General features: G+C 31.2%; 7 protein-coding genes and 1 non-coding gene across 9 annotated transcripts in view; 2 read left to right on the top strand and 6 right to left on the bottom strand.

Moving 5' to 3' along the window:
* The first annotated feature begins 6661 nt into the window (after positions 1 to 6661).
* Positions 6662 to 11892, top strand: LOC107942738 (NADPH--cytochrome P450 reductase 2-like). The gene is made up of 17 exons (NM_001327469.2): positions 6662 to 7194; positions 7536 to 7595; positions 7683 to 7759; positions 7885 to 7942; positions 8044 to 8164; positions 8601 to 8670; positions 8751 to 8942; positions 9034 to 9126; positions 9221 to 9446; positions 9538 to 9621; positions 9709 to 9860; positions 10192 to 10288; positions 10431 to 10580; positions 10669 to 10746; positions 10857 to 10979; positions 11103 to 11216; positions 11461 to 11892. The coding sequence occupies exons 1-17, from the start codon at positions 6838 to 6840 to the stop codon at positions 11539 to 11541; spliced, it is 2133 nt and encodes a 710-aa protein (NP_001314398.2). The 5' UTR covers positions 6662 to 6837; the 3' UTR covers positions 11542 to 11892.
* A 2825-nt stretch (positions 11893 to 14717) lies between these two features.
* On the bottom strand, positions 14718 to 16646 carry LOC107942735 (probable small nuclear ribonucleoprotein F). The gene is made up of 5 exons (XM_016876453.2): positions 16460 to 16646; positions 15888 to 15975; positions 15759 to 15796; positions 15456 to 15520; positions 14718 to 14995 (listed from the first exon to the last, which is right to left on the bottom strand). Exons 1-5 carry the CDS (start codon positions 16463 to 16465, stop codon positions 14926 to 14928), a joined length of 267 nt encoding a protein of 88 aa, XP_016731942.1. The 5' UTR covers positions 16466 to 16646; the 3' UTR covers positions 14718 to 14925.
* A 921-nt stretch (positions 16647 to 17567) lies between these two features.
* Positions 17568 to 21355, bottom strand: LOC107942733 ((DL)-glycerol-3-phosphatase 2). The gene is made up of 6 exons (XM_016876452.2): positions 21186 to 21355; positions 19575 to 19799; positions 19108 to 19168; positions 18794 to 18941; positions 18089 to 18168; positions 17568 to 17990 (listed from the first exon to the last, which is right to left on the bottom strand). The coding sequence occupies exons 1-6, from the start codon at positions 21253 to 21255 to the stop codon at positions 17864 to 17866; spliced, it is 711 nt and encodes a 236-aa protein (XP_016731941.1). The 5' UTR covers positions 21256 to 21355; the 3' UTR covers positions 17568 to 17863.
* Positions 21356 to 22538: 1183 nt separating this feature from the next.
* On the bottom strand, positions 22539 to 23880 carry LOC107942737 (DNA repair protein XRCC3 homolog). Its single transcript, XM_016876457.2, has one exon. It carries the CDS (start codon positions 23817 to 23819, stop codon positions 22932 to 22934), a length of 888 nt encoding a protein of 295 aa, XP_016731946.1. The 5' UTR covers positions 23820 to 23880; the 3' UTR covers positions 22539 to 22931.
* Positions 23881 to 26732: 2852 nt separating this feature from the next.
* TRNAR-UCU (transfer RNA arginine (anticodon UCU)) lies at positions 26733 to 26805 on the bottom strand. Its single transcript has one exon. It is a non-coding gene; the product is annotated as a tRNA-Arg (tRNA).
* A 58-nt stretch (positions 26806 to 26863) lies between these two features.
* On the bottom strand, positions 26864 to 30164 carry LOC107942740 (uncharacterized). Its single transcript, XM_016876461.2, has 6 exons — positions 29745 to 30164; positions 28972 to 29086; positions 28114 to 28749; positions 27871 to 27982; positions 27498 to 27561; positions 26864 to 27244 (listed from the first exon to the last, which is right to left on the bottom strand). The coding sequence occupies exons 1-5, from the start codon at positions 29825 to 29827 to the stop codon at positions 27536 to 27538; spliced, it is 972 nt and encodes a 323-aa protein (XP_016731950.1). The 5' UTR covers positions 29828 to 30164; the 3' UTR covers positions 26864 to 27244; positions 27498 to 27535.
* A 10553-nt stretch (positions 30165 to 40717) lies between these two features.
* LOC107942739 (AAA-ATPase At5g57480) lies at positions 40718 to 43143 on the bottom strand. The gene has a single exon (XM_016876459.2). The coding sequence runs from the start codon at positions 42533 to 42535 to the stop codon at positions 40991 to 40993; it is 1545 nt and encodes a 514-aa protein (XP_016731948.1). The 5' UTR covers positions 42536 to 43143; the 3' UTR covers positions 40718 to 40990.
* Positions 43144 to 57087: 13944 nt separating this feature from the next.
* The window catches only part of LOC107942736 (replication protein A 32 kDa subunit B), a 4421-nt gene continuing 560 nt past the window's right edge, over positions 57088 to 60948 (top strand). The window contains exons 1-9 of one of the 2 annotated variants that reach the window (XM_016876454.2): positions 57088 to 57292; positions 57633 to 57737; positions 57839 to 57936; positions 58047 to 58088; positions 58411 to 58488; positions 59602 to 59680; positions 59810 to 59920; positions 59999 to 60084; positions 60944 to 60948. The exon at positions 60944 to 60948 is cut by the window's right edge and continues 64 nt beyond it. In XM_016876454.2, coding sequence (XP_016731943.1) covers positions 57188 to 57292; positions 57633 to 57737; positions 57839 to 57936; positions 58047 to 58088; positions 58411 to 58488; positions 59602 to 59680; positions 59810 to 59920; positions 59999 to 60084; positions 60944 to 60948 — 709 coding nt within the window. In that variant the 5' untranslated portion in view covers positions 57088 to 57187. The remainder of the gene's footprint in view (positions 57293 to 57632; positions 57738 to 57838; positions 57937 to 58046; positions 58089 to 58410; positions 58489 to 59601; positions 59681 to 59809; positions 59921 to 59998; positions 60085 to 60943) is intronic. The other variant, XM_016876455.2, reaches the window with a different exon arrangement.

Below are 60948 nucleotides of genomic sequence, written 5' to 3'. Positions count from 1 at the left end.
ACTAAAAATTTCATATTCTGTGACAAAATAAATTTTTTTGAAGTATCTATATCTATATTATTATTTAATTATTTTACTAAATTGGTATCACCCTTATTTGGATTACCAACTTAATTATAAAATTACTAAAATGTGTATTTTTAAATTATAATTAATATTATTATGATGAATTTTTTTCATATTTTTTTACGACATTTAAATAAAATAATTACAAATAGAAGGATCGAACTCATGTTCAGTAGTACTAGAATATAAGTTTGTTACAACCTAAATTCATTATTAAATAAATTTTAAAAGATTTTTTAATATAAAATACTATTTTTTTACTAATGTCATGTACGTAACAAAATCTAGTTAATCTTAAGTTTTTTGTTTGATATCATTTAACTTAACAACACCAATTTAATAGTGAATGTACATAAACATAAATATCAATGTTCAAAATAAACTTAGCTTGATGACAGGGCATACCTAGGTGGCTGGTAGGGCTTCAACTCTCCCTAAAATGGAAAAATTTTCTTTTAGGTCTTTTAAAAATTTTAAAATTTTAAATTAATAAAAGTAAAGTATAACTCCCCTAAACATAATAAAAATTATAATTTAATTTCAGGCCCTGAAATTTTTTTTAAGTTCACATTGACACCAACTCAATAATAAATAAATGTACATGAATGTATATGAAGCTTCAAAATAAATAAATAAATCAGAGGAAGTATTCAAACCCCAATGATTTGATTAAAAAAATTCATTTAATCCTCTAATAGTTTAAAAATTACCTACTTATGAAAAATATATTAACCCAAAATATTTTTAATTAAATAAAATTTAAATAAAAAGATAACTTTACCTTATATTAATTATTATTCAATTTATTTTTTATTTTCTTCAATTTTCATATCCAATAATTTTAAATTAAAATAATAAAAATATATAAGTTATAATAATATTTTAATTATTATTAAACTAAATTGTAAGTTGCACTATATTATAAAATAATCAGTATAATCATTAATGATATTGTATCTAATGTTTTATGTCTGATTTTGGTGGTATCGTGATGATTAGCGTAAAGCATTTATATAGGGGAAGCGTGAGAAATATTTAGCAAGATTTTGAGAATTAGATTAATAGTGCAACCAATCAAGCCATCAAATCGGTTAAATAAATTATTAAAATAAAAAATATTAAAAATTTAGTTCAACGGCATACTTTAACTATTTAGTTCTAGTTCCCGAATCAACCGATTCAATATCTTTTTCTAGATCGACACATCGATTGATTCTCAATCCAATCTGTCAGTCCGGTTCAATTCAAATAACCTTGATATTATTTAGACATAAGAATATAATATATATTTATTTCAATGGTGAGCAAAATTTCATTCAAATAGAAAAAAAATTAATTTTTTTTTAAATTTCGAGTTAAAATTGGATCGAGTCATTTAATTTTTTCGATTCAATTCAAATAAGTAATTCGATTTTTTAAATTCGAGTAGAGTTAAATTTTACAAATTGAGTAATTTGAATAAGAAGTTGATGTAAATATTTTTTTGAGTCCTAGAGAATTTTGATCCATTAATATGATGATTTTTTGGCTATGAGATGTACTGATTGGATACTTGGAATCATTCAAAATAGCCTTAATATTGTGGTGGCTGATTTAGAATGGGGATTGTTATTTGGCAAGCTTGTTTGGCTGCTTTGGTATACCCGGAATAAATTGGTTTTTACTGATGAGCATGTGTCGCCAGCTGCAGTAGTGGCTCACTGTCGTGCATGGTCTATGCATGTCTAATGCTGATCGACATTCCAATGCTTGCTGTTAATGGCTTGGAACCGATTTCTAGATGGGGGTAATCCTTCGTTTAGGTGGGTTAAATTAAATTGTGACGTAATGGTAATTTTGAGTTGGAATGAAGCGGTTAATGGGGAACTGATTAGGGATCATCAAGGGAATTGGCTCACGGGGTTTAGTAGATATTTGAGTTTGTGTGGTGTTACAAGCGAAGCTTTAGACTATCTGTGAAGAGATGGCGACAGGTCATTGTGGAATGTGATTGTGCTCAAGGTGTAGCGCCACTCACTGAATCAGTTGAGAGTAAAGTGATTTGGTTTAAATTGCTGTTGAAGTTAGTGACTCAAGTTATGAGGGATGACATAGCCTTCTCATAATTTTGGTTTCTGTTTCCTTGCTGTTTAGGCCTTAGGGTGTAGCCCTCTCTTTTTCTTATAAAAAATAATATTGGTAAAATTTTTTAGCTTAATTAAAGGCTGTTCTTTTGTTACAATTATGTTAAATTTCTGTCCATATATGTAATTGACTAGGGCATTAACAAAAGATGAAATACATATTCATTAATAAGCAATTTAATTTTTATTAGAAACATGTCAGAATATTAGTCGTAACACTTTTCAATCATACAATTTATCAAGAAGTAGTACTTTCCAAAATTACTCATGTACTTTTATTATATAATATATATGATTTGGAAGGAAAGAAATAAATTTTTTTAGATGTATCTCGTCTTATATTTTTGTTTTGTTTAGTCCAATTTTATATTGTAAATAAATATATTCTTTTATCAAAGCCAATAAAGACACTTTTAAAAATATTTTAAATTTTTGAAAAATATATAAATTTTAAGTGTGAGATACTATTTTTATTTTGCTTGTGAAATTAGAAACCTCTATTTTTATTTTATAATTTTTTTAATTTACTTTTATAGTTACGTTATATATTGATTCATTATGAATGTAATAAAACTCATAAAAATTAAAAATAAAAAGGCAGATTATTTAATATATGTTTTCTTGATAATTTAATATATTTTTGGTACAAATTTGTAGCATATGGTACCTACTTGTAGGGATGTGCAAATTTTGGATAAGACCGAATTAATTCAGTTAATCGACCGAATTCGGTTAATCGGTCAGTTAACCGAATTAATTTTGTCTGGAGTCGGTTAATAATTTTTTAGAAGTTCGGTTAATGGTTAATTTGGTTCGAAATCGTTCGGTTAACCAAATTAACCTAATTTAATAAATAATATTATAACATATAAGTATACGGTCGGTTCGGTTAATTTTTTGAAAATATAAATTCATCGGTCAGTTAAGTCGGTTTATTTTTGATATGTTTTATACTTATTTTAACCAAAAATAAAAAATATAAATAAATTTCAGTTAATTTAAAACCGACCGAATTAACTGAAAAAGTTCGGTTCGGTTAAATTTTTTTTAAAAAAAAATTAGTTCGGTTAACTATTAAGGGTTTAAAAGGGTCAATTAATTCGATTAATGGTAGTTCGAATCGGTTAATCAATTGAACACCCTTACCTACTTGAATGTAGAGAATTGAACATAGATTAAATTAACACTTTTCTTTCAACGTTCACATTCTTTTTATTTTCCACTTCAATATAAAAGAATCAAGAAGATTAGAGATATTTTAGATCTAAAGACGTTGGACAACATATAATTATACAACACAAACGTTACATGAGGAAATAAAAATAAAGTATACCAAATGGGAGAAATATATCTTTTTTAAAAATATTTAATAATAAATATATGTAAAGTGATCATGAATTTATCTTTTAATATTGTGGAATATATGTTGAATCTTTGGATTTATAATTTTAATTTTTCAAAATGATATAAAAATTTAAAAAATAAAAATATCAAAATAATGTTAATTATAATAAAAAAATTGTTTAAATAATTTTATAATTTTTTATTTAAGGGAGAATACCAATTCAATAAAATATATAAATAATAACATAAATAAATAGGTATAACGTATAAAAATATGGAAACACGTTACCATATATAATCCGCAGAATACATGGGGAACTCTAGGCTGAGAGACGGTCCACCTATATGCATAAAGTAAAACAAAATTATCTAGTGAAGCACTGCACACCCAATCAAATAACACCACAAGGATAAAAATCAATAATAAATTAAAACCCAGGCAGCCGATTGTAGCCGGTGTTCACACAGTCCACAACTTTATTTATTGTTATCTTGTTTTATTGGTTGGGTTAAAATACGGTATAAGTTTTTTTTTTACTTTTTATAAAATTGAAATTTAATTTTTATATTTTTATTTTTAAAAATATAATTTTTTATTTTTAAAATTTTAAAATTAAATTCAAATGGTAATATTGTTAATTTTTTTTAAATTTGTTAGTATAATAATTTAGAATTTAAAAAAATCTATTAGATTTAATAAAATAATATTAATAATTAGATTTAAATTTTAAAATATTAAAAATAAAACAATTTTAATCATCGGTTAATTGAATATCGAAGGAGATGGATTCCATTTTTATGTCTTTTTTCATTGAAGGATTCATGTCCGTAAATTTTATCGTGAGCTTGGAAAAAGATGCGCATATAAAAAATTTTAACCATCAGCGTTAATGTTCACATTCATTTATTTTTCCCAATCGTACAGCGGAAGTCCTCAAGTCCGAATGATTCTAACCATATTTTTGGTAAGTGTTTTCCCTGACATGAGGAAAACAAACTATCCACCCTTCAACTCTACTTTCTGGTGCACAACCAGCCATTTTATAAGTGTTTTTAATTAAAACAAATTACAGTTATGATGAACATAATTTAAATAAATTAATTAATCCATTGCAATGAATTTCTCGCTCATTCGTATCATTAAATCAATGCTTTATCAGTTGAAAAATATTATTTTCATTATTTAATTTTATTAACATAACAATTTAAAATAATAATGATTTGAAAATAAAAAATGTAATATTAGATAGTTAGTCTTTTCTAACTAAAGACGGTAATTTATTATAAATTTACATATAAAAAATAAACGATGAATAGATTTTTTTTTTGAAAAGATAAAAAACTGAAAATATTACAATAAAATAATACTAGATCTCCTAACGGGGAAATTTCAAATACTTGAAAACTTTCTCTCATCTTTTGAATTAGTTTTGCGATTCCATCAGTTTCTCCATTATCTTTTTTAGAAATATGTTGAATGTCCCAATGTTTTACTTTAGATAAGTTTTTGTAAATTCTCCTAATCAGAGTTTTGTCTAAATCATTACTTGCTATGACTGTCTTCATGCTATTAGTTTGAATCATCACACTATCGTATTTTCGCTCCAAAAAAGCGCTAATCCATCATAGATGCCTTACAATTCATCTTCCATAACAGAGTAAAAGCCCAAATACTTGTTAACGACACCATCAGATCTTAATCGAACTCAATTATTGCCCAAGGTCGAAAGTGGTGCTGGGATTTGCAAAGCCTTCTTAGTTACATTATTATTAGAGAATCCATAGTATTTAGCCCAACTATTGGATACTTTGATAATTTCATTTACACTCCACAGAATATCCTAAAATAAAAGCAAATTATGATTTTTTCATATACGCAACATAATAAGATCAAAGAAACATTGCCAATAATATATCTGATGATAATTTTGTAGATTTGACGCTAGCCACTCTATAAGGTCTCCTGAGAAGAAGAGAGACATCTTATCCGCAGGGAAAATAAACTCCCAAATATCTCTAGTTACAAGACAATCTCTTAATGTGTGCACAACATATTCCAACTTATAATTAGAAAACCCACAAGAACTATTGAGACTAATACGACTCCTCATTTTTTCCACATTAGTTGACGAAATACATTAATTACCCTATATTTATCCAATGTCATTCCATGTTTAACAATAAAAAAGTAATTGATACCATGTCCTTTTTTTTAAAATGATATCATGTCATTTTAACTTAAATCTTTTATTTAAATTTATTTTTCTATATAGGATTCATAATAATTAATGTTTATTATAATTATTTAAATATATTATTTAAAATTAAAAGAATAATTAAAAATATTATTATTTATATTATTATTTAATTTAATCGAATTGACCTCACTCATTAATTTACTCTCAACTTAATTATGAAATAATTAAAAAAATTATATTTTTATAATATATATTGCTATCTTTCTACGTTTTTATATTAAATTAACAAAAATCCCACAGGTAATAAATGCCCATTATGTATAAATTTTCAATTTTATTACTCAAACCAATTAATGTTTTTATAAACTTTTATGCCTATTTTTTATTACTAGTGTCATAAATGAAGATTAAAGCTTATTTTGGTACATATATGTTAAAATGATTAGACAGAAAAAAAAAGTAATATAAACTTAAAATTAAAAGGATGAGTAACTTTAGTAAAAAAAATGAATAAAAATTATTGCAGAAAAAATAACTTTTTTTTAAATAAATTGAATGACTAAAAATTTTTAATTCTAATTTGTTTATAGTTAACTTATGATTAAAACAGGAGAAAATAATAATAATATTCCTACCAAATTAAACATAGTATTAATAGATTTATTTTATACTAAATTTTTAATCACATCATAATCATAAGTAAGCAATGATGAAATATTTATAATTTAAAAAATTATTGTTAGAAAAAATATGAGGGTGGTGGTAAATTTAAGAGAATGAATGGTGTAGAAGAGTTGAATGTAAAATTAACCATGGTTAAGAAAGGTGTTAGGTGGGTTTGACTAGTCTGGTTTGGTAGGCGTTGTTGTTGCAGTTGCAGTGGCGGTAGCTTCCTTCAAAGATATATTCTTGTTTTTCTCATTTTCCTCTGCCTTGCCACCCTTTTTAACCCCTCAACACAATTGCTCTCTCCCATTCGCAGCTCTCTCAAGTCTCAACCACCACGGAATTCCCATATTTCATTTTAAACAAACAAAACTGAGAGAGCTTCTCCCCTGCCAATTCTTCATTTCTTCATTTATACACTTGCTCTAATCTCTCAAACAATGGATTCTTCATCATCATCATCATCTTCAGGTCCCTCACCTCTCGATCTCATGTCGGCTTTAGTCAAGGCCAAAATGGACCCTTCCAACGCTTCCTCCGACTCTGCTGCTCAAGTAACCACCGTCCTTTTCGAGAACAGAGAGTTCGTTATGATTTTAACTACCTCCATTGCTGTGCTCATCGGCTGCGTCGTCATTTTGATCTGGCGTAGATCCGCTTCTCAAAAGCCTAAACAAATCCAGCTTCCTCTTAAGCCTTCGATCATTAAAGAACCAGAACTTGAAGTTGACGATGGAAAGAAAAAAGTCACCATCCTCTTCGGTACTCAAACCGGCACCGCCGAAGGCTTCGCTAAGGTGCCACTTCTTATATATACATATATATATTCTATATATTAACTCCTTTTACGAATTATCCAGCCTTTGAATGAACTGTCCAAAAGTTTCTGCAGAAACTTGATTCCAGTAGTAGAAATAAAAAATCTTGTTCAACTATATAATGTAAAGTAGACATGATCATATGAAGGATGATAGGAAGGTCATTATGCCAAGAATATGAGGATGAAGAATCCTCAATTTCTCAATAATGATTACCTTTTTGTTAGAAATCTAAAGCTGTACACTGCAACTATTATCTTATTTACTTTTCTTCATCATTATTTACTTAATAATTATTTTAAATTTTTAATGCGACTCAGGCTCTAGTCGAGGAGGCAAAAGCACGCTATGAAAAGGCGACTTTTAATATTGTAGATTTGGTAAGTTTAAGTTTGACTTTTCTGTTTACGTTTTGGAAAATTGAATTGGTGATTTTAACGCTTGAATTTTTTTGCTACCACAAATAGGATGATTATGCAGCAGATGATGAAGAATACGAGGAGAAGATGAAGAAAGATAATTTGGCTTTCTTCTTCTTGGCCACGTGAGTGATTTTGAATCATTTTCTATTTTTCGATAATTTTATGAATATCTTTTGTATTTGTGTGCACGTGTCTATAAATATATATTAGGATTTTTTTTCCTGATATTAATTTGTTGATCTGGCAGTTATGGAGACGGTGAGCCAACAGATAATGCAGCCAGGTTCTATAAATGGTTCACTGAGGTAAATTTTAATTGTAATTAATCAGGCATCATAATGAGTTCGTTTGATTTTAGCAAATTTTGAGAATTAGTTGAGATTGAAACGTATGGTTGGATACTTAGGGAAAAGAGAGGGGAGAATGGCTTCAGAACATGAAGTATGGGATTTTCGGCCTTGGTAACAAACAGTATGAACATTTTAACAAGGTTGCAAAGGTGGTTGATGAACTCCTTACCGAGCAGGGTATGCTTCTTATTTTCCTTTTTATCTTCCCCTGCTTATAAACAGATGCAGTGGTTTGTCTATTTTTAATTGTACGACCTTTTGTTCTAATGACTTCTTATTGCTTTGCCTTTTGTTCTAATGCCATAAATAACTTCAACATATCATGCAGTGCAGGACCATAGCCTGCATCTTTTGATTATAAAAAAAAAAAACGTTGTCTTCTTTTGTTTCTGATTTATAAAAATTTTGAATAGCATGGCATTGTGATTTCCTTGCTGTAGAGTGAGTCTTGACATTTAACCAACTGTTTATATTTATATTATTTAAATCTGCTGATGGTGTGAATGCTTGGATCCTAGTAAAAGATTGTTCTCTGATGCTTCATATACAATGTCATCTTATTATCACCTAATTGTGACCCTATTTGCTAATATTCCTCTTATTATATTCGCAGGAGCGAAGCGCATAGTTCCTTTGGGTCTTGGAGATGATGACCAATGCATAGAAGATGACTTCACTGCATGGTATTAAGAACTTGAACACTGTTTTGAATCAGAAGTTTCTTTTCCCCTTTATCATTTATTGAACCATCTTGCTTTTCTAGGCGTGAATTAGTGTGGCCCGAGTTAGATCAGCTTCTGCGTGATGAAGATGATGCAACTGTTTCTACCCCGTACACTGCTGCTGTTTTGGAATACCGTGTTGTATTTTATGATCCTGCAGATGCACCCCTTGAGGATAAGAACTGGAGTAATGCAAATGGTCATGCTACTTATGATGCTCAACATCCTTGCAGGTATGCTAGAATTATTTTTTCGAATGTCCAGATGGTCATTTTTTTTAATGTGATTCTTTAATAATTCTAACCTTTTCCCCCTAACTTGAAGGTCTAATGTGGCTGTGAGGAAGGAGCTTCATACGCCTGAATCTGATCGGTCTTGCACCCACCTTGAATTTGACATTGCTGGAACTGGACTTTCGTAAGTTGCTTTCCTGAGTCTTTGGCTACTAGATTGGAAATTTTAACATACTAGAAGATGCTAATTTCAAGCCATAATTGTCCTCCTTTTGCAGATATGAGACTGGCGATCATGTCGGTGTTTACTGTGAGAACCTGGATGAAGTTGTAGATGAAGCATTGAGTTTATTGGGCTTATCACCAGACACTTATTTCTCTATTCACACTGATAAAGAGGATGGTACACCACTTGGTGGAAGTTCTTTACCTTCTTCTTTCCCCCCTTGTACTCTAAGAACAGCACTGGCACGATATGCTGATCTTTTGAGCTCGCCAAAAAAGGTTAGAATATTTTATTGATTGACATATAATGCAGTCTTTTCTCTTTTGCTTTGAATAACCAAGCTAATTCTTTAATGCTTTCCACTTCCAGGCTGCCTTACTTGCTTTGGCTGCTCATGCCTCTGATCCAACTGAAGCCGATCGACTAAGACACCTTGCATCACCTGCTGGAAAGGTTAGAAGAGTGAATTTGTATCAGCTTGGCTGCCCATGTTGCTGCTTATTTGTATGTTTATGCAACACCTGGCCTCTTATTTTACAGGATGAGTATGCACAATGGATTGTTGCAAACCAGAGAAGTCTCCTTGAGGTCATGGCGGAATTTTCTTCAGCCAAGCCTCCTCTTGGTGTTTTCTTTGCAGCTGTTGCTCCAAGGTTGCAGCCTAGATATTATTCAATCTCATCCTCACCAAGGTAATTTTATTTTTCTCATCTTCTCTATCTTTGGTTTTTTTTTTTTTTTTTTTGCATTACATAAATCTTTATTGTGATATTTAGCTCTAGTGTGGTTCCATCATAAGATCATGATTAAGGTATCAAATTAGGCATTGTTTTTCCTTGCATTCCCTACATTAGCAATGAAACACCTTTATGAAGAGTTAGGAAATGCATGGTAGAGGATTTAAGTTGGTAGCAGTATGAATCTCTCATTTAGGAGAGTTCTGTCTCCAATTTTATGTCTTATTCTAATTCTAATGTTTTAAAATATAAATGCACATATTTACCATCCGTAATAATGTTTCAGGATGGCACCATCAAGGATTCATGTAACTTGTGCATTGGTTTATGAGAAAACGCCAACAGGTCGTATTCACAAAGGTGTTTGTTCAACTTGGATGAAGGTACTCAGTTCAAAATGTTTTTCCTCATTGCCAACTTATTTGCATCCATTATTTCTTCTCCTCTAATAATGCAACATCTCTTTCCATTAAATACTAGTAATCAACATTTTTTTTAACCCCATTTGCCCGCTTTCATTTCCAGAATGCTGTGTCCTCGGGGAAAAGCGATGACTGCAGCTGGGCACCCATTTTTGTCAGGCAATCAAACTTTAAACTTCCTTCAGATACTAAAGTGCCCATCATAATGATTGGTCCTGGTACTGGATTGGCTCCTTTCAGGGGATTCCTTCAGGTAGATTTTGTCACATTTTCGGGGTAACATTATGTTTTGAGAAAATTTTATAAACTAATTATTTGTTTTCCATTTTTATCTTTTTCAGGAAAGGCTTGCACTGAAAGAAGCTGGTGCTGAGTTGGGTCCATCTGTATTGTTCTTTGGCTGCAGAAACCGGAAAATGGTAACTCATACACACATTCCAGTCCTATGATTAATTTTATATCTCTGGTGGGTTTAGGGGTACATTTGTAAATAAAACTACAAAGTTTAATTCAATACTGTTTTTTTCAGGATTTCATATATGAAGATGAGCTCAACAACTTTGTCAACAGTGGTGCACTATCTGAGCTTGTGGTTGCCTTTTCACGTGAGGGACCTACCAAGGAATATGTGCAACATAAAATGATGGAGAAGGTATTGGAAATATTTTTCACCTACCATGAATTGTAGGATAGAAGCTTCAACGAGTTGTACTTTCAGTTCACTTACCAGTATTTTAATTTGAGGTTCTAAAATACATTTATCCCTTCATTCCAGGCCAAGGACATATGGGACATGATTTCTCAGGGAGGTTACCTGTATGTGTGTGGTGATGCCAAGGGCATGGCTAGAGATGTTCATCGAGCTCTTCACACTATTTTCCAAGAGCAGGTGTGTTCGTTATTACATTTGTTTGTGATTATATGTATATACATATATGTCATTGCCATCAGCCATTTTGCAATTCTATACTCCTAAACCGAAAGGTTTACTTTTTCCTTTAGTTTTCATGTCTTTTCGAAAGTAGAAAAATGTCACATTCATATGGTGGCTCCCCTCTTTAAATTAATAGCATAAGATTTTGAGTTTCTTGTTTACTTAAGTGGGTGGACCAACTTTGTGGATTTGATTTCAGGGATCACTAGACAGCTCAAAGGCTGAGAGCATGGTGAAAAATCTGCAAATGAGCGGCAGGTACCTACGCGATGTATGGTGATGATTACGATGAAAGAAACTTTATAAAAATATACGGCGGTCAAAAAGAAACTTGCGAGAAGGGTTAAATGGGTGGAATTGAATTTATTTTGTATCAAAGTTAAGAAGTGTTGCGATTCTTTTATATATATATTAGTGTCGGGATAATTTTGGATGATATGATGTAATATTTTAATATAGAAGACAATGTAATATAATGGAGAAGGTAGAGTAATGGTATTGGAATTTGTCTTTTATAAGAAAGAACCGGCAAATCGGTTCAAATGACAAGCAGCAAGTGTTGCTTGCTACTCCGAAATGTTACTCAACTCTTCCTATCTACTGGTAATATATGTTTAAGTTTGGAATCTCAGCTTGATTGTTTCTTCCCCGTATTAATAGGCTTACGGTAAGGTCTGTGCTTGGCTTTAATTTATTGTAATTGCAATATTAGTGCAAAATAGGTGAATAAAAAAGGAAGGTTTTAGTAATACTAAATAACATCATTTTTGAAATTTTGTTAAAAATTTACTCGAATTTTTTAGATTTTACATCCTTTAATTCTAATAATTACATTAAACTTCGATTCAATTTAAAATTAAATCAAATTCACAACAAAAATTATAAAAAAACTCGTCCATCTTTATATAAAACTACATTGTAATCGGATGATTATAACATTATAATAAAATATTTACTGATGAAATACTCGAAAGTGACATCCTAATGTAAACAATGGCCGTCAAAAATAATCCAACAAAAAGATCTTTCTTTTTTTATTGATTAAGTCAAGGAGTGTAATCAAAACAAGAACCACCGAAAATAAAATAATGGCATATAATAAAAGTTTATATAAATTGATATAAAGGGAGAGAATAGACGACAAATAATAAAAAAAATACTATTAATATTTATTACTATGATAATGATATTCGTAGAAATCAGATATTATTTTTTTTTGAAGTTAATAAAAATAATTTATTAAATATGATTGTTCAGAAAAAGAATAATTAAATAATTATTACTGATATTTAAGATGTCTTGACTTGAATGGATAGTAGTTAAAGTTCTTGTCAGACACATGTTTCGTATTACCCCTATCCCTTACTCTTTGTATCTAAAAAAACTGTTGCTTAAGATATTAGAGTAAACTACACCTAAAGTCACTAAAGTACCCTTCAATTCAAACTACAAATTTGTTAGGGTAAATTACACTAAAGTGGCTAAACTATTAATAAGTTTATGTTTAGGTCATTAAACTATTTGAAAATTTTAAGTCACTGGGATGTTAAGTTGCATTCTTAAGTCCGACTAGTGAGCTCCAAACGATGATTCGACGATCGGTACAGCAAATCAATATCTATTGATGAGTAGAAAAATATACTTTAAATCCAAGTCGATCTAATGGTTAGTATCAAATATCGGAGTAAAAAACTATTTATATTTTGGTTCATAGATTAGTGACAGGTAAAGTTGTTTCATGAAAAAAAATGAATTATAGAAGAAGAGAATGAGAACTTTCAATTAATGCAGACGGTGTGAATTGAGAAGATTATACAATAATTGTTTTAACAGTCTAACAATAATTTAAATGAAAACCTTCAAATAATTCAGTAACCATTTTATAATTTTTTAAAATTAAATAATCAAAATATATGTTTATTAACGGTAAATAACCCTAAAGTGTAATGGGTTGTTGTGAAGAAAGAGCAGTGAAACACGTGGTGGAAATAAGTAGGTCACCTCTTCACATATTTCTGCCTAACGTTTGCTGCACTACCATCACTCATCACGCTTTGGTAGTAGGTAAGATTGTATCTATACTAGTCATTCTTTCTAGTTACTAATATTAATAAATTTCATAATTATTTTACATACCCATTTTAATTCAATTAATAATATTCTTCACATAATTATTACATTGATCCAAACCCCTACTAACAAAAAACTTTTAAAACTAGTCAACAACCTTTTAATTTAGTGACATGAAAAATTAGATTCAATCTTAACAATACCTCCAATTATATAAAAGAAAAACCCTATATACCTCCTATTATATAAAAGAAAAACCCTATAACCTACCTTCACATTCTCATTCTTTTTTCTTATCATCCAAATCATGCTTTTAAAATAAGTATTATTTTTATACCTTTAGTTTCATTTTCATTATTATTCTTATCATCGTCTTTTCTTTTAAAATTTATATCACCGCTTTATTTATAACCAATTAAATTAAAAGGTTAATAGATTTGCTTAATCTATATTTTAAAAATAATATAACAAAAAATAGCATTACACTCTTTTATTTTTTCTCTATAGAACTTAATGTTCCTATTTGTTAACTTAGACTACATTATTGATTATTTGAAATTAATTGAATTGAACTACAAAAGCTATTGGATTGAACCGATTTTCTCTATTTTTTTAAATATTTTTTATGATACCGAATAGGTTAATTGAATTAGTTAAATTGAAAATCAATAGTTAAACTAATTTAATCATTAATCTAATTTCAAACAGCTTATAGTTGATAGTTAAATAAATAAAAATAACAGGAAAAGGTATATTGCTTTAAACTTTTTTAGGAAAACTAAAGAAATCTTATTTGAAAAAAAAATTCTATAAAATATTACAAGCATTTATACACTAATAATGGTTATCTTTTTGTTTCCCTTGTTACGTGCATGTGACATGTGATAGCATCGAAATGATATGGTAACTTTTTTTGCGACATCTTGAATTTAAGTTGAAGACAAATAGTTGACCTTGAGATTCAATGCCACAAAGCTCTGAAGATAATGATTGTGCGGTTAGGCATTTCGAGAAGCAACTTCTTTGATTCATCTGCTTTGGCTTTTAAGCACCTTTAATATTTGAGGCCATGCTAAAACCACTTCATTTGCGACCCCACTTTTCATGTTGAAAATGATTTGGTAGCCTCTGCTTTGAATTATGCTATTTTATTTTGACATTTAACAATGGTAAAGGCCTCTATCCACGTTTTACACAATCATTCTATAATGACATGGTAATTTCAATTTGCCAAGGCAGATAAGGAAAATAACATATGAGAATGTCAGCATCAGCAAAATTTTGTAATGACATCTCCAACCTGAAAGCCACGGCATTTATATCGTACGGCATAGATCTCAAATAAGTTGGCCACACAATTGCGAACAATCTAAAAACCAGTTCGGCTCTCCATAATACATACAGCTTGAATATTAAAAGAAGCAATATTCCAAATAATGTTGGCAATAGCGGTCAAGCAAAAGCACAATTAACTACATCGCGGTTTGTCTGTCCGGGCGACTAAATGACATAATGACATTCAACCATGATAAACAAAAGTTACAGCACCTCTAATCAAATACCAAAGGTTCTATTTCAACCACATGTGAACCATCTAGTCCTTGTCAGCATCTTCTATATCTTCATCTTCCGGAACCCCACGAAGATAGAGAACATTATTGCATCTGTAGAAAGAAGGGCCAATACTATTTTATCAAGAAAAAAGTCGGTGCATTCATCTCTGAACATGCAAAATGTATAATAGAATTTTCTGATCACTGTTTTAGAACTTATATTGTTGACAGATGCAACTAGAGCATGGGACAATATGCAGTTATAAGACAAAGCAGCAGTAAATAACCCCAGTATATAGAGCAAGAACTAAGCGTTGTCCCCCCCCGGGGGAAAAGGACTTTTTATGATATAGATACTTTCACCAAACCTTAAAAGGGACGGCAAATTAGGAATTGAGGTCAACTTTATGGTATTTAGTACTCACCGAATAAGAAATACAACCCCTAATCCAATATCTAATTAGTAGTCCAAATATTCAATTATCTCTAAAGATTGGCATAACAGCAAAAACAATATGCTCCCATCATGCAAAATTCAAGGAACACCAGCCAAGCATTTAGAATAAATCACCTGATCAAAATCTCCCCTAAATTTCCAGTGAATTGCCCATCAACATACTCTTCAGCATTGCCAAGCTTCCCAAAAAGAAGAAAAGAACGTCAACTCAATGAAAAATGTTAGCAACAGTGCCCACTCATGACGGAGAAGAAAATAAAATAATAAAGAAGCCCTAAATGTAATTTCCAAGTTCAAACAACAATATTACACAAAATATACTTAAACAACTGAGCAAGTCATATGATAAATTTCAATGCAGTTCTAAGTTTTAACAAGAAATGTATATTATACTATTTACAGAAATCAAGGTCACACCTGCAAGTTCATGTATGAATCAACAGATGCAAGAAAACCTGCGAAAAGCACAAAGTTAGAATGGTGACTACCAACAAAAGAAAATTTGAGGTAATTAAACATATAGAGAAATGAAAAACGTTGCATTACCTTTGTATTCCATCCCCCATTTGAGCTTCACTATAACAGTCTTTCCAGTCAAATTGTTCAAGAAGGGTTTTGGGTTAACTGGTATCGTCTACAATGTTAAAACAGATTTCAAATTTTTGATACCAGATTACAGGAAACAAAGTGCACAAAGGAGGAAAATAAAACTGAGATAAAATAACACCCCAAAGTGCAGAATAGACCAAACTAGAAATCCCTTGGAAAATCCCCTAGTAGTTCCAAATCAAAGAAATTCAATAATGAGGAATTCTATTGGATTTAACCTTTTAGACATGATAAAAAATCGTCAGATAATATATTTTCAATGCCATACAGCTATGGAAAATTTACTAGTTTCATAAACTAGTAACAAATTGCATCAAGAGTTGCGGGTTGCTGTCTAGAAATCAAGAATCAAATACGAAGAAACCCCTAATTGGACCACTTTATGCTTGATTTCCGAAGAAGACAAACACAAAAAGGAAATCCCTAATCGAAAGAGTAATGTGCTGCAATCTTTGAATCATAGAGTAGAAAGTTAAAAATTAATACACATAAAAAGAAAAAGAACTCACAGCCATGGAAGATGCGAATAGAGGAGCGGCTGGTGCAGAGAGGTGAGCGGAAAAGTTAGGGCTTCAGCTGCAGCGTTTTGCAGTCGGCTTGTTTCCACAGGGTTTACCGTTGTTTTCTTTCTACTCGGTGCGTGCTTTTTAGGGTTTAGTGTGCTTCCCTAAGAAATAAACAAATGAGAAAATACTTGTCATAATCCAGCCCAATATTTCCTCTTTTTATTGCCCAATTAGGCCCATTTTTCAAAGTCCTTGAAAAAAAAAGTAATTAAAGAGTTTTTTAATTTTATTTTATATTTTTTATATGATGCCCACTTCTTGTCATCAGACTCCCAATCCTTTAAATCAAAAGAAAAATACAATTAAATCATGTTTTTTTTTCATTGTTATAATAATAACAATATCAATTAAACTAAAGTTCAATTATAATGTATATTTTTAGACTTGGTGTCTAACAATTAGGTTGTACATATCAAAAACTAAGATGAAGTTGTTATGATACAGTTGAAGCAATTTGTCGCAACTACATCCAACTTACTCCGTCAATTCCTGTATTATTGTGTGGTTTATTTTAGGTAGATTGATTGTAGGATTAAAATTTTACTACCGTGGTATTTAAATATATAAATTTGAATATAAAATTAAAAAACCTCCACTGCATATAATAATTACTTTTATAATATGTACTTCCTACTGCAATTTTTTTTAAAAAATAAAATAAAATACATTAATACTGCAACTTTAAATCTTTTCTCACTTGCAATAAAGTGTTTTTCTTTTCAAAGTATTCAATAAATTAGGCAGCAGAGGTTCTATAGGCGACTTGCAGTCAAAAATTGATAAATTTTAGACCAAATCCAAAATAGAAATCTGAACCAAAAAAAAATAAAAATAATAATAATAAACAGATGCAATTCGAACTAAATGAACTTAAAAGCATCAGAAACTCGAGGTAGTTCTCATTCTTCCCTTTTTTACCAAATAAGCCGGCCCTTATTTTACTTTTTCTTTTGGCATCACTTTTAAAAGAAAAAGAAAAAACCCTATATTTCACAACAAACATAAAAACTTATTAACTTCTGCGGTTAAAAAGTGATAAACCAAACAAAAATAGTGGAACCCTTTTTAAATATTTATAAGTGGTAAGTTCTTTCATCTCTCACCTATAGTAAAACACTTGTTAACCCTTTTCTATTGTAAACCAGAAAAGGTGGCAAAGCAACCATAATACTCTAGAGATTTAACGTGTATAAATTGTAGTAAGCTCCAAAGTATATAAATAATGCCTTGAGCCACCGAATGATCAAGATGTGTAAATATAATGAATCAGAATCGATTGATGCAGTTGCTCTACCTTCAGTTTGCAACAATGGAAGGTACAATGTTTATGAGGCGGCCAGAGTTTGGTTATGCATTTTCAAATGCAGGCAAACCCCACTCACTTGGGTTGAAATCCATTAAGGAACTCAAGACTTGATCTGCTATGGCGTGGTGGGAGCTGTCGAGTCTCGGATCTGGAACCATTACCACAGACCTACAGAGGGTCAAATTGAAAATCACAAAAGTAAAACTTAGAGCATTAAACATATGATAATCAATTGTACTAATTAATCGTAAAGAAAATTTGCTTACATCCCAGCATTTTTAGCTGCACGAGCTCCCGCAGGTGCATCTTCAAACACAAGAATTTTCTCGGAATCTATTGGCCCACCCTGTAATTACTTACCTATTAGTTATTATATAACATGATCTTCTAGGTTTCAAAGGCAAGATAGAGTGCTAGCCACTGAAACAAGACAATTCAGCATGTTTGCATGGAGAAAATGGGTAGAATTTGAATTTCAAAGGAACTGGCTTGCTGAAGAATGAAAACTGCCATTATAGCTTTTTACTAAGGCATATTTTAGTTTCTTGAAAAGTTGACATTCTCGTGAAATGAGGTCAGTCTAGGACCATGATAAGCTCACTCCATTGCATTTATGTCATAGGACCAACTTAAAAACAAGCACATATAGTCCCTAGATTCTGCAATTCAAGAGCCCCATGCACTAGGCCGTCATTCGTTATTATCTGAATATGGCACTTCTGTTCAAGAACAGCGTATTATATTAAATCCCTCTTGCTTTTAAATTGTCTTTCTCTCTGCGTACTAGTTATATCAAATTAAAAAATGCAAGGGAACAAACTTCACCTAAAATCACTTTTAGGTACTTGTTTCTTACTTTTCTTTACTTCTCAGATAATTAAAACACCAAGAAAATAATCTTTATGAATGTACAAACGCACGTTACCATTGTGAAGCAGAATAAGAGAACAATACATAGATTGATATCATACCTCAAACCTTCTAGCTGCAGCCAAGAATACATCTGGTGCTGGCTTCCCTTTTTTAACTTCTGGATCATCACCAAGAACAATATGGTGCATGAGTTTGAAAAGCTCACCATGTCTTTGTGTTTTTAGCTCAAAATGCCGCCTGTGGCTCCTGCAAAATATATCGTGTCAATGATGCTCGCATAGCACTTCAATAGCTTAAACAATTCCATTAAGGTTAAGGAACCCAAAGCTCATTCACACTAGTGTATGCACACCGTGTTTAGTTTTGAGTAAAGCAACTAAAGGGAATAAGAACCGGAAATGACAATGCTTACCCTGTTGCCAAGCAAATCGGTACTCCTTTTGCATGCAAATGTTCAATCAAACGGCTAGCCCCTAGAATAAGATTTTACAACAATTTATCATTTAAATCAGTTGCAAAATATAATAAAAAGAAGATACTAATAACCAAAGTACATCACTAGATCTTCCCCTTTTGCCATCCGGTTTCATACAATCTCAATCACAAACATCAAATCTCTTTCCTTTTATAAAACTTGAAATATTCACGTGATTTCGTTGCCAAAAGTAGTAGGTGAAGCAGCTTCAAACATGACTGATTCTCAGACGTAGAATCCTTAAAAGTAAATCCTGTGTTGTATTTGAGCCAGATTAATGGAATTTCTTTCCTCCATTTTGCTCCTTGTACTTCCCATTCAGGACTTCTCACCATATGCTACGATTTATTTTCAAACTATCCATGTGCTACTTGCTATCAATTAAATGTTCGAAGAAATAATACCTGGCATGAGCTCACTAGTTGGAAACAAACTCTGCAGCATCGATTCCCTTTCCACAAGGAAATCCTCAGCTGAAAGAGAATCACTGATCCCAGTCTCTTCAACAAAGACTCGAGCTGCTTCAATTGCTTTCATTCCCATCATTTTTGCCTTAAGAGACCAATCAAAAGTTTTATTGAATCTAGCAAGAATCGTTTCCTGGACTTCAGTGTAGAACTTCTCTGTGTCTGCAGAAGACAGTAGACACTTGATCAGATACTACATTTGTTCCCCAGAGAAGTTTATTATATACCTCACCATTTAAATGTACAATGGGTAGATGTGACTCCCAAATGCAACAAGAAATTAGAATGAATTTTTTTGCTATCTATCACCAAAGCAAATCAAAATATCAGAGAGTGCTTAGCTGGAAACTTCCAACAAAGTAAAACCAGCATTTCGGTAATATTCCAAGTGAAGAGAACTAACTATGTTCTGGTTTCTTTTTACCAATTGTTTGGCAATAACACACAACTAAGCTCATACGAGGTGATACATTATAGTATTTAAACATAATATTAATCTAACATGCTATATTATTTTCAAGCTGAAAGAAATGCCACAACTCCTGAAATTTTATTATGTGAAAATTATATGTCAAAAAAAAAATGTATCTACTATTTATCTTTCTCGTTATATGCTGGACTAACAAGGTTGATTTGGTACCAAGGAAGAAATTTCCATGACTGTATTCGGATATAAATCTGATATTAGTCATACAAAAAGACAATCTGTAGCTAAGAAATTAAAGGGGGGTCTCTTCAGGCAACCCCAGGGATACATGTTACACGAGATCATTCAAAATACACTGGTATCTCAAAAACATCAGGTGATACCAAAAACATCAATAGGCAAATCAAAAAAACATAATGAAAGAGGAAACTTTGAGGCCACTAGACCCTCTATAAAATATTCAGCAAAAACCAACAATCACTGCAAACAAAAGAAATACAAAGAAATGCACAGGTATCTTTTCCATAACTGTGACCAATTTCACCATTTTCTTTGGGATAAAATATCATCAATTAGACTACCAGAATTAACGAAGATAACCAAGAGGAATTCTGAAAGTGACTAACAAAAATGATTTCAGAGCACAAGGTTCAGCCTCCAACGACTAAATAAATGAGTAACAGGATTTCAAGAAATCAAGCAACACAATAAAATAAAATAAATACCACAGAACTGGTTTAGCATCTGATGCATTTGACTAAATTAGCAGTTTTTTGTGCCTTGCTTGGGGAAAAAAATTACATTGATAAATCACAGTACATGGAAGAATAAAGATCAAAACGTTTTGGAATCAGTAACCAAATATTGGACCTAAAAAGCTACTACAGAGTAGAAGCAAAAATCCAAACTTAGCTAAGTTCATGCAATTACTTTAAACCCAAAGCCTAGCTCAGTTCACTCATGTAATCATCCTTGAGAATTCATATCCAACAAATCTGAGATTCGAATCTCAATATCTGCAAGTAATCCTTACAGCAGACTGCGATCTTTTCGTAAGAAGAAAAAAAAATAACTAATAATTATGGGGAAATAAAGGGAGCAAATGCAGGGACGGGAATTACCGAGTAAGAGACCATCCATGTCAAAGATGACGTGAGTGATGGTGGGCCTTTTGCCTGAAACATCTCCCATTGTAAATCAGTTGTAGCTTTGGCAGGATTCCTCTTTTCAGAATGTTTGCTTTACGATTTGCTTTAGCTACGCGAAGCTAGGGAGGCATATAACAATGGAAAAGGCATATTGGGCTTTGGATCTTCATGATAATATGAACAATGGAGCTCAAACAATTTCCATCTCCAACTGGGCCTTCATTTATAAACAAAAGAAACGGGCCTCCTGTTTCGGATGTTTTATATCCCATTGCTGCACTCTTGATTTTATTTTATTTTTTTGCTGTACCTTTTTTGAATTACTTTATTTATTCCATGTACTGTTTCCACTTTGAAACATTTAAAATTTACTAGATTTTGATAAAATTATTTTTTAATGAAATAATAGACTAAAAATATTAGTAGTTTATTCTGTAAAAAAAAAATTGACCCGTTATTTTAAAATGTACTTGTTTCGATTGTTCGTAGGTCAAGTAAGCAAGGTTGTAAGGAATTGCAACATTGTTTACATCCATCATGAACTACCAATGGTTGAGGAACTAAAAGATCAATTAAGTAGATGTTTTTCTACAAATCATAAGCAATATGATTGGCTTGCATCCAAAGATTATAGATTGATTCAATGATAAGCAACACTGGCAACAACCATCATAATGTTTGGCACTGGGCTTACAATGACTGTTTTTACAGAAGTATACTCTGCTTAACAATTCAAGAATCATCATTATTGATGTCTAGTTTCAGGTGCATTGGTACACTCAACAACATCAAATTGCAGATCATTCTAAACAAGCAACTAACAAAATGCACATAACTCCCTTCCGTATTGCAAGAGAATCATTTTGTGTTCTACCATTTTATGATTACTCCTTATTCTAACCACCTAAATACAATTCCTCCTGTGCCAATGCTATTATTAAAAAGGAATAAGCCTTTATACAATGAGTAACAAATTCATTACATGCTATTCAATCTATCCATCGAAACAGCTAAAAACGTTTGAGGAAATAGCAAAAATGTTCCTTGGATTAATGAGTTGACATTGTTACCACATTCAACACAACAATTGTCGAGCCGGAATAGTATCAATCTAATAACAGGATTAGAGATATCAACTGATCAATATAAAACCTAGCAAACATTTCATTGAGTTAACCAATTGCAACATACAGAGCAGAACTAATAAACCATTCAGATAATATATATATATGTATGTAAAGAAGCTTACCTTAGAGAGTTTAGTTCTGATTCATGGACGTTAATAGAGATTGATGCACTTTTTGGCATGCTGATCAAAAATGAAAATGAGAAGGAACAACTAACTCATATAAACACCAGCAATAGCTTGAGTATTAGAACATAAAAGAATCATAGACATGATGAAACCTTATATGAAATATACTCCTAGCTCAAATATATAAGACTTAGTTACATAAAAGCATATCTAATACCCATAATTTACAAACTTATACTTGAAGAGAAAACACAAAGATTTTTGGGAAATCGTTGTAGAGCCTAGAGTCACTTATGATGAACAACAAAAAGGATAAATTGAGCTGAGAACAAAGAAAAGCAAAGTGATTATCTCTTCTAAAGTCAAATCATAAATTAAAAAAAAAGGGTATAACTCAAAACATTCCAAGTCCTAACATAGCTACTTCCAGATGATTTCTTAATGTACAAAATCCAACCAGTCAGCTATCTTTCAACTCCAAAAAGCCCTTCTCTAGTGATCTCAAACTCACAAGATGATTCAGGCAAATGGGGTGCGAAAACAACATAAAGCTTTCTCATTTTTTTCTTAACAAAATCACAGCTTTGCCCATTTGATTTTTCATTCTCTTCACGAATAACCTCTTCATTCCTCGATAAGAATAACCTTGAATTAACACAATTAGCCCAAGCTAACCCCAGGGCAGGACAAACCCGCCTACCTGACGTATGTAAACATCCTAAATTACCAATCCTCAACCCATTTATCCCTTCATTAGGTCCTACCAAATCAACCACCTGATTCGTCACCAAAACTGCTAAATTAAACCTCTTTGCAAGCGCCTTTAACTTGGAAGAGATCTTAAAGAACAAGGATGATCTCCTCTTAAGCTCAACTGGGGTGTTGTCGAAATCAGACCTAAACAAAGCAGCGATTGAATCAATCACAATGAGACGAACCGGCACTTGGTTTTTCGAATTTTCGATGAAAGGATCTGTTTTAGACATAATTTCGAGCAGATGATCAGCACTATGTACACTCTGCACAAATATACGATCGCAAGGGTTGTCGTTGACGGGGAAGTGATGGGCATTTGAGGAGCGAAATGAAAGGCATAACTGGTGAAGGCGGCGAAAGGGGAAGGGGAATTCAGTGTGCAGATAAAGAGAGGAGGCGGCTAGACCGCCATGGGAAACAGGGAGTTGGGCATGGAGTGACAGTTGGAGGCAGATTTGGGTCTTGCCGGAACCACTCTCGGCGACGATCTCGGTTATCGAGTCGCAAGGGATGCCGCCATAGAGCAAGCGATCAAGGATTGGGCAACCTGTCGTACATTTTTGGGAGGTTAATTGAAGGAGGCTTTGCGGCGTCATGTTTGCTCAAAATTTTTATCATTTCTCTTTGTCAAAAGACTGCAGAAAATGGCGCCTTTTTTTTCAAATAAAACTCGATGGAGGCAAATTGCAAAAGTGAAAATTAAGTACTTAATATTTGAGTTAATATAACATTTGATGCCTTGTGATATTTAATCTAGTATTTTTTTTTCATTTAAGTTTTTTTATTTATGAATAAACACAAACTATCTATATTAAATTATCATAACGGAATAATTTGTTACTTTATCAGCCCCAAGCGTAGCTATTAGTTCTTCTGAGATGTCTTCAAACATTTGTACATCTATATTCCTCTCCGTAACTATCTTAGCAAATTGATCAACGACTTAATTTATCTCCCTTGAAATATGTTTTATTTGTCATTGTTCTATAGTTTGTAAAATCACGTGAATCTTTCTTATCAAAAGTTGAGTCAACCAAGTGGATATTTTGAAGAACTTTGATAACATCTAGACTGTCTGTATAGATCAAAACATTATCATATCCCCTTTTTTGAATAAGGTCAGGGCATCTAAAATTTCTCAAAGCTCAACATTGAAAACTAAACCGAGCCCCAAATAATAATTGTATTTAAGGATTCATTCCCCATTTTACTTGTACATCACCCTAGCAACAACAAACCTTACATCTGTCATAACAATCCTATTAACATACAAATGAATCCATTTACGAAGAGTTATGATGAGTTTCAAAGTGTCCAAACAAATTTTGTTACTCAAATTGTACTTAAAGTTGGCATAAAGGTTAATAGTGTTAAAATTATGTTAAAATATTAATTAATTTAAGTAAATATAATTTAGAAACTTCCGAAATTTGTATGAAATTTTAAATACAGATTAAAATTTTAGAAAATAATAAAAATTCAGAAAGTATATTTATATTGTTAAAAATTTTAAAAGTTAGAAATAATTATTTAAAAATAGCAAAACATTTTTAAAAAACTAAAATTCAAAAATCATATATATCAATTCTAAAAAAAAAATCACATGTTATATTATCTTTATTTTTGAATTGTAAATTAAAATATATATTACAAAATTAAAAAAAAAAGACCGAAATTGATCCACTTTAATCGACTATAGATTTTGACCACCAATAATTTATTTATTAATTTTAAACTTTTTATTTGTTTATGAAAATTTCTAAAATTTTAGGCATTTTTTATTTGATAAAATTGATAACATGTTGAATTTGAATTTTGTCAATACTTATGTCCAAGCCGTCTTAGCATAAATTTTGCCTTTGGACTCAAAACGAGTGAAGGATATTTATATGGGTAAAATTTTGCTAATTAGAAATTTATGTAATATCAACTTATTTGGAGTTTTATGGGAAAGCTAGATTTGAATATACACAAAAGCTTCACAGTTGCAGCCATAACTAAAGCAGTTTAGTGTTCCTCCGAAAAGCTAGCTACATTCTTAACATATACAAAAACTTAAAAGTTGAGCTGCAGTTAAGAGTTCCAGTTCAAAGCCACGCTAGTATTCACAAACAAAAGGTTGCAGCTGATGGGAATGAAAATCACAATTAAACCCACATTTTAAGCCCATCTACCTCGATTTCATATCCCTGAAACCATCCGGCTTTGATGGTACTGGACCCAGCCAGATCCCCTACATAAACATCATACAACACTTGTTATTATAATACATATATAGTGATGTAATACTTTCGTCATTCAGATAGTTAAGACATACGACTTACCATTTCAAAATGAATACTGTCGAGAAGAGGTGAGTTTCGTTGTCGAATGGGAAACATGCTAATAATTCCGCTGCCTCATTCAGAACCTAATAAATACAATGAATGTAAACAAATGTTGAGAATAACATACATGGAGAGTACAAGCTGATACATCAACATAAGCAGTCCCCTAAGAAGGGATAAGCAATTTGTCTTGGTCTTCCAATTTCCATATCAATATGGATCTCATTATAGATAAGCATTGACAAGCGAGGCTGCATGAGATATACAGTACTGGTGTTGGAAAAGTTATATGTATTCCGTCCCCTGTATACTTAAAAAGATTTAAGGCTTGGCCCAGAAATCATGAATTGACAATCAAGTTGAGTATCTTCATCAGCTACGGATTCTGTTATTTCCGAGTATGGGAGCATAAACATGAACAGTCTTCTCAATTAGATATAACTTTTCCAATTTGGGACAAGTAGAGAAGAGTCTTTGCACTGAACTATCATCCATTCAATTAGATAAATTTTGCAGCATGTGAAGAAAGCAGCACTAATGTCACTCTGCTTTTGAAAATAAAAAACCACCAAATTCTTATCAGGACTAAGTCTAGATCAAAACAACCAAGTTAACTACCCATCAAACTCCAACAGGTTTAATTTAACATAAAATTCCACTAAAATTTACCCATATAAATCTCTTTTACTCCAAGACAAAATTAATGATATTTGGAGGAATATCTAAGAGGGTTTAACAAATCTATTAAAAAATTAACAATTTTAAAAAACATACCTAAAATTTTAGAAAATTCCATAAACAAAATATAAAGTTCAAAAATTCAAAAAGTAAAAAATAAAAATTTATTGGAAGTTAATCACTTTCGGTCTTTTTTTTTAACTTTGTAATATATATATTAATTTAAAAATAAAATATTTTTTGAATTAGGAATATATAATTAAAATTAAAAAATAATGATAATATAACATGGGATTTTTTATATATATATTTGGAATTGATATACATAAAATTTGAATTTTTTTAGATTTTTAAAAAAGTTTTGCTATTTCTTAAAATGATTATTTTGAACTTTTAATTTTTTTATCAATATAAATATACTATTTGAAAATTTATTTTATAAAGTTTTAATATATATTTAGATTTTTAAATTTTTATGTATTTCGAACGAAAAAAACTAACATTCACACCCAGTGGGACTCGAACCCACAATCGCTTGATTAGAAGTCAAGCGCCTTATCCATTAGGCCATGGGTGCCTTATTATAAGGTTAGCATATATAATATATATAAAGTGACAAATTAGAAAATAGCTAGTTTAAAGCAATAGCCAACGATGCAAAAATTTAAATATTAATTTCAAGCAAAATACAAGGGTTATAAAGGTAGATAAGTCCTTGATAATGCAAGCCCCCTTCTTAATGGAATATTTATCAAGAACTATGAAGCTTAAGCTCACATTGCAACGTGAGTGTCCATGTTACATAATACTCTGGCAAGAATGCATATATATATATGTACACACACACCTGACTACCAATGCATTTACAGAGTATATAGCAAGCAAATATAGAATGACATCCAACTCCTGTATAAGCCAGCTCCACATCATCTCGAAAACAACGGGGAAGGAAGCCACCATCACAACTGTTGTCAACAATGGATTCCCGAGCCCTGAGGACATAGATCATCCAACACCTGAACCAAAGGAATAATCAAAACTTAAACTCTGTCATACCAGCAACTTTTTGGTATTTGATACATTGAGCACCCACCACTGTTAGTTATTAAAAAGATCAAAGCAGTTTTTTTCTAACTAAGGCACATTAGAGCCACCTCAAAAATAATACTGGGTTAAGTTTGGTATCTTTGACTACACCCACAAAACGAAATACTAGTTGCCGCATTGCAGAGAAAACTATGTTGCTGTATCGCAAGGAGATAGGTTTACCTGTTGTATGATCTACAGGGCATAGCAGCCAATTGCTCTCAACTTGAATACAGTACAAAGGGTACTGCATTGCATAACAAACGAGAGGGTATGTTAAAGCATGAAAAGATGGTTATTACAGTTATTATAGCCAATAAATAAGAAAACATTCAACTGATCAACTCAAAATTTCTTATATGTACAGTTAAGAGTGGCCAAAAAATAAGAAAAAAAGAAAGAAAACAAGGATGCCATAGAAGAAATGCTATATTCATCAAATTTTAATGGCCATTTTGCATTTTTTTTAACCAAATATGGCATATGCTTTCAAGTATGCAAAGTCCTAGTTTACTTGGAAATTAAAAGCCCGAATTCGAATAGAGAAAGGACTTACCGATTAGAAAGATGGCTACCGTTAAAACGAGTTTGAGTTGCAATGAATAACTAAACTGCAAGTGCACTGGACTTCGTAATTGTCTCTGTAACCCACCAACCCAGCCAAAACACTGCAGTACATTAAGTTTATTAGACTCCAAGATAACTTAACAAACCTTCATACAAGAAATGTAGCATAGCATAAAATTCAACAAAACAAGAAAAAGATCATGTATGTGATGCCTTCTCCCCTGTTTCTTACCCGATTGAATAAATTAAACACACACTTTGCCTGTGTTAGTTCTCCACACCTTTGCTTACTGAAGAAAGGCTTGGATCCTTTTTCCTTAGGTGTAGCCTCCATGCCAGACCTCATTTGGTTTCTATCTGCGTACTCATCAGCAATTACAATTTTCAATGAACCAAAATTTGGTGTGCTCCATGTTCTTCTTGTACTGGTTGTTCTATCTTGTCCCGAACTAACATCATCTGTCTTTCCAGAACTTCGCTCATCTTCTACATCAATGAGACACTCAACATCTTTACCAAAATCATTTAAACTTTTCACTTCAGGCATATTCCTGTTGCAAGTAGCATTGACATTAGGATTTGTGTCCTTTCTCCTATGAGAATTCACCAAAAGAGTGTTTTCCATAGATTGTTGCAAGCTCGGAGAGGTTCCAGAAAGGAACATGGCTAAATCATCACATTCTTGTTTATCCAAATCTACCCACCGAAGGGGCTGCTTTCCCTCCTCAATAATAGCTTCTTTTAATGCAGCTTCTACACGGCATATCTGACTCTCAATGGCAGCAATAAATTGTTTGTGCCTAGATGCTCTATTATCGTCACAACCATGTCCACAGCTCAATCTTATAGCTCTCTCAAACTCTTCCAACTGAATTTACACAGTTTAACACCAAGCAATTATGAAATTTAGCAATTAGCAACTGAGGTAGGTTTTTATATTACAAGATACTAAATTCAAAACTGCAATAAAATTCCCAAACCCTCAAACTTCCTAAAAATGGATAAAAGGTAATGATATCTAGCAACTGACAATGTCCTAACCGTTATAAGTGTAAGCTTAAAGACTGAAGCAGAAAAAAAGGTAGCATACCTGCCATTTAGCAGTACCTAAAGCAGTTTGCAATCCTCGACAAAGTTCAGCCGTATCTGAAGACTTTTGCCCTTCTCTCATCTCTTTGATCCACATCCTGTATACTGATTCCATTCTGGAAAACAGAAACCATAAGCATGATTAAATTGTAGAGAATCCACAGATTTAACTTCTACTAAAGCTTCATTAAATATTTACAAGAATGTTTGAAGCTGAAACTTCTTATAAACATAAACTATTTTCAAGAATATTTGAAGCTAGAACTTCTTATAAACAAAAACCCATTTTAAATAATGTTGAGGCTGAAACTATGTACAAACTCTATTATCTGGTTGATTACTAATATTAAGCATTCAAAAGCTCAAAATATTGGCTTATTTTCTCTCTTTTTTCAGAAGATAATTTTATAAGCCAGAATCTTCATTAAAGTTTGCAGAGCACATGCATATCAAGGAGAAAAGCCACCACTAAGAAAAACAACAAATTGTAGATTAAGTGACGAACAAAATTATCCTAAAACAACACAAGAAAATTAACAGAAAAATTACTTCAAATCCAACCCAATAATAACACAAGGAAACACTAATTTATACGAAGATTGCTAGTACTAAACCAGAAATTAAAAAGCACAACCAGTTCAAACAATCCCCTTAAGAAAATGCCCACATCACCAACCAAACCCCATTAAATGAAGGCAAACATTATAATTTCTACAAAGGAGCTAAAACCCAGAAATGATAAAGCCATGAAACGAAAAAAAAAACAGAACATACACATCAGCGGATTCTTGAACCTCTTCTGCTGCCGAAAAGAAGGCGTCTTTTTGCCATAAATCAAAACTACTTACAACCATCATCTTCTCTACCCTCGAAAAAGCTTGGGTGAAATAAGAGATTTGCAAAACAAAAAATGTGGGTTTTCTTTTTCTTTTCTTTTTTTTTTTCTTTTTACTCTACCGTTCTCTTCTTTGCTAATAAGAAGCAAAGGAGAAAGAGATAGAGAAAGGAATTGGAGAAAAGAAGCAAAAAAGAAAGAGAAGGCTGAAGAAGCGAAGAAACGATTTTCTATAATTCTCTCCTCTTCCTTTCGCTTCTCTTCTCTTCTCTTCGGCTTACCTTTTCTTTGCTTTCCTCTTTGCCTTTTTGCAGTTTTCACCTTCTCTGTTTCCTTTTTTTTTTTTCGGTTTAAATTATTTGGTAAAAATCACATGAAGAAACTTATATTAGTAGCATTTAGCTTCTTTATTAAAAAATTAAATAAATTAGTATTTATAGTAAAATTAGAAAAATACAATTCGAATCCTAATACAAGGATCTTCTAGAACTTTTACCTTATTTTTTAATCTAATTCCCTATTTGTAATTGACAAATAGTATCTATATTGATTCTTAAAGATACTGGTATTGAACTTTTAGTATTTAATTCAAGTTTAGAGTTGATTTATGAAAGTCAACTACAAATATTATTAAGTTTAAATTTTTAATGATATTGTTAAATAAAATAAATTTACTGTTAATTTAATTTTACTTTTAATTTAATCCAATAGATATAATATACTTCGAGTTAAGGTTAATTTGATGAAAGATAATTGATAATATTATTAGTTAATTAATTATTTTCATCAAATTAACTCTAAAATTTGACTTAAACGCGGAAAAATATTATTAATAACTTTAGTTACAAAAATATATAATATTTGTTAAATAAAAATACCAAAAAAATAAAATAACAAAAATACTAAAGAAAAAATGTTAAATTCAACTAACAAATTATGTATTTTTTTTTTCATTTAGTTTTCTCTATTTCGGTGTATTGGGTTAAAAAACCCGAGGTCCTATCTGCTGTTTCTTTATACCGAACTTTTATTTATTATGACTAATCAAAAAATTCCACGTCAACGCCGGGCAATAATTCCGTCAAACGTGTTTGAATCATAATGGTTGGTTTAATGAAATTTTAAAAGATTTAGAAGCAGGTGATGTGGCCGAATGTCGACGGAAAATGACAAAAAGGGACAAAGGAGGCGACTGCTGAGTTGGGCCGCCCATTTTGACAACTACAACCAGTGCATTTTGTGTCTTTCTCATAGGTCATATTTAACATTTATTTAAGTAGGTCCTTCCAAGTGCAATATTCTAACACTATATAGTAAAGGAAATTAATTAAAATATGATAAATTATATAAATATTTTTAAATGTTATATAAAACAAATTAGCGTTTTATCAATATTTAGATAAATATAAATTATTTTAAGCACCTTGATAAAATATACTACTTTTAAAATCATATTTCTCAAAATAGTAGCTCCAATTTCTTTAATTTTTAAACCAATGTCTGAATATATCAAATATATAAATTTAAATATATGCATTCATTAGTGTTGACCTAATTAAATTAGGTAATTAATGATTAGAAAAGGTGGGGGAGATTTGTTTATATCAAATTTTACATTATTAATAAATGATTGAAAGAGGAATTGCATCTTACATCATCATCTCCCTTATTTCACTCATATTATACTGAAATTTTGTATACTCAATATGTGAAATATTTTTTTAATGCTTAAATAAAAACAAATATGACTTGGATTTTCCCCACTAAAATTGTATTGGATACTCATTTTGCTCACATGGAATGCACTTCAATTTTGATTAATTTCCAGCAAATGAAATAAATAATTGCCTATTTCACCACGCAAAACCAAAGCCTACTGTCTCCAAAAAAACATGGTAGCAAATCGTATCCCAATACAGCAATACAAAAAAGGCCTTTCCACTCAACCACACTTGAAAAAGTGCAGTGACTGGGTAAACAAATCAAAAGCAAGGTGCACCATGCCTTTGACAAAATATATATCATCCAATGCTAATGGAGGATTGAAATTTGATAAGGAAGCATGCCATTACTCATGGCCCGTGGTTAGTGTTATTATTATTATTAAAAAAATTATTTTAATTGACACATGATGACAGTTCATTGAGCTTGACACTGTGGATGTGTATTTTTAATAACAAAAAATGTGATAGCCATGGATAAATGGTCCATGCGCCACATACAAAGGCAGCAATCAGCAATCATGGCCTGTTTGAAGAATCCATTATTTTATTCTATTCAAATTTGCATCTCAATCATGGATAATTGTGTTTTTATCCTTTTTACACAATGTGTAAATTAAATTATATGCGTTAAATTAAAAAATAAATTAATTATTTTTTTAAAAAAGTTATTAATTTTTTTAATTAAAAATTAATTTTTATAGGTCAATATAAAATATACGTGACATGTTATGTGTTATTATCTAATCATTTTGTCAATGGCCTAAATTTTTAACAATCATAAATTATATTTTTAATTAAAAAAATTAAATTTTTTTTAACCTAATGTATAAAAACTAATTTACTTATTTTCTAATTTTGAAGGGACAAAAACATAAACTAACAGGTTTTTTTTACCCCAATATATTTAAAAAAAATTATACACGAAAATAGGTTGTCAACCAGATTAATTACGAAAATGGTATATTTTTTTGGGTCGCGCCTACGTAACAGGCGCAACCTATTTTTTTAATATTAATTTTTTTGTTTAAAAAATATTATTTTTATTTTTAAAATATTTATATTTATATACGGGTAAAAATATGGTTAAAATACGGGTAAAAAATACCCAAAATGGGTCGAGCCTGTCAGGTAGGCTCAATTGCCACGTCAGCTTCCCCGTGCTCTCTTTTTTTCTTCTTTCCTGAATTGCCCTTGTGTTGCGTGTTTTCGTAAAATATTTTTTCTTTTTTAGTAGGATTTCAATACCTAGTATAATATGTCGATGTGCCTAAATTTCGTGTAATTTAGATGACAATCTATTTTGATATATAATTTTTTTTATTTAGGTAAAAAACTCGTATTATGGATTCTAATATTACAAAAAATTAAGATGGATACATATTATACTAGGGATGATCAGTCGCTAAAACTTCGCTAGTAGTTTCTTGAGATGGATACACATTATGTTTTAGGTATTTTTTTACCCGTATTTTGACTCATATATAAATTTATATACTTTTAATAAAAATAAAAAATATTTTATTTAAAAAAAACTCCTCTTACCTTACGAAACTTTAAATATAAATTTTTATAGTTTTACCAAAGATTTAAATATAAATTTAAATATTTTTAATAAAAATAAAACGTGCAGCACAAGGGCAAATTGGGAAAGAAGAAAAAAAGAGAGCAGGGGAGCTGACGTGGCAGTTGCGCTTATCTGACAGGCTCGACCCATTTCGGGTATTTTTTACTCGTATTTTAACCATATTTTTACCTGTATATAAATATAAATATTTTAAAAATAAAAAAATATTTTTTTAAACGAAAAAAATTTTAATATTAAAAAAATGGGTTGCGCTTGTCAAGTAGGCGTGACCCAAAAAAATACTATTTTCGTAATTAATCTGGCTGACAACCTGTTTTCGTGTATAAATTATTATTTTTTTAATAAACTGAGTTAAAAAAACCCTAAACTAACTTCTATTACCAGAGCTACCATCGTTTCTCTCTACACGAAAAGCATAATATTAATAATATAAAACTGAAAAGAATTTTTGGCAGTATAGCATAAGTGGTTACCTCAAGTAACTCCAGATCCAAAAAAAAGATGGACACTCGAAGAATTGATTAGAGCCCAATCTCAAAAACTAACATGGCGGTCCATCAATTTAAAGTTTGCCTAACAGGCCCAACTTATCCAAGGCCACCCACCCGATGCAGGCAAGTCCATTTCAATTTTTTTACTTCCTCTCTCTTGCAATCACTACTTACTATTGCATCCAATACACTTCAACAAAGCACTTCAGTTTTATGGATTAAAATGAAAAAAAATATTATGTAATTAAAATGCTAAAGTTAAAATATAAATGATTATGAAATATATCTGTATTTTCCAAAATTACATAAGATAGTAAAAACAAATCTCATTATTTATTTGTTATTTTGTAAAATGAATGGATATTTAATAATTTTTAATTGAATTTATAATAATATTAAATAGTTCATTTTCCACCTGCCAAGCACGACTACAGTTAAAATAAATCAGGTTTTGACGCTGCCAAATTGGTGTGGATTGGGGTAGGAGGAAAATGAAACGAAATTGCTTCGTATGAAAGTAATGTATTTCCTTTTCTCTTTCATGAAGAAAGCAGAAAAAAGGCGTGAACCATGTGTCTATCTTACCAATTTACAACATGGTCCATATTTTAAAATTTTTAAATTTTAACTTACCAAGGTGTCAAACACAAACTTTTTCTTCTTCTTTCTATATTCTCTCAATACAAAATGTACTTTTCTTTCTACTTTTCGCATTTCTTACTTACACTCAAAACATGAAATTAAGATGAGAAAATGCAGGAATCGTTTAAAATATTAATATATTTTTTTAAAAACATGTCAATGATTAAATTTTTTTTTATGATTTAAATATGTGATTTATAAACACTCATTAAGATTCTATGATGAACTTTTTATTTGTTGATTTAAATTTATTTGAATAATCAAAATTTTATTCCAAAGAGATGAATAAAAAGTAAAAGCAGATACAGTCAGAAATCCAACGTAATATATTCTAAAATTCTGTATTAAGGTCCAAAGCAAGAAATAGAATGAAGTAATTAGAAAGGTTGATTAAATTACTGGGTAGAGTTCATTATTCCATGGTATGTACTTTTGTTTTCTATGATTCTCTGTATGTTTTTACAAATCACAGTTAAGTGGTCTATTATTTATTATTATTCTTATTGGGTACTGATTATTTGATTCTGCCATTAGCATCTGATGCCCGATCTTCTTCTTTTTTTTGTGTCTGTGTGTCTCTAATATTAACATCCATTAGCTAACAATGGCTACCATCGAGGTAGAACACTCATAGGGCCGCATGAAAGACCAGCAATAGGGCTACATTTAGAATTTTTGGTTGGAATTTAATACCAATTTTGTTAAGATTTTATCAAAATTATCATTCCATTTTACTGCTTCAATAATGAATCTTGGTCACACCAGATAATGATTTTATTTTAGATCAGATGAATTAAGAGTTAAATTGTATTTTGTTCTTTTTACTCAAAAAATAAGTAAATTAATTTATTTACGTTAAATCAAAAAATAAATTAATCATTATGTTAAAAGTTTCATCCATTTTCAATGTTAAAAAATTGGTTTTTGTACGTGAACATGAGGTACATGTGACACACTACATATAATTGTCTAATTGCTCCATCAATCACACAAAATTTTAACATTATAAATGAATGAAGTTTTTAACATAATGTACTAATTTAGTTTTTTTATTTAATGTACAATGACTAATTTACTCATTTTTTTAATTGAATGTAAAATGTAATTTGACTTCTAATATGTATTAGAACCTTCATGAGACTTTTTACTTACTTTAAATAAACATAAACGTTTTTTTTAGTAATATTTATCAAAAATCATATTAAAAACTTTTAAGTTTCATCATTTTCTCTCATGTGACTAGAGAGAGTATTCATTTTTCCAATCGGTTAAATTTAATTAATCATAATCTACAAAAATTAATCAAATTGAGTTAAAGTTTAATAACCGACATAACCTATTTTAATTATTGGACTTGATTATTGACCCTTATGTATTATAAATAATTAAAAATATATAGTACATTAAGTTAATTTTCATTTTGAAATTTTAAAAATTAATTACAAGTCGAAACTATTATCTAACATAAACCCATAACTGTAAAACTCACACAAAACATCCAATTGACGAATTTAATCAAATTTACTCAATTTTATCGGACCTAAATTTAAAAGAAATTTGAATATTATATTTATGCATCAACCATGAACGTAAAGTCGTAAACCCTTGGTCTAAATATTAGGTACGTCAATTTTAAAAATACATTGGAATATGATAGTGCATAAATTCTCCACGGATTTCACGTTATGTGTGCCCTTTATTTTCAAGGACTCTTCAACATCCACTGGAAGAGCGTAGGTCCTCGAATTATGGACCTTTTCAACTTCACCATCATACCAAAAACAAAAAGAAAAAAAGAAGAGGAATCGAAAGATTGGATTCGTGTTTGAAAATGTGCTACAAAGAACGGCGACCATTTATTTTCATTATTATAAAAATCCAACCATTTTTACGTTGTTCGTCTCTTATATATCCCAAATATTGCCACTATATATATAATGGCCAGTGTTTATCCACTCAAAATTTCTCACTTTTTATTTTTAACATCCCCATATTCGTTCAAATTAAACGCCGCATGCAAAACAAGAAAGAAAATAAAAGGGTATATTCTTTTTTATTCATTTAATTATAAAAATTTATAAAATAGTCACTTAAACTTTTTTTTGTCACCCAATTATCTTGAATTTTTAAGTATTTCTATTTTTACGTTAGTCAACTAGTAACCAAAAAATATAAAATTAAATAAGTAGATGACTATTTTGTAACTTTTTATAACTAGATGACTTTTATAGTAATTTTACACAAAAATTAAAAGCCGGCACCGCTTTGAAAATTCATTCTCTCGTACAGTTGTCATTATTTGGATGGTTATTATATGCTTTATTTTTGGTTTTCATAATAATTGCGATGAAATTAAAAACAGAAAAAGTGTGGTGGGACTATAATTTAGAACCTTTACACCAAGAGCATTGGCAATTAATGTACTTTGAATTCGATTTGTGGGACACTTGGTGTCTACATATAATGGGAATTATGAGAAAATAATAAAAGTTGGTTTGTAATTTTCTAAAGAAAACAACTTTTAAGTGTATTTCTTGGGGTAGCATGGGATTGTGATTTGTCTCAAATACCCGCATGAGTGCATGGCCCATGGGCCATGGGGTGATTGGTCAATTCAAAACAAAGCTGTAAATCAGTTTGTATTCAGAGAATGCTGCTATAACCCAGTTGTATAATTCAAACTTTCATCAATCAAAATCTATTTTATTACTGTGCTCATGCGTTTCAACTGTGCAGAGTACATCAGCTTTATTTATTTATTATTTATAATTTTGGTCAAATTATGAATAATTGGTTTTCAAAGGCATAATCTTTACCGAGATTTTGAAGCGAATCCTAAACTTTTTGGATAATTTTGAAATGTAATTGTGATTGGGAAATGTGTTCAGCAAGCCTCTTATATCGACCTTCGGATTAGGACAAAGACAATTTAATGCTAAACAACATGTTAATTGAAAGGTGATGTCAATTGTCACCTAACTTTAGGTACTTCAATCCATCACTAGACCTTAGATATAATTATGGCAAAAGTATTTGGATTTTTTTTTACATGTGTACTTGCATTAAGAGATGATACTATTTTATTCTATTTACTTAAACAAAATAAGAAAATTGATTGTTATATATTACATCAAAGAGTAAACTAGTTATTTTAGTTAAATTTTTCATTCGTTTCAACCGTTAAAAACTAACGTGATTGATAGAATAATAAGACAATTACACATGGCATGCCAAATGTATTTCATGACAATGAACATGACCAATTTTTAAGAGTGGAAAGAGATGAATTTTTTGACAAAATAATCAATTTGCTTTTTGATTTAATGTACGGGACTAATTTGTTCATTTTTTTAGTAATAAGAGCAAAATGTAATTTGACTCCTAATACAAAGACCTTTGTGAAATTTTTACTACATTTCATTTCATATTTTAATTTTTATTTATAATAATTTTTTGAATGTGCCAAAAGAATATTTATTGGTTAGGTTGAAAATTCATGAAATAGAAGTATAATTGTAAATCTTTATCAAAATATAGTGACGAATTTGTCACATTTATCATTTTCGTTCAATTTTTTTCTTGAAATCATTCAACACCAAAATTTAATAGTAAGATTCAATGAAACTGAAATATAGAAGTCAAATTTAACGTAGAAGTAGCACATAATATTGGAAAATTCCTACTGCCTAATTCGTGTTTATTATATTAATATGATATTGAGAGACCACATTGTATGAAAAAGGTAAAAATCTGTTTATTGTGTATATCTTTCGTAATTTTTTGTGTGGTTTGAATTGAATGACAGGGAATTCATTTATTGAGGACCAAAAACAAAGGAAAACATGAGCTGCTGAAATGAAGGGGCCCTTTCCTTTCGTAAGAACGTTGATGAAATTAATCAATCATGCATGGAAGTGGAAGCCAAGCATATCAATATAAAATAGATAAAGGATATATATATATTTATGGATAAATGCATCATGGGGTTCTTATAGTCAGATTAGATTATATTTTACTTCCTTCACTTAAAAAATAGTTAAATTAATCTATATTTAGATTAAAAAGTAAATTAATCATTTTTACTATTAAAAATTGACATAGTTAACGGAATGACAAAATAGCTACAAGTGATAGTATCACGTTTACCTTATACTCACATGTATGATCACTTTTTAATAGTAAGAACATATGAAATTTCTAATAAAAAATTTTAATTTACTATTTGATTCAATGTATAAAAAGTCATTTGCTCATTTTTTAATAGAAGAGAGCAAAAGCTACAATCTAGCTTGCAGTATAGAAACCTTCATTGTACTGTTATCATAAAAATTGATTTATTTTCGCTTAAAATATGTCAAAAGACATAAAATACAACCAAAATAAGAAGCCCAAACTCAACCCAAAAGTAAAACCCTAATTACCAGTCGTGGAAGCTATGACCTTCAATTCATTAGAATAAAGGTGATTACACTCAAACTACATACATGTATCACGGACCAAGACTTTTAACTCTAGAAATAAGTAAAATCGTACCAAACTTTTAGATTCAAAAGAAATGATAAATAATAAGATTGAAAATAAAGTTCCAACAGAGCTAAATATATGAAAGTTGAGACAATTATGGCATTTTCATAAAGAAATGATAGGCAGTAATGGAATGAAGGGGTAGCAAATCAAGATGAAGCAAACAGCTGTGGAACAGAATCATTTCATTGGTACGGTTTTGTTTCCTTTGTAACAAAAGAGATGTGAACGTCAGTCAACTTCGACTATAAAAGGTGGCAATTACACTTCACCCTTTTTTTTTTTTTTTTTCCCTTTGGTTTACAACCATATCCATTCCGGATTTATTACTTGCATTACTTTATACCTCAAATATCATTTTTATAATGCAACACACACACACACACAGAGTATAGCATCTAATCAGTTCCTATATATAATAATTGTGTACATGACTCAACAATTATCACTCACAAATTTATATATCTATATTGTCACTGTTCCTATGTTTGTATGCATAACGGCTGGATTAAGATCTAATCCAATTAGTTTCTTATCTATTGTTTTTTTAATATATCCCATCATTATCATTCACATGTGTAATTTTTGTTTTTATATCTATCATCAACTCAAGTACTTTTTATACTAATATGGACTCTGCTATTTTGGGTTTTTTCTGTTTATGCTGATTAATCATACATGTAGATACATATATTAAAATTTGTATTGTATTTTACTTCATTTATTAAAATAAATAAATAAATTAATCTTTATATATTAAAAAAATAGTAAATTGATTTTTTAAAAAAATTCATCTACTTTTGCTACTAAAAATTAATATTTTTAATAAAAAAATCAATTTACTCGTAAAACATAATGTAAAGAATCTATGTTTTACCTAAAAAAAACAAAAATTCCAGGAATATAATTGTAAAGCAGGTAGGGCTTTGACAGCGGGCACTGCCCATGGGTTTACAACTCAAAATTCAGCTATTTATTTAATTAGGAAGTGAGAAAAAAGGTCAACTTATGCTCGTTAACTTTCTAGTTGCTTTTTGCTTTGTATCTTACACAAATCCCCTGCTTTTTCTCAACACAAATATTTGGTTGTTTCACCATTTGTTTTTGCCCAAATTATCCCTACAAGCAAAACACCTCTAATCCCTATCTATTAATCTTGTATCTATTAAATTAAGAGTTCAATTGTATTTTATTTTTTATTAAAAAAGAAATAAATTAATCTCCATTTGTAAGATCAAATAATGACATATCATGTTGACTTTTAATGACCAAATTTCAACTGTATATATAAATGTAATTTTTAATAAAATTATAAATTTACTCTTAGATTTAATATACATAAATTACTTAACACATTTTTAAAAATAAAAAATAAAATAAATACTTTTACTGAAATTACCAAACTCAAACGATGCGACAGGGATTTGAAAACTTGTCTTTCCCACTTTTGTATTGATGAATTGAAAAGAAAAGGGACGACACAACTACAAAACGAAATGATTTGGTATTACATTATCGCTAGGCATTAAAGCTTAGAAGAAAGATTATGAGATCCATAACATTTGGCTTAATTATTTCAATAAACATCCAAGAAACTACTTGAAAATTTCGAGTCCTCTCCCCCCAATCAATGAATGAATGGCTCAAGTTCAGTTTGGTACTTAATTTATAGGCAATGATGAGGCCGAAAGGTCCCCCATCCTAAGTGTAGCTGTTTTCCCTCTGCCCATGTGGCATGCGCTGTCCAATTGCATAAAACACCTACAAAGTTGTAACGTTTGGTAGAAAGACTGAATGGTTATTTCATTATTTGTGTACCTTTCCTTTCCTCTAAGAAGATTTTGCGATGGAAGCATGCGGGTGAGAGGATATGCAAAAGCAAAATCCCCCCACATGGCCAACCATACCCACATACATACCAATATCTTATCTTTGCTTCATATGAGTATATTAATATATATAGTGACTAATTTCATTATTAAAACTACAAAATAAGATAGGTGACCAAACATGAGTAAAATGGAGAATACCCAATCATTTTCCTAACCCATTGTTTTTTCTCCTCATCCCACCCCCAAGTTTTTTACCAACAAAATTTGAAACATCCTTTCCTGGTTAGTCCAAAGTTCATCAAAGACATTTTGCTTTTTTTACACATTTAATCTTTTTCTCAAGAAAAATTAAAAAAGAACCAAAGGAACCTTTTTTGATTTATGCTATCATTTCATCTTCTCTTCATCTTCCACTTCTTGTTTCTTGCAAGGCTCTTCAAATTCAGACCCTTCATTAGGAGGACTCTCTAAAGCCCTTTTCTCTTGTTCTTCATCTTCCATAATATCTTCTGAATTTTTCTCCCTCAGAATCCCATTTTGCAACAAGTTCCTGTTTGCTCTTGTCTTCAAGGCTTCTAGCAATTCACTGACAGCTTTTGGCTTACAACGCCGGTTCTTGATCAAAACTTCACTAATATCAGCTGGTGTCATCTCTGCTTTATCAACTACCTCAGCAAGTTGTTTTAAAACATCAGCATCCAAATTACTTTCATCGTAACCCAGATAATTCCTCATCAGTATCATCAATGCGGGATGTGAACAGTAGCTCATGAAAATATGCATATCCATCCTCCCACATCGGAGCAATGCAGAGTCAAGCTTCTCAATGTGGTTGGTTGTAAACACAAAAATCCTTTCACTCCCACAACAAGACCATAACCCATCAGTGAAATTCAATAGCCCCGAAAGGGTAATGGAATTCCCACCATCTTCACCAGGGCCTGGAACTGACACACATCTCATTTCAGGGTCATAGTAATTCCTTGTGCTTGTATTGTTGTTGTTATTCTTCTTCCTGTTAGTCAAATTAATGGAACAATCAATATCTTCAATCACAATAATCGACTTGGAACTTGTTTTCATCAACAGCTTCCTCAGCTCAGAATTGTTATGAACCTCGGTTAATTCAAGGTCATAGATATCATAACTTAAGTAATTAGCCATGGCTGCAATCATACTGGATTTCCCTGTCCCTGGAGGACCGTATAGCAAATAACCTCTTTTCCAGGCTCTACCAGTCTTCTGATAAAAAGATTGACCATTGGCGAAATCCTTAAGATCCTCCATAATCTCTCGCTTTTTTACAGGATCCATAGCCAATGTATCAAAGGTGCTTGGATGCTTAAATGGAACCGACTCCCAAGGATGTCCCCTGGAATCCAAAGACCCGCCTCGAGAATTGGTGTACAACAGCCTGTCTTGATTCTTCCGTCGGATTTCATTAGCCTTTTCCATTACGTAATCCAGGTAAGAATCAAGGATCAAGGACTTGTCTCTCTTCCTGATTCGCAGTGTGAAGCCTCGTTTCTCTTCCGGCAAGGGTCGCCAAGAGAAGGTTTGGGCTTGCCTTTGAGTCACAACGTGTTCCCAAACCACACTGACACCATTAAACGTATCGACGATGCAGTCATTGTTGGAAAGACCAAATGTAATAGCGCTTGAATTAAGAGCACGAGTGAGGCTCAATCGACTACCGTTGGTGGAAACAGAGGAACTCAGGTAAAGTTGAACGGCGTTGTAAAGCTCGTTGGTGTTGACGCCGTCGATCTCGGTGATGTCAAAATAGCAGTAAGAAGAGAACAAATTGAAGACGCGGTTAAATACTTTGAGACAAGCAAAACGGAGTTCGGGTGGGAAAATGACTTGGAGAAGGCTTTGACAAAAAGCCAAAACCCCTAGTAACGAAGCAAGAGAAGTCCAATACTCTTTCATGGTGGAAAAAAAGAAAAGAAAAGAGAGATTATGAAGAGAAAAAGGAAGGGTATTGCTTAATTTATAGAGTAAGAAAACTAAAAGCGGTGGATGCTTATAGGAAGTGCGATGAAACTGGAAACTTATAGAGATGGGAAAGAGGAATAAGAAACAAAAGGGGAAACAAAAGAGCTCAAAAAAGGGGTGTGTTTGAAATGGCTGGTAGAGGCCGGGAGGGGGATATATAATAAGTGTAAGCGAAAACAGCAAGGTGGTGAGGAAAAAACAAAAAGGGGTTTTGGAGGTATGAGTTAAAATGGGACCCTCTCTGTCTATCTCTCTCTCTCTCTCTCTCTATCGGGGGGTTTTGGCTTTTTGAGTGACCTACAAGTTACACAGGAGGTTTTGTTTTGTTTTGTTTTGTTGGGTTACCTACTTATTTTTTCTCATTATATTATGATGAAAGAATTTGAACCAAGTTGGGTTTTGCTTTAGCTGCTGCTACAACTACCATCAAGTACTGCCTTACTAGGGGATCGTGAAATAAGTTCTGTGGGTTGGGAAAATGAATAAGGTTAAATATGATTCACTGCCTACAAGCAGATAACAAGAAATACCCACTTGAGTGGAATTTATATACTCTCTCTTAAACCCTTTACGTTACTTTTTTTTTCTTTAAATAAAATAATAGGTGTTTGAGATATGTGCATGTGATTTGCCAGGACGTTTCTAAATCCAATAATCAGCACATCACTGATCAGATAAACAGTAAACCACTCAAAAAGTAATCTATTTTTTTTTATTTCTATTTTTTGTCCTTTTATCTTTATTTAAATTATTATTATTTACTACAAATATCTATTATCGTAACTGATTTTCCTTTTACAAATATAACCGAAAAAAAAAATGGCCTAAAAATAACTCCTTGACAAAACCCATGATAATAACATAATCAATAATGAGATCCACTTACCTTAAGGTTGGCATGTCAAGCATATTATATATAATATATTATGATTACACTCATGATATAAATAAAATATAAGGTAATAATATTTTTTAAAATTTATATGTAAATATCAAATTATACTTTGAAGGTAATATTATTGGTTTAAATCTTGTTATAAATAAATTTGTTTTTTAGTCGCTAGTAATTCCCAAACATCATTCATTAGATTCCTTGACAAGCTCTCAAAAAGAAAAAAGTTGGGAAACAATATTTCCGAAACCATTATTTATTAAATTAAGATACTTTTCAATTTTAAATAGATTAAACTATTTTATTTACAGTATGCCCAAATTTGGTATCACTTGTTTGGTTTTCATATTTCATGGGATGAACAAGTTAATGAGATCCTGTGTAGTAGGGACATTGTTATATTGATTCTTTAGTTTATAATAATCAAATCAAATAACAACTTTTAAAAAGTTAATATTTATTGATGTAGTAAAGTTAATATTTTTCAAAGCTTTGAAAAAATATTTTTTTTTATTTTTTTAATTATAAATATTAAATTAAATTAAATCATTTAATAATAAAAATGTAATTTAATCTGATCTAATCTTAAAAGAATCTGCTAAATACATTTGCCTTTCATAAAAAATAGGAAACAAAAGCATATTAAAATTTTTTATAAATACAATTTTTTTTTATTTTGTTAGAGCTAGGTCATTCATATCATAATAAAAATATAGATAACTGTAATATTTTAGAAATATTTGTTTGTTATTTTAATATGATTTTAAGATTTTTAGTTTATTTTATAATTTATTTTTGTTATGTTTCAAATTTTTATTTCATTGATATTTAAGTTAATTATATATGTTGCGGAAAGGATCGATTCGAGAACTCCGATATGACTACAAGTAAATTGACCGGAACGAAAAATAAAGTGAACACAAGGATTTACGTGGTTCGGCTTTAATGCCTACGTCCACGGGCAGAGGCGAAAAGAAATTTCACTATAACAAGATGAAGATTACAAGTGTTTTACACTCAAGACACAACCCGAGAACCTCACAACTCTCAACCCCTATAGAAAACCCGAAAGCTAAAATCCTAGCTTTCAAAGAACAAGCTTTGCTCTCTCTTGGTTTTGGGATGATCAATATGGCTAATGAACCTCTCTATTTATAAGAGAGTTCAAGGACATAATTGTCCAAAACTTTGGCAAAGATTTGTGGTTGAAAATGGACACCAACAACCATCCACTAATCCACTACCACCAACAACCCACTACCAACAACAACAATCCACTACCAATTTTAAGCCATTTCTTAACAAATCTCCACCTTGGCTTGAAATTTACCAAGCTGAACATCATAGTGAATTCCTCGAACTGGATCACCTCTTCCAAACGCCTCTCTGGCGCTAATCAATCCCGAATACCTATCAAGTCCAAGCAATGCTTGAACTTATATGCAGGGATCACCTTAGTTAACATATCTGCAGGATTCTTCTCGGTAGCAACCTTGCTGATAACAATGTCACCTTGCGTAACATGTTCCCGAACAAAATGATATCTGACATCAATGTGTTTGGTCCGTTCATGAAACATCTGATTTTTAGTCAGATGTATGGCACTCTGGCTATCGCAAAATACAACAGTGAAATCCTGTTGTAAACCCAAACTGCTTACTAGACCTTTCATCCACAATGCTTCTTTCACTGCTTCTGCTAACGCCATATATTCCGCCTCAGTCGTAGATAAGGCTACGGTAGACTGTAACACAGCTTTCCAACTAATGGCTCCTCCAGAATAAGTGAAAACATAACCCGTCAGAGATCTTCTTTTGTCCAGATCTCCAGCATAATCAGAGTCCACATAGCCCGTGACACTGCTAGTGCAGTCACTCTGATCATATACCAAGCATAAATCTGCAGAACCTCTCAAGTACCTGAGAATCCATTTCACGGCCTGCCAGTGTTCCTTGCCAGGACAACTCATGTATCTGCTGACCACACTAACTGCATGTGAAATGTCTGGACGAGTGCAAACCATTGCATACATCACGCTTCCAACTGCACTCGAGTATGGAATGTGAGACATTTGCTGCTTTTCTTCATCAGATTGTGGTGACAACTCTGCAGAGAGTTTGAAATGTGGTGCCAACGGAGTACTCACAGTTTTCGCTTTATCCATGCCGAAGCGTTGAAGAACCTTTTCAATGTAGTTCTTCTGCGACACACGAAACTTGCCCGCCTTGCGATCTCTGTGAATATCCATGCCCAAAATTTTCTTGGCAGCACCCAGATCCTTCATCTCGAACTCACCACTCAACTGCGACTTTAACTTGTTGATTTCCGACATGTTTTTGGAAGCAATTAACATGTCATCAACATACAGCAACAAATAAATGTGCGAACCATCTGAGAGCTTCCGATGATAGACACAAGCATCATAGTCACATCTTGTGTAACCATGCTGAATCATGAAGCTATCAAATCGCTTGTACCACTGCCTTGGGGATTGTTTCAATCCATATAAAGACTTCTTTAATAGACAGACATGGTCTTCTTTACCAGGAACTGTAAAACCCTCTGGTTGACGCATGTAGATTGTTTCCTCGAGCTCACCATGCAAGAACGCCGTTTTTACGTCAAGCTGCTCAAGTTCTAGATCAGACTTGGCCACCATGGCAAGTAATACACGAATGGAAGAATGCTTTACGACTGGGGAGAAAACTTCATTGTAGTCAATCCCCTCTTTCTGAGTGAAGCCTTTAGCAACCAATCGTGCCTTGAATCTAGTTGCTTCAACCCCTAGGATGCCTTCCTTTTTCTTGAAGACCCATTTGCAACCAACTATCTTCTGGTTACTTGGCGGCTTAACCAACTCCCAAGTATGGTTCTTGTGAAGAGATTCTATCTCCTCACTCATAGCAATTGCCCACTGTGCCGACTCATCACACGTGACAGCCTCATTATAACTGGAAGGTTCTATACCAATGGACTCCGCCACACTGAGCGCGAAAGACACCAGATTAGCGTAACGCGGATTTGGTTTGATTTGTCTCTTCGTTCTTCCAGTGGCAATGCTATATGGTTTTTCTTGAGGTGACTCATCTTCATCGGAATCTTGCACCTCAACTTGATCATCCTGGACTGAAGTACCTTCCGTAGGAATTGGAGCGTCCACCTGACACTCCACCTGCTTCTCAACACCGTGATCTCCCATTCTATCTGACTCCTCCTTTTCCCGGGAATTTGTGGTGGATCGAAGCATGGATGACTCATCAAAAGTCACATCTCTGCTGATGATGAACTTGGACGAAACCGGATCAGGACACCACAACCTGTATCCTTTCACCCCTTGGCCGTATCCAAGAAATATGCATTTCTTCGCCCTCGGTTTGAGTTTTCCCTCATTTACATGAGCATACGCAGGGCAGCCAAACACTCTTAAACCAGTGTAATCAGCAGGAGAACCAGACCATACTTCCTCAGGAGTCTTCAGCTCAATAGCTGTTGACGGAGATCTGTTAACTAAATAACAAGCAGTATTAACAGCTTCAGCCCAAAATTCTTCACCGAGCCCAGCATTTGATCGCATGCAACGAGCTCGCTCCAAGAGAGTTCTATTCATGCGTTCTGCAACTCCATTTTGTTGTGGTGTTCGACGAACAGTGCGGTGTCTCACTATTCCTTCATTTTTGCAGAACTCATTGAATTCACCTGAGCAAAACTCCAAGCCATTATCCGTCCGGAATCGCTTGATCTTCTTTCCTGTTTGATTTTCGATCAAAGCTTTAAATTGCTTGAAGTTGATGAGAACCTCATACTTGCTCTTCAGAAAATACACCCAAACCTTTCTCGAGTAATCATCGATAAAGGTAAGCAGATATCTGTAACCACCTTTAGAAATTGTCGGAGAAGGCCCCCAAAGGTCAGAATGGAAGTAATCCACTGTGCCTTTTGTCTTGTGAATCCCAGTGCTGAACTTTACCCGAGTCTGCTTACCGAAGACGCAGTGCTCACAGAAATTCAACTTTCCTGTACACTGCCCAGACAATAATCCTCGTTTGCTTAGCACCGATAAGCCTCTCTCGCTCATATGCCCGAGCCGCATATGCCATAACTTCGTGGTGTCAGAATCTAGATCATCTGATGATGACACTCCCGCAACACCTGTAACCGAGGAACCATCGAGGAAGTAAAGGCCCCGCTCCAAATTACCACGTATCACAGTCAAAGCACCCGAGAATACCTTGAGAACTCCACCTTCAGCAGAGTACCGAAAGCCTTTCTTGTCCAACGTACTCAAAGAGATCAAATTTTTCTTCATTTCTGGAATGTGCCGAACATCAGTTAGAGTTCTAACAATACCGTCAAACATCTTTATACGAACTGTGCCAATCCCCATGACTTGACATGCGTGGTCATTTCCCATTAGTACTGAACCAGAATGCTTCTCGTATGTTGAGAATGCATCTTTCGAAGTACTTATATGAAATGTAGCTCCCGTATCAAGAATCCATCTCCCACCAGCGTAAGAGTCGGATACTGCAAGAACGATCTCGGCATCACTTGAAGAATCTGCATCAGCTACATTCGCACGATCATTTTGTTGCTCCTGTGATTCTGATTTCTCCTTCCTTTTCGGACAATCTACCTTCATGTGCCCGTACTTCTTACAGTAGTAGCACTGTATTCTCTTCTTGGACTGCGATCTAGGATGGCTTTTACTTGAACTTCCACCCTTTGCCTTGGATCTTCCTCGAGCAACCAAGCCTTCGCCTTCATTGTTTTCGACCACCTTACCAGTGATTTTCTTCCTCAACTCACTGGAACTTAAGGCATTTTTCACCTCCTCTAGAGTCAGGTCATCACGACCGTACATCATTGTATCAACAAAATTCTCATACGAGGGAGGCAAAGAACACAAAACAATTATTGCTTGGTCCTCATCATCGATTTTGTTATCGATATTATTCAAATCCATGATAATGGAATTGAATTTATCCAGGTGCTGGGAAACAGGTGTACCTTCCTCCATCTTCAGGGCATAGAGTCTTTGCTTGAGGTAGAGCCGGTTCGTCAATGACTTCGTCATGTACTTGCTCTCTAACCGGAGCCACAAACCGGACGCGGTTTTCTCATCCGCTACTTCTCGTAGCACTTCATCTCCTAGACATAGCAGAATAGCACTATGTGCTCTTTCTAGCATGTCATCCTTTTGCTCTTCCGAAAGCGTGCTTGGTAATTTATCTTTACCAGACAATGCTTTTAGCAATCCTTGTTGAACCAGCACTGCCCGCATCTTGATGCGCCATAAACTGAAACTATTTTTCCCGGTAAATTTCTCGACATCATACTTAGTCGATGAAACACTTGTAGCCATAATTTGGAACCTTTGAATGAATGATAATATTTTCTTCCTGATGTGAAAGATCAGACAAAGCTGCAGTCACAGGGCAATTCAGAAAATATTATCACTCCTTCAACTACGCTCTGATACCAATTTGTTGCGGAAAGGATCGATTCGAGAACTCCGATATGACTACAAGTAAATTGACCGGAACGAAAAATAAAGTGAACACAAGGATTTACGTGGTTCGGCTTTAATGCCTACGTCCACGGGCAGAGGCGAAAAGAAATTTCACTATAACAAGATGAAGATTACAAGTGTTTTACACTCAAGACACAACCCGAGAACCTCACAACTCTCAACCCCTATAGAAAACCCGAAAGCTAAAATCCTAGCTTTCAAAGAACAAGCTTTGCTCTCTCTTGGTTTTGGGATAATCAATATGGCTAATGAACCTCTCTATTTATAAGAGAGTTCAAGGACATAATTGTCCAAAACTTTGGCAAAGATTTGTGGTTGAAAATGGACACCAACAACCATCCACTAATCCACTACCACCAACAACCCACTACCAACAACAACAATCCACTACCAATTTTAAGCCATTTCTTAACAATATATTTATAGTATTAAATCGGATTAAATTTTAATTTGTTATTAACCAACCTAAGTTTAACAAAGTATAGGAAAAAAGAGCTTGACATTAGTAGATTTTCATTCCAACGAAAATTGTTGCTACCCCAACAAACATAAACAGACAACTTTTTCGCCCCAATGAAAAAAATTTCCTTTGGAGCAACGTATATGCCTAATAATTTTTAAAAAGTTACAATTTTTAAGGTTATAAAAGAGCAAATAAACAAACAAAAAAGGGGGATTGAAGAGAAAATAGAGGAAGAGTTGCTTAAGCTTTCGCGCATTAAGAATAGACGAATTTCAACGAGAATAAATTTATCCATTATTGTGCCTTTTTGTTTCCTTTTATTATGACAACGTCTTTATAAGATTGGTTAATCCATAATTCGTAATTACAATACCTAGAATTAGGTATAACTCTTTCCCAGCCCTTAAATGAGAAGATAATGCGATTTAAGACACTCAAATCTACATCATCATATACCAGCAACAATATTTATGCTTACTAAGCTATGACTCAATCAACATATAAGATAAGTATTTTACACTATTTAGAACGATAAATATACTTACATTTACAATTTTCTGTAATCAAATATCATACATTAATTATATTTTCTTTTGAAGCAATCTTTACATAGATGTGTAGGAGTGAATATTCGATCAAGTCGACTCGAATCAAATAAAAAAATTTCAAGTTAGTCAAGTTAACAAATCTTATTTTAGCAACTGAACTCAATTTGATTTTTTTTAAATCGAATCAAATCAAGTCAAATCGAGTCAAGTTAACAAATCCTATTATTTATACTTAATGTTGTTGCATTTAGATAGACCAATTATTTAACTAGTGGACGAAGTACAATATTATTTAACTGCATGAACAGTATAATGATTTTGCCTTTTAACTTAATGGGTAAATATTTATCAAAACGATGTAATTTTGCTTTTTAACTTAATTATTTTGAATTTTAACTTTTAAAAAAGTAAACATTTATCAAAACGACGTAGTTTTGTCTTTTCTTATTTAGATTTTTGAATAAATCGAATTGTGTAATTCATATTCGAGTTGAACCAAAAAACTTAATTTTTTATTTGAGTTGATCCGAATAACTTGATTAATTCAAATAACTCGAACTATTTAATTCAAAATTTAAAATTTTTATCGAGTTTTTCGAATTAAATCGGATTTTGTTCATCCCTATATATATAGATTCCCATGCGTCCATGGATGCTGCCGATTGGGAAGGAGAAGCAAGTATAGAAACTAATTTGTCAAAAGTTGTTGAATTCTAAAAATGATATGAAGAAAAGAAAATCAAAGAGAAATTGCAAAAAGAAATAATCAAAGTTACTCGGCTAGTTGGGAAAAAAAAAACTACTCTAAAACTGGAAAATGTAAAAAAAAAAAATTGTTATTAAGGTGTAAGATGGTATATCAATAAGGGATATTATTTTATACATTAGTGAAAGGAGTTATTTTAATTTCATGAGAGGACTTAAAAAATATCATTTGTCCTTAATTGATATTCTAAAAAATAGAAATTAATTAAATAAGACAAGTAACGGTATCTTAAACCTGCTTGTGGAGTTAAAAAATTCAAAAGTAATGTATCAAATAATAATTCTATTAATAACTGAGTTATATGCGTGTCATTTTAAATTTTTTTTTTAATTTTAGTATATATGTATAAGATACTTGTCAACCTCTTCACCGTTCTCGTGAAATCTAAAAACTCTATTAATAGTGTGTCAAATATTTTTATTTAATAAATAATATTTATATTTTAATCCATAGTAAACGCATGATAAAAAGAGTAACATATATGACAAATTTAAAAAATTATTTGTTTTTATTTTTTATATTTTCATATCTAATACATATTCGTCGTTCACGATTGCTCCTCCAAAAAATGTAATGTTCAATATTAAAATCAAACAACCCAAATGATTTAATGTGGTAACATTTATCATTCATCTATTAATTTAAAATTTATGCTAAGATTAATTGGACTTTTATTTTTTCCACGTACTTTAATCACTAGTTAGCTATAAACTAATAACAATTAGTAAATTTTAACCGCTTACTCAATTTATATGTAATAAAGAGAAAGAAAATTTAAATTTAAATTTTTGCTTATTTTAAAAAGATGTTGGTTTTTTAAAAAAAATTTATTCATATTTATAATTGAATGTTTAAATTTATATTAATTGTTTTAAAATATATATCAAACTATTATTTTACTCCTATAATTATATTAGTAACCAAATCTAACATTAAAATAATACTCCTACTTTAAATCTAGCAAACATTTCAAACAAGTTGTATATTTTTTGAGTTATTTGGATTTGAGAAAGCCGTTAACAATTCACAGCCTTCTACAGTATCTAATAATGTTTCTTGGGATTTTACAACCTTATAAATGTTTTCCTTCTCGGAAATACAGCCTCAGAAGGCTAGGGGCTTTAAAACATTGGTTTTGATTTATTATCCTGACTTAACACCCTTTCTCCAGCAGGTGTCTTAGTGTTAATGGCTTTCAAATTGCATGTACACGTATAATGTAGGGTTTGTTATGATGGACAATGTGCAGCGCAGGAAAAGGTCTCTGCCTTCTTAGCCTGTCAAATAACGTCGTCCGAGGGTCTGTCACCTACCTACCGTTTTTTTTTTAATCTTTTACTTAATTTTTATTTGATCTAAGCTAATAATGGTTCATCTAGTAATATTTTTTAATTCAATATTAATTATTCAGTTTTAGTTTTCTCTCACTTTTTAAATTAACATAATAAAAATTTAATTTTTAATATTTATAAATTATGTCGTCTTAATTTTATTCTAAAAATAATAATTTTCAATATTTACATAATGTATAATTTGGAAGTACCTAAAATTTTAAGATAATAATTTTTATATTTTCTTATATTTTAAAAAATTTACTTTTTAACGTCACAATAAAAAGCAAAAATATAAAAAATAAAGATCAAATTACACAATATGTATAAGTTGAGGGTTAAATTAATCAGAATTAATATTAAATTGACATAATTTATAAATATTGAATGTTAAGTTATTATTCAAAATTTAAAAACTATTCAAAAAAGATAAAATTAAATAATTAGGTAAATATTTTATAACTTTTTTCATAATTAAAATATCAAAAAAATTATTAATAATTAAGTGACTATTTTATAATTTTTTATGATTAAATTATAAAAAATTGTAATAATTGAATGACTAAGGCAAATTACCCTTTTCATTTTTAGTATACTGAAATAGTTAAAATTGATAATATCATGACATTATCCAGTGCAGTATCCATACAGATAATCAAAGCAGAAGCAACTGCTAATTAAAACAGCCCTACGTGCTTTTCAGTTTCACCTTGCGTGTGTGCCCTCACAAATCCTGCAGTGGATTTCCCCTTGTTGTGTTGTTTAATTAATAAGTCGCATCATATCCATCATCCCCATTAACATACCTTCCACTGTGCTCGTATCAATAGCCCTTTTCAAAGCTCCCTCCTTTGGCTAACTTGGAATAAATAAATAAAAACCCAAAACCTTTCTATGGGCTAGTTTGGATGGGCGGTGTGTTTACCTCCGGTGAGGTTAAAAACAGCGGTGGCGGTGAGATTAGAAACAATAGTGGAGTGTGTGTTTAGATTCAAACGCAGCTGTAGCGGTGAGGTGAGAATGAAAAATGACTATTAAAGACATCAGATTAGAATTTATATATAATAGAATGAAAAATCTGCAAGAACTATTGGTTCACGTTTATTGTTTAAAAATCTATCTACAATACAATTTCTTCATGTTTCTGTCAAATAAAATTAACAAATGCTAATTTTTTTTATCTATTTTAGAATGATTTGACAAAACTATAAATTAAAATACTCAAATAAATTTTCTTCTAAAGTTGGAGGACTAAAAAGGTTATTATGCCGAAAAAGAATAATATTAAAACAGATAAACGTGTAATTCACAGGAAGGATGATGGAAGGCTATTTTGGTCTGTTATAATGTCAACTGCACTGAAAGCCTCTAACTGCTACTATTTGCTCCAGCTAAAAATCAGCTGATCTGTGTGGTTGAAAAGCAACCTCACTGCACTGATACCCCAACCAAACACAAATGCAGTGAGTTTGGCACCATCTTTTTCTTTCAAACGTGACTCATTGCCTCACTGCCTCAATCCAAAGGAGCACTATATCTGTTATTTCAATCCACTCCCACTCAGTACACTTGTTACTTCACTTTTGATGGTGAAGTTTTTGTGATAAAAGTTAGATTCTATTTTATTTATTTTATTTAAAAAAAAAGTTAAGTTTGTTAGTTTTTATAGTTAGATCAAAAAATAAATTAATAATTTTTTTAAAATTTTCACTTATTTAACTGTTAAAATTTGATTTTTATATCTTTGGATAAGGTATACGTTGTTATCTAGCTATTTCAACTGGAAATTACTATTTAGGAAGTTAGAATTGAGTTTTGTATTTTTTATGAAAGTTAAAATCTAATTTTATAATTGGTTTAATTTTATATTATATTTTTAAAAAAAAATTAGATTTAAAATTTATCTTTAACTTTTAATTTTATAAAATGTAAATGGAAAAATATTATATTCTCATTTTAGCAGAGCATCCACCGTTACCATCCTCCCTTAATACAATCCATGGAAATAGATAAAAGATTTAACAAAAATAATAAATTATTTTTTAATATAATAAATAATTTTTTTACTTACTTTTTTTTTAAATAAAAAGAGTAAGATGTAGAAGATATTTCATAGTAATTTTATCCCAATTAAGTACTAATGAAGAGGTTTAGTATCTAGGAAAACGCCTGCAAAGATTAATTACTTAATGTAAATAAATGAAGTTTCTAATGTTACGGTAGTAGTAGGCAGTAGGAGTACTTAAAAATGGAAGCCAGCCTGCAAAACTGCAAAGTGGGGAAAATAGTAACTTTGCAGGAAGAGTGAAGTCACAAGTCAGTACTGAGCTGAAGAATAGTACCTTGAGACAGCTATACTAGACGCACAAAGATATTCTATTGACATGTGTATATAGCAAGAGTTAAAAGAACAGAGGAGATACGGTGAAAATGGTGGTCAGTGGTTTTTGGGTTTTGTTTTGGTATGGACAGGTGTCAGTCTGGCGAACAGACAAAGCAAGGACAGAGAAGAGAGGGGCTTATATGAAAAGGTTAAAACGTGTAATTAGTCTCTTTACTCTTTAAAATTTTATATTTTAATTTATTATATTTTAAATTTTAGATCTAATTATTAATACTTTTAATTTTATTAATTTGACATTTTAAAATAAGAAATTTTACTTCATAACAATGTAACTAAAGAAATAAGTTGTAATGAACTTGATTTTAATAAAAAATAATTTTAACAATTTAATTATAATTTTGAAATATGAAAAATAAAAATGCTTAAACATATAGAAAGTCCTTGAATTTTTACAAAAAAAATCAATTAAGCCTTTTATTGTTTTTACTAAATTAGATTTTAAATTGTCAAAATTTATCAAAAAGATTATTTTAACTGTTAGTTTTAATGGGTAATGGTCCTCATCTTTTTTAGTTATCTTCACCACGTATCACATTATGTGGCAGAAAAATGATAAAAATATTAAATTCAATAAAAGATTGCAAGAGTAAAAAATATTGTAAATTTAAAAAAATATAAAGAAATAGAAATTTTATTAAAAATATAGAATTTTTTAAAATTATGAAAATTATAAAAATTAATATCTGGCAGAGGACTGTTGAGTCACCTCCATTTTTCACCGTAACAATATACCTGGCAGCTCTATTTTGCAATGGCATTACCAAATCCCTTGCTTCTGTCATTCTTTATCTTACATGAGGAATGGGATGAGCAAGTCATCTATAGGAACTTTACCCCTTCTTTGTCACATGAGGGGAGGCAAGTTCCAGCATTTGTTTTCCACAACAATATTCGTTTATTACTTTTCTATATTTTATGATATTAATATTTTTATAATTTTTTATTCATTTTATCATTCTTCTATCATGTGTCACAGCTACAACATGACACGTGATAAATATAACTCAATAAAATTAGAAATCGTTAACTTTAAAGAGTTTTTTCTATGAATTTTGGTGTTTTGAGTGCAAAAAAAGAGGTTTAATTACTTTTTTCCTAAGCCTAAAAAATCTTTAAAATAAAAATACAAAGATTAAATTTCGAATTTATAAAAAGTATAAAGACTAAAGTTTCCTTACTTTTTACATATTTAAAATTTAATCAATGTACTTTTATTTTCAATAATTTAGAGTTGGATGGATTAATTTACTTTTTAAGTTTTGAATTTTGCAATTTTCTCTATACTGAGGTCTATTTTTTTGTCTAAGTTAGAATTTAAACTTGGTAATTATTCCTATATTGGGGTTTGAATTTTTTTTATTTAAGTTAGTCCTTGAGAACTTCAAAGCTTAAACTCAAAAGTAAAAATAATTGTCAAGTTCAAGGCTTAACTTGTACAACAAAAAAATTTAAATTTTAATGTGAGAATAATTATAACAGTAAGATTTTTTGTAGTGTAAAAAAAAAAAACAGTTTCAAAACTCTATTTCTATAAACAAGGTTTATAAATATTAAATTAAAATAATTACAGAGTTAATATAATATATTATTAAAGTTTGAAACCTCAATTTTACCTATTAATTATTTAATTAATGTACAAACACTAAATTATAAAATTTTAAAATCTATAATTTTTTAAATAGTTAAATGATTAAAATGTAAATGATTAAAATGGTAAATAGATTGTTCTATTGTTTTTAAATAGTTCAATTATTTATAGTTAATTAATTTTAATTAAAGTATATAGGGTAGGATTAAAAGAAAAAAATGTCATTTTCTTTCATTGTTCTTCTTCAAGCAGTGAGTAAGAAAGAAACAAACCCTTTTGAAGCTTTCAACTTTCTACCTTCTCCTTAGTGAAATTAAGTCTTTTTATTTTTTTTAGGTTGTTGGAGTTTAAATTAGTCGATCTTGAGTTAGATTTAAAACAATTGTAGGTTTGTATAAGACTCGAGAAATGTTGTATAGTATATTTATCGCTTGTATTGCTAATGTTTGTATGGATAATGTTTCAAATTGGATGTTAAATGACTGTTTTACTGTAAATTTGACTGTAATTACTTTGACAATGAATATAACATCCTATAGTTTGGACCTCGAGTCAAATAAGAGATATTACAATAATTGTCAAGTTCAAACCCAAAGTAATAATTTAACCATTAAATTTTTTAAGTTTCAAAACCTAAATTCAATTATTAATATTGTTAAATTTATTGACACGACATATTGAAATAATAAAAATAAATTTGCTTGGTAACCATAAAACCAATAAAACAATGTTGTAATAAATTTTAATTTAATAAAATAAATTTAATCATGTTAACGATTAGAGTTTAGCTTTGAGATATATGCAAAAATAAAGTCCAACAATAAATAAAAAATATTACTATTTATCGTACTCAAATTCCTATTCACACAAATATTCATTCCAATCGAGTTAATTCTCAATCAATTAATTAAAATTCTAAAAAGTAAAATTACAAAACTATTTTATCCTATGAAAAAAGAGGCTTAATTTTGGAACCAAAAAAGACCCGCGAACCCAAAAGTGTGTGAATTTAAAAGTATAAGAGAAATCCCCAAATTCTATTCAAATTTGGGAACAAAGGCACGATGCAGGCGAACGAGTTCGATGGAAACGCGGCCTTTGCCGGCGGCGGATTCATGCCTTCTCAGGCTACTCAGACCGCTCCCGACCGTCCATCCTATTCCTCCAAAGTATAACCCATCTTTTTAGCATATATTTTTGCTATTATATTTTTTCGAGGTTTTCTTGCTTTTCTATTTTTTTGTTAGTCAATTTTGTTTTTCTGTTTATTGCGTTAATAAATTACGAGTGAACCCAGAACATTGAACACAAGTAGAGTCTAGAGTTTTCTGGTCCGACGTTTTCTATTAAGGTCTACTTTTGAGTTACATTGAACTGCTTTTACCACAAACCAGACTGAGTCTAGGAATTTTTTCCTTTTTGCTTGAAGTAATAACGAGTAATTTAGATATTTTTCGTTGTTGTTCTCATGAATTTAAAGGTTTTTGTTTTTTTCTCTGAAAATTTCAGAACAGTGATGCGCGTTGTTTGACTCCAGTTACAGTAAAGCAGTTGAAGGATCTCTCTAAAGTTGGAGAGTCTGGTATTTCCATTGACGGTGTTGATGTCAATAATGTAGGCTTTGATCTCATTGGAATCTTCTTTTGCTTTTGCTTTAGCAATGAATCTTTTCCAAAATGGGTTTGAAATTTGAGGTTTTGGTTTTTTGTTTTTAGATTGTATTGGTGGGAATCATATCCAAGATAGACAATGCTGTTTCAGATTGTACTTTTAGAGTTGATGATGGCACAGGATGGGTTGAATGCACCAAATGGTCAATTTTCTGTCTCTTTGTTTTAGTTATTCTGTTTAATTTTAGCCTTAGAATGTGTTGTTTGTTTAATAACTTGTTTCTATGCTATTTTTTTTCTCAATATTGTGTAGGATTCATGAACATGCAGACTCAGTTGAAGTAGATGTGATCTCGTAAGTTATCCTCATTGCATTTTAAGTTTATGTAACCTAGTTTGAGACATTAGTTTAATTATTTTCATTATTCAAGAATACAGGGAATACAACAAAGTTGTGTGTTGTAAGCCAATGTCTGTGGACTATTGGAATTTTGTGGTGTTTAATTTTGGGCAAAGCTAGTGAATCTTGGAAATTAAATATTATGTGCAGATTACAAATCGGTATCCCCCTGCTAGCATTTAGGAGTCCCCACTCCCCAAAATGCCATAATTTGGGAAGCAATCAGGGGGTTTTTACCTGTCCTGAAACTCAAGTGTTTCTATTCTTTCCATCATAGGGTTGGAATGTATGTTCGTGTCTATGGCCAGTTCAAAAGCATTCAAAGTAGAAGGTCCATACACACCTTTTCAATTCGGTATGAATTCAAAATTTGACATATATATGTATGTATTCTTGCATAATGTTTCTTCTTTTCACGTTTTTTATTTTGAATAAAAAAATTACTTGTGAGACAACATATCTAGGTGCTTTGTCTCTTGGAGCTTTTACATTGCTGTTCTTTCAGATATATGAATTTAATATGTGATATTTGCTGAAAAATAATCTTGTTTGGTATGTTTATTGAAAGGTGAAACAAATTTCCTTGTAATCCATTAACTGGACACTTTTGTTAGATCTATAATTTCTCTTGTGGCAGTGCTTTGATGAATGAAGATATAAATAACCACTATTGTGTTTAAAGTTGATCTCTAACTTTTAAGGGTAGGGATAAATGGGTTGGATGAGTAGATTGCTGAGGTATTAGAAATGTTGGAGGTTTTCTGGTCAATTGGGTATTTGATTTCTGTTGCGGTCTGAGATCCAGGCCCTGTAGATAATCTCAACTGCAAAATTTATTTGTATATTCCCTTTTAGTCTCTTGTAATTTGTTTAGTTTTATTTTGTTTCCTCTTTCATTTTAGGTATACTCGACAGGATGTTGGATCAAAGCCTATTTAGTTCACTTATTGTTCCACAAATAAGGTGGTCTTAACTTGAGTGTTAATTATGCCAAGACATTTTCGGGATTCAATGAAGCATTTTGACATTGTTTGATTGGAATGATAAAATTAAATAGATTTAACAGTTTAATGAAATCACTCAATGCTCTTGTCTAAATGTAGTTCTTTGTCTAAGCGTGCTGTTCTCAGACCATGCTGTTGTCACTTCTAGAGTAGAATTGATTAATGGATTTCATGATATTTCATGGTCTTTTGAAATAATTTTATGACATTCTTTTTGGAAAATCTATACAAATTAGGTTTATTTTGGTATTAAACCCTTATAAAAGATGGGGCAATGCTTCCAATTAGTATGCCAAAATAAATCAGGCTCATGGAATGACAGGTGTTGAAATTTAGTTATAGTCCCATAGGTCGTAAAGAATGAAATTTCCTATTTGTTATTTGATTCTGCTTTTGCCATTTTATGTTCTTGTCAAAATTTTGGCTGTTGTACTTCTAACTTTGAACTTTGGTGTTGCTTTCAGACCAATTACTGATTTTAATGAGATTGCACACCACTTCCTTGAGTGTATATATGTTCATTTGTACAACACCAAGTTGAGGGTAAGGGTTTATGCTGTAGTTTACAAAATGTCATTCCAACTTATTTGAATGTAAATGTTTATTTTTTTATTTAGAAATTATATGTTTTTCCCCCCTCAATTTTGCCTGTATTGTGGCATGGGCACTCAGCCTCGGATGACAAATGCAACTGACGGTATGACTGCTCAGCCCCAGGTGGCAAATTCAAATTCTGGCAACCATATAATGGGTTTTAGCCACCAAACTAACTCGACAAACCAGGTGAAGAATCTGAGTAGTAGTGTTCCTTGCTAAGTTCTTTGATTTACACGATCTTGGTCTCCTTTTGTGTTTTTGCAGTTTTCTAACCAGTATAACACTGATGAAGAACAGATCCGTGGTATTAGTTCAATGGTCCTACAATACTTGCGTCGGCCAGCATGCCTGTGAGTTGCATATGACATCATCTTAGATGAAGTGTTTTGATGAGCCTGTTTGATTTGGATGAATTTTCTATGATCGCTTTCCCTTTTCTAGCTCATTCCTGAATTATGAGTTGTATTAAATTGAACGTCTAATGACCTAGATTATGCAGATTTGTATATACTCCTATTGCATTTTGTTCGTTAAAAAGTGATAATCAATCATCTTGTGAGCTAGTGTAACTTATCTTGCTTGCATATCCTAATAGAACGACAAATGACTCCTATTAGATAAGGGTACTCGATGAAGTCAAAGAGAGTTTTTTCCAGCATTTAAGTAAGCATGCATCATAGTTGATGAATTGACAAGCTAATAAAATTGGCAGTGAAGACTAATGTAGTTCAGTTACTGATTGAAAAGAAATATCTCTTTATAGATGATTCACTGTGTTTAGATTAAAATTATCAACTTGTTTAATAATTGATCTGTTAATTTTCCATTCTAATGTTACCGGCTTTGATAAATTTTATTTGAGACCTGTGATCTTGGTTTGCTCCATTCATTATAGTAATGTTATGAGCAATACTTAATCATCTAGAATTGTGGTGACAAGTTAGATGATGGATGTAAGTAAATGTTCCAAATATGAGTGAACAAGTATCTTTACCAATAATGGTGAAACTGTTAAGCCTGGAAACTTCTGAACAAGTTTTTCTTTGTTTTGTTTTATTTTATTTTATTTTAGGGTAAAGTAGTTCCAAGTAGATTTCATCACCTTTTAAAAAAAAAAACAAACTTTGAAATGAAGTATTAAAATATTTGATCTATATATATATTGTTCACATGTTAGACAAGCATTGTTAAGTTCCATTTTTGTTTTAGTGCAT

The sequence above is a fragment of the Gossypium hirsutum genome, chromosome A05, assembly GCF_007990345.1.
Source record: "Gossypium hirsutum isolate 1008001.06 chromosome A05, Gossypium_hirsutum_v2.1, whole genome shotgun sequence".
Taxonomy (NCBI): Eukaryota; Viridiplantae; Streptophyta; class Magnoliopsida; order Malvales; family Malvaceae; genus Gossypium; species Gossypium hirsutum.
Note: the sequence above shows the minus strand (reverse complement) of the source record. Positions and strands in the feature narration are given on the sequence as shown.

Coding starts and splice junctions, on each gene's coding strand:
- LOC107942738 (NM_001327469.2), top strand. CDS start 6,838: ATGGATTCTTCATCATCATCATCATCTTCAGGTCCCTCACCTCTCGAT. Junction 7,943..8,043: donor TCTATAAATGGTTCACTGAG/GTAAATTTTAAT, acceptor TTGGATACTTAG/GGAAAAGAGAGGGGAGAATG. Junction 8,671..8,750: donor GAAGATGACTTCACTGCATG/GTATTAAGAACT, acceptor TTGCTTTTCTAG/GCGTGAATTAGTGTGGCCCG.
- LOC107942735 (XM_016876453.2), bottom strand. Junction 15,521..15,758: donor ATTCATACATGAACTTGCAG/GTGTGACCTTGA, acceptor CTTTTTGGGAAG/CTTGGCAATGCTGAAGAGTA. Junction 14,996..15,455: donor TTAGGGGAGATTTTGATCAG/GTGATTTATTCT, acceptor TTCTTTCTACAG/ATGCAATAATGTTCTCTATC.
- LOC107942733 (XM_016876452.2), bottom strand. CDS start 21,255: ATGGGAGATGTTTCAGGCAAAAGGCCCACCATCACTCACGTCATCTTT. Junction 18,942..19,107: donor CCGATTTGCTTGGCAACAGG/GTAAGCATTGTC, acceptor TATATTTTGCAG/GAGCCACAGGCGGCATTTTG. Junction 18,169..18,793: donor CTGCAGCTAGAAGGTTTGAG/GTATGATATCAA, acceptor AAGTAATTACAG/GGTGGGCCAATAGATTCCGA.
- LOC107942737 (XM_016876457.2), bottom strand. CDS start 23,819: ATGACGCCGCAAAGCCTCCTTCAATTAACCTCCCAAAAATGTACGACA.
- LOC107942740 (XM_016876461.2), bottom strand. CDS start 29,827: ATGATGGTTGTAAGTAGTTTTGATTTATGGCAAAAAGACGCCTTCTTT. Junction 29,087..29,744: donor GTTCAAGAATCCGCTGATGT/GTATGTTCTGTT, acceptor TCTGTTTTCCAG/AATGGAATCAGTATACAGGA. Junction 27,983..28,113: donor TGTTTAATTTATTCAATCGG/GTAAGAAACAGG, acceptor AATGTACTGCAG/TGTTTTGGCTGGGTTGGTGG.
- LOC107942739 (XM_016876459.2), bottom strand. CDS start 42,535: ATGAAAGAGTATTGGACTTCTCTTGCTTCGTTACTAGGGGTTTTGGCT.